General features: G+C 35.3%; 2 protein-coding genes across 2 annotated transcripts; both read right to left on the reverse strand.

The window, feature by feature from the left end:
• Window positions 1-10,355: 10,355 nt before the first annotated feature.
• LOC114165438 lies at window positions 10,356-12,609 on the reverse strand. The gene is made up of 5 exons (XM_028050063.1): window positions 12,361-12,609; window positions 11,674-12,120; window positions 11,372-11,514; window positions 11,205-11,300; window positions 10,356-10,980 (listed from the first exon to the last, which is right to left on the reverse strand). Exons 1-5 carry the CDS (start codon window positions 12,607-12,609, stop codon window positions 10,356-10,358), a joined length of 1,560 nt encoding a protein of 519 aa, XP_027905864.1.
• A 36,074-nt stretch (window positions 12,610-48,683) lies between these two features.
• Window positions 48,684-49,532, reverse strand: LOC114165439. Its single transcript, XM_028050064.1, has 2 exons — window positions 49,447-49,532; window positions 48,684-49,047 (listed from the first exon to the last, which is right to left on the reverse strand). The coding sequence occupies exons 1-2, from the start codon at window positions 49,530-49,532 to the stop codon at window positions 48,684-48,686; spliced, it is 450 nt and encodes a 149-aa protein (XP_027905865.1).
• Window positions 49,533-72,089: the final 22,557 nt, after the last annotated feature.

Below are 72,089 nucleotides of genomic sequence, written 5' to 3' on the forward strand. Positions count from 1 at the left end.
AGATCTATTTTGTATACTCATGCAGTACAGAATGTTGTCGCTCGCTGATGGTAATGACCATTTTATTTTTCGGACAATGGGCGTGTGGATTATTTTGAGATTAAAAATGAATCAAAATGCACATTTTAATTTTATTTATTTTTTAAATAATGAAGAGTGTAGAATTTTGTTTCATGTGTACTAAAAACAAATTTTTAACATGTTTTTATTGTTTCTCGATTGAGGCGTGGGTTTGATTCGTTATAGCAATCTCTTCTAAATTAAATTGGAAAAACTTTTACCTGTTACTTGACTACATTGTAGGGGTTAATAAAAATTGTATATGTTGCACATTTAATTTAAGAATATTATTATTTATTTTTATTTATAAATAATGTTGATGCAAGTATTTATTTTAAATATTTGAGTGGTGATATAATTTTAATAAATTAGAGAATAGTCACAATATCTCCAGTTGAGTGATATTCATAATCACAAAATAAACATTAATTGTAATTAATTGCATGTGATGTGATGAACTTTTACCCACAATTTCTTATATCTATATGATTAATTAGGATAAAATATTGGATTATATTTCTTAAATTTTCCACATGAATCGAGAAAATGAACATGGTCTAATAACTTTACCATATAGTTATATTAAGACATGTTTGCATTGCTAAAACATAATGTTTGTTCAAGTTTCATATTTCTTAAATTTCCCACATGAATCGAGAAAAGGAACATTGTCTAATATAACAAATCAAATGGCTAGCTACTATAGTTTTGTAAGTTACATATTCAATCAGTTGAATTAATTTTCAATCGACAAATTTCACTTGTTGAATATACTTACTAGTAGTCTATATAAACTGGTTTTGTGAAGAGAGCAAAAATAGTTACTATTTTGAGCGTGAAATCACTCTAAACTTTTGGAAAATTCTCTCTTTTGGGATTACACAATTATGCACCTGTTCGTGAAGAATCTTTGAATTTCTTAGAGAATTTTTGATTAGTTTTGAGACTTGGAGAAAGAGGTTTTGTTGGCTAGGGAAAGCCATCATCCAGGTTTGATCTTTCTCAAGTTTTTGGGTTATGCCTAGTAAATTTCCAAGTTTGTAAGTGAGATCTTGTTGTGCTTGTTGAGACTCTTATTGGATTTAACAAACTTGGCATTTGTTTTTGTATATTTTGAAAATGTAATCTTGTGGATTATGTAAATCTTTTGAAATAGATCAAGTCAAGCTCAAATTGCCTTCTATCTGGATGTAACACAGTTTCGAGTGAACCAATATAAAAATTTGTGTGCTTGTGTTTGAATCTCTCTCACTTTGCTTTGTTTTTTATATAAATTTTCAAGAAATCTGGTTTTAATAATCTTTGTATGGTTCTTGAGTGATTTGACACAATCTGAGGTTGTATCTCTGTGTGTATGGCTAATTAGAATAATCTTGATAGGTTGTTAATATTGTTTCTGAGTTAATCATCAAATTCATGTTTCTGTAGAATTTCTCAATATTTCAATCGACTCTTTCTAAATTTTAATCTATTGAAATATATTGATTTGTCTAGTTAGGTCTTTGTTTAATAAAATCAATCTATTAACTCTGCTTTAAATCGATTAAAAGTGCATCATTCAAGAGTAATTGCATACTGACTTTATGGTTGTTTTGATTCAAGTAAAGGTGTTTTTACAAGTTTAAAAGGAACCAAAGTTTTCAAAAACACCAATTCACCCGTCCCTTCTTGGCTAATTACATCTTTTTGTACTTATAGGGATCATTGCAAGAGATAGGATGTTGAATATTTCAATCATACAATTATGGTGCATGTAATATTTTTCATTGTATTCCATATTGAAATCTTGGAATTGCTACTTTGTAGTTTATACCTAATTGTCTTGTTATAGTTACATTGACAATCATTTTGGACCAAGGTCGGGCTTCCACATATTGATTTATTGAACTTTAGACCATTCAAGCTTCTAGAAACACACGTGAACACAAGAAAACTTATTTGCAAACATGGATGGTTGAATTAAAAAGAGATATCTACTTTGCATCCTACATTGATGAGTAGGTGTTACTGAATGTGATAGTTTATGAAGTATTGTTAATTATTCAACTAACTACTTGTAATTGATGGTAGGGCTCATTTGTAACTATTCGTCATCATTCTAACACAATACACGACTGTATGGTGTTGTTCCATGCATTAGAAGATTAGACCTGCTTTGAAATCCTTGTTAGAAATGTACTTAATTTGAAATTCTTCTTACAAATGTAAATGTTACTTTTTTTCATATCTTTTACTTAGTTATATTAATACTAACCTATGTTTCCAAATTTTTAATAATAAAACATTAGAGTTGTGGGTAAGCTTATAGCATAGAAAATTCAAGTATTATATCCAAAGGTTGGAACTCATTCATCTTAAAGTTATTAATTGTTGCATGTCAATGTATGACCTTAATATGTCATTATTTTCTATGTCATGTTTAGTATAACAAGAACAAGATTCACAGGAATGTTGCTTATTATGTCATGTCTTAGATGAAAACTATCATTCGAGCTGCAATTAGAGATGATTAGATAGAGGTTATATATATATATATATATATATATATATATATATATATATATATATATATATATATATATATATATCTTGAACATATTAGAAATCACATCAAACTTTAAGCATTGATGTCCATCCATAATGAAGTTGTATTATCTATTCAGCGGTTCAAGAGTCCATCGCCTCTAACTAGAGCTATCAAAACAGGTCACTTGGCCTAACCCGGCCAGACTCACTTATTAGCGAGCCTAAAAAATTTGAACCCAATCCGACTCGTCATTGGTTGATGGGTTAAATGGGTTGGCTCACTTAATTAAAAAAGTATATAACTTTTTTTTCTTCAATTCTAAAAAAAAATAAAGTATAGCTTCGATTAAAATCTAAATAAAGTTAAGCCATATTATAAGTTCATATGTTCACAAAAACTACCTTCAACTAAAAGAAAAGGTACTAAAAGCCAAAGCAAAGTGACATTAAGTTGATAAAAGTGACTTTGTGTGTCATTTTACTTTTTAAATTTTAATTTTATACATTTTTACACAGTTATATTTGTTCTAAATATCTATATAAAGTTGTGTAATTCATTTTACGTCAAAATGAATCACTTATACTAGTTTAAAGAGAGAATTAGAGAGAGAAGAACCTTTAGAGTTTTCATTTTTTTATATGATTTAATATTTAAAATTTATAGGTGGGTTGGTGAGCCAACTCGGCTCACTGCGAGGTCAACCTGGGCAAGTTGGGTTGTCAGTGGGTCGGGTCCAATTTTGGCTCGTACCAAAATTTTCAATTTTTTGAACCTAACCCGATCCAAACCAGTGGTGGGTCGGGTTGGCTTGCGGGTTATAAACCATTTTTGATAGCTCTACCTCTAACTGATGACCCTAAACTCTATGTAAAATCATACAATTTTCTAAAACACGTGAGATTGAAAATTTTCATGTAAATTATTTTCACACTTTATGTAAAATTAAGTGTATTGTTTATAAATATATATATATATATATATATATATATATTAAAAATTAGTGTAATATATAAAAATATATTAAAGCATGTATCGATTTATTTTCTATTTAATGATAATATAAATAGTCACAATAGTTTAAAATTATAATTGTAATATCATATTTTAGTAGCATAAAAACAATAAAACAACACATTTCATAATAATATTCAAAATAGATAATCTAGAGTATAAAGTATATTAATATAGTTCTACAAAATTAGGACCATTAAAATATGATATTTATACAACCGCACTAAACCAACAAAATCGTATACAAAAACAACCACTAACATTCCTAAAGCATCCCACAAATCTAATTGTTGACTCTTCATCCTCCATAGGTACCTCTAAACCTATATCTTCATCTGCTCACACTGATACAATGACCATTGTAAAAGAAAGAGACAACCATATACAAGCCAAACAAACATAAGAGGGTAAGATAATTTGAAAAAGAAACATCATATATTAATAAAACATGTATCACAATATAGTGTATACCAACAAATTATATAGATATAAACCTTACAATAAAAAACTCTTCCAAACTCAATTATCCGGATACATGCATTTAATGTCAGAATCACTGGAGATATACACAATGTAGTGCCTCCACTGCTCTACAGATCCATTGCCAATAGGTTTTACCCTACCACTTATAAGATTAATCCCCTTCTCATTTTAGGCCTTTTTCCTACCTTCGGACTAGGACCTTTTGCTACTCTCACCATATAACTCATTCTACTCTATGAGTGTGAATGGTTATTGGAGTATCGGGATCTCTACTTGCTTGAATCCATACGTCAATACATACACTAAAGAAGTCACACATTCAATGGTATTCCATCCTTGGAAATGCTAGACAACTCATCCATTCATACCATTTTCAAGTGTAATAATATGAAAACTCCCTTGTGTTGGCACAAGCAAGGTTGAAACAAAGAATTGATAAAGCCATGTGCATGAAGATCATATGTGTTTGATGAAGATTAATGAAAATCCACTTGAAGACCATGTTTTAGTGTGTTAAATCTAAAAATAACATGTTAAATGTAATGGTTTAGTGCTTTACAATGTTGGTAGGCTATGTGACATAGGTTAGATGTCTTATGTGCCTTAGTGTGTCTCTTTTAATCTGTTAAAATGGGTTTTAATAGGTTAAAAGGCTTGTTGTATATAGTTTCTAGTATGAATGCATTCAGTCAGTTGAATTATTTTTCAATCGATTGATTTCACTTAAGTCAAGTGAAATCAGCTGAGTGTACGGAAAATTCAATCGATTGTTTTCACTTAAACGAGACTATATAAACTGTGTTTTCGCGAGCAGAGGTGCGAATATGAGTTTCTGAGTTTTTGTGCACGAAACTTTGTCATTCTTCTTTGGAAAGCTCTCTCTCTCTACAATACACAACTTCAACTTGGGTTTTGAAGATCTTGGTTGATCTTGGTTGATCTTGGAGGCATTTTGGCTTGTGACTGAAGAACACATGTATGGTTGGCTAGGGACAGCCACCATCGAGTTTGGATGTTCTTGTGCCTCTGGTTGGTTTGCCCGATGTGATTTCAGGTCTATAAGTCTATAACTGGATGTAGCTCTGTGTTTGAGTGAACTAGTATAAAAATAGCTGTGCATTTCTCTTTCCCTTATCCCACTCTCTTTAAAACTCTTTAAAAACTCAAGAAAACCAAGCAATTTGATCTTTGGTGTGATTTAATGCATTCTTATGTAATCTAAGGTTATATACTTGTTAAAAACATTGATTAGAACAAGTCTTGTATGTAAAAGATTACTGTTTGAGTTGAATTTGCGAATTCTGCATTCTACATAAATCTCCAGTATTTTAGCCGACTGATTTGTCTTTTTAATCGACTATTTTATAGCTTCAAGAACAAATTGGTCTACTATTTTATATTTTAATTGACTGAAAGTGTACTGGTCTGTTGCATTTACATCCAAACTTTCCAGTCCATTAGATTCAATTGAAAAGAGGTTTAAGCTTTCTAAAAAGTTTTATAAAGCCAATTCAACCCCCTCTCCCCCTTTCTTAGCTAAAATCACCATTTCAAAACTAAGAATTGGTATCAGTGTAAGGTTCTTGAAAGGTATTCAAGTTTGATAAAAAATCTTTTGAAATGGTTGAAAGTAAACTCCCTTTTGTTGAAGATGCCTCTATTCATAGACCACCTATGTTTTGTGGCCTAAACTATCAGTTTTGAAAAATAAGGATACAAATTTTCATTGAATCTATAAACAAAGGAATTTGGGATGCAATAGTTAATGGACCATATACTCCTAAATGTGTTGTTGAAAATAAGTAGGTGGACAAGCCTTTGAGTGAATGGACTGATGAAGAAAGGAGAAGAGCTCAATATGATTGCAATGCCAAGAACATCATCACTTCATCTTTGAGTATGGATGAATTTTTTAGGGTCTCCCAATGTAAGAGTGTAAAGGAAATGTGGGATGTCTTAGAGGTTAAACATGAAAGAACGAATGAAGTGAAGAGAGCAAGGAAGCATGCCATGATTCAAGAGTATGAGCTTTTCCAGATGCAAAAAGGAGAGTCCATAACTGAAGTTCAAAAGAGGTTCACTCACACAGTCAAGCATTTCAAGGGTCTAGGCAAATAATTTGACAAAGAGGAGCTAAACATCAAAGTGCTGAAGTGTCTAGATAGAAATTGGCAACCAAAGGTGACTGCCATATCTGAATCCAAGGATATATCCATCATCACAACAGCTGCACTGTTTGGCAAACTAAGAGAGCATGAGATTGAAATGCAAAGACTAAGTGAGCTTGAATCAAGTGAGAAAAAGGTAAAAATCATATCATTGAAGGCTAGCTCCAAGAAGCGTGATGAAACTGAGGAAGAGGCTGCTGAATCAAGTGATAATGAGAACTTGAATCTACTAGTCAAGAGGTTTGGGAAGTATCTTAAGCGGAAAGGCAACAAAGGTAATCAAAGCAGGTACATTTCTAAACAAAATGATTCAAGTAATTCTTTTAAATTCTCATTTTATAATTGTGGAAAGCAAGGATATATCAAGATTGAATGTCCTAATGTTAACAAGAGAATGAGAAGGTTGATGACAAGAAAAAGGATAAAAAGGTCAAGCAGAGATGTTCCTACATAGTTTGGGAGGACAATAATGATTCAACAAGCACTTCATCTCAAGGAGAAAGTGTGGAAGCAAATCTATGTCTCATGGCCGGATATGAATCATCCTCATCAAGCCAAGTAAGTTCCTTGTCATCTAAGGATAAAAATGACTATTACCAATTGTTGCATGACTTTGAAGAGTTGCATAGTGAGGCAAACAAAATTGCTGTCATGAACAATCGTCTAAAAGGATTAAATAGCTGGCTAGAAAACAAATTTAGTCAATTGTTCTAAAAACTTAAAAACTAATTTCAAACATTTAGAAATGATTTACAGTAATTTAGTCAATTGTTCTAAAAAAACAGTTGGCTACAAAACATTGTGAAAACTACATTACTTTGAAAAATCAAGTGAAATATCTTTTGAAAACATGTGCAAAGTTCATAAGAGGAAAAGCAAACCTAGAAGCTATTCTTGGCTCTCAAAATTTGTGTTTTTGGAAAGGTTGGACTTGGTTATACACTTATCCATGAAAAGAAAGCCAATAAGTTCTCTAGTTTCTTTTCCAAGAGTGAGCCAAATGTTATGCCCTTCATTTCTTGCAATTACTATGTGAAGAAAGGTCATGTTCTTAAGAATTGCTATGCTAGAAAGTATGATGTACCTAAGAGATTTATGAAATGGATCCCAAAAGGATCTAGAAAGCCATAACCATGTTGAACCCAAACTATCAAAGGGTACCATGTAATACTATGTTGTTTTGTAGGTCATAAAACAGGAAAAAAAGGATCTATGATACCTAGATAGTGGCTGCTCAAGTCATATGATAGGAGATAAGACCAACTTTGCAAAGTTAGAATTGAAGGAGGAATGATTTGTAACCTATGGAGACAACAACAAAGGAAGAATCCTTGGAAATGGAGTCATAGGCAATGAATCCTCTTTCAACATCAAGAATATGCTGCTGGTAGAAGGGCTGAAACATAATTTGATAAGTATTAGTAAATTATGTGACAAAGTCTTTAAAGTGATGTTTGAACCAAATAATTGTTTTATATATGATGCATATGGTAGTATTGTTTTGATTGGAAAAAGAGTCAGCAATATATATTTACTATATATGTATCATACATCATTTAGCATCCATTGTTTTCTTAAAAAAGAGGATGACACTTGGTTATGGCATAGGAGACTTTGTCATATACACATGCAGCATTTTAATCGGCTAAATAGAAAATAGTTGGTTGAAAGACTACCAAAACTCAAGTTTGAGAAGGATAGAGTGTGTTAAGCATGTCAAAGAGGAAAACAGACCAAGGTCTCTTTTAAACCCAAAAATGTTGTTTCAACTGAAAGACTTTTAGAGATGCTTCACATGGATCTATTTGGTCCATCTCGAACCATGAGCCTTGGTGGCAATCTTTATGGATTAGTCATAGTTGATGATTTCTCTAGGTACACATGGACTATGTTCTTAGCTACCAAAAATGACACTTTTCATGCTTTTAAAAGACTTGCCAAGATGCTAAAATGAAAAGAGTTCCAAGATAGTGTCTATTCGAAGTGACCATGGTAGGGAATTTCAAAATGAAAGGTCTGAACACTTTTGCGAAAAGCATGGCATTAAGCACAATTTTTTTGCACCAAGAACCCTACAACAAAATGGTGTTGTTGAAAGGAAAAACAGGTAACTTGAGGAACTAGCTAGAACTATGTTAAATGAGAATTCACTACTTAAGTATTTTTGGGCTGATGTAGTCAACGCTGCTTGCTATGCTTTAAATAGAGTGTTGATTAGGCCAATTTTGAAGAAAACACCCTATGAACTTTTCAAGAAAACACCTAAAAGTATTTGGATGTAAGTGTATCATTTTAAACAATGGCAAAGAAAGTCTTGGCAAATTTGATGCAAAAGCAGATGAAGGTGTTTTTTTAGTCTATGCTATACAAAGTCATGCATATAGAGTCTATAATAAGAGATTGATGATTGTTGAAGAGTCTATGCATGTTGTATTTGATGAAACTAACCCAAAATTGCAAGATCATGTGCCTAAGATTGCAGATGAATAAGATTTAGTGCAGGAAAAGCAAACTGCTGCAGAACGGGAATCTGTTGCAGGAAATCAGTCTGTTGAAAAGGAAATTCAGTCGACTGGAAAAGCTGCAGACAACAACTTACCCAAGGAGTGGATTGAACCCAAGGGATTATAAAAGGACAACATAATTGGTGACATAGAACAGGGAGTATCCACTAAACGCAAGCTTGCATTCTTTCAACATGTTGCATTTGTTTCTCAAATTGAACCTAAGAATGTGAATGATGCATTATGTGATAGTAATTGGGTTGTTGTTATGCAAGATGAACTTAATCAATTCACTAGAAATGATGTGTGGTCTCTTGTTTCTAAAACTGATGCAATGAATGGGATTGGTACAAAATGGGTGTTTAGGAATAAAATGGATGAAAATGGTAACATTGTTAGAAATAAGGCTAGGCTAGTTGCTAAAGGTTATAATCAAGAGGAAGGTATTGATTTTGATGAAAATATACACTTGTAGCTAGGCTAGAAGTTGTGAGATTATTGTTAGCATATGCATGCATGTGTAATTTCAAACTTCCTCAAATGGATGTGAAAAGTGCATTCTTGAATGATTTCTTAAATGAAGAAGTGTATGTATCACAACCCACTGGCTTTGAAGATCACCTCTATCCTAATCATGTTTTTCGAATTGAAAAAGGCTTTATATTGTTTGAAACAATCACCACGACAGTGGTATGAGAGGTTAAGCAACTTTCTTTTATCTAAAGGATATGCTACAGGTGCGGTTGATAAAACACTTTTCATTAGAAAACATGCAAGTGATGTAATACTTGTTCAAGTATATGTACATGATATAATCTTTGGATCAAATAATAACTCCATGTGTGAAGAGTTTGTTGCAGCTATGCAGCGAGAATTTGAGATGTCTATGATGGGTGAGCTAACCTACTTCCTAGGGCTGCAAGTGAAGCAACCAAGCATGGGACATTTTTAAGCCAATCAAAATACTGTTTTGATCTACTGAAAAAGTTCAAAATGGAGGATTATAAAGAGGTTGCCACTCCAATTACTACAAACTACCTTATGGATGCAAATGAAGCTGGAAAACAAGTTGATTCAACCAAATATAGAGGGTCAATTGGTTCCTTGCTATATCTAACTACTAGTAGGCCAAATATACAATTTGGTGTTTGCTTATGTGCTAGGTTTCAATCCAATCCAAACAAATCACACTTCAAAGCTGCAAAAAGGATTCTCAAGTATCTAAAAGGAACAACTAATGTTGGATTATGGTATCCTAATGAATCTAACATTGTTCTTATTGGTTTTTCATATTCTGACTATGCAAGGTGCAAATTGGATAGGAAAGCACAAGTGGTACATGCCATCTACTTGAAATGGAAGGTCTCGTGGGGCATCTTCTTCTTCTTGCAATAATTGGGTTCACCGAACTTGCAATTCATGCCATGGTAGTTCTAGGATTTCAGGCTCACCCCTAATTTGTGATTGTAGAGACATTGCATTGGTGCGCACAGCTAGAACTACAAAGAACTTGGGTAAACAATTTTGGGGTTGTGCGAACTTTAAGGTTTGTTTCTCAGTGTTTGACTTTCAGTTTTGAAATTTATGGTATTTGAATGTGTTTCATGTTGTTTTTTTGTTTTGCAAAGACAACATGAAAATGTGATGAGGTGTAAATTTTTCAAATGGTGCTACTCGTGGAGTAGGTGTTGCAGGTGGTTGACTTGGTGGTGGTTCACTTGGTGTTGGTTGAGTTGGTTGTGGTGTTGCAGTTTTAGTGGGATGTTCTTCACAGCCATGGATAGGAAGTGTTGGACAATTATTCCTTTTGTTCCCAAGTGCGTGACAAACTGAACATCTCTTTCTATGACCACCTGGCCTCATTTGGGTTTTATCTTTCTTCAGTTCCCAAGCTTCCACCCTTCTCTTCTTGGTTGGTCTCTTTGGCAACCTTCTTTTACGTGGTGGTAGGACATCAGGGAAGGCAGTTGTTTCCCATAAAAGGTGACCATTGACAGGCAGAACTATGGAGTTGTATATCTCTTCATATGTTGTATGTCTGAACCAATGGGGAATGTAATCTTCTACCTTTAAGCTGAGGAAGTTCATGGCAGCAATTGCATGGCAACATGGGATCCCACTAATAAGCCATTTCCTATAGTTGCATTCTTGGCTTTCTATGTTAACAGTGTACTTGTCTCCAACTAGTGACACATGCCTAACTTCAAACAATTTTTGACCTGACCAACTGCACCAGGAATAGGACCAAATTGAAAATACTTAAGTAATAATAGGACCACATGAGTGTACCTTGGTATCCAATACTTTGTTTTTTCAAATTCGTTTGACAATCTGGTTCGTATCTTAGGGCAAATTTCACCCTCGTACTTCTACACCTTGGATATGTTTTTAGACCACCTCTTCATAATATATAAACGAATCTCTTCCAACATTGTGATGATTGGCTTGGACCTTGCATCTACAATAACAATGTTGAAGGCTTCACTCATGTTGTTTACAAATGTGTCACACTTGGCTTGCACGGTAAACCTAGACCTGCACCAATATCTGGAGAAACAAATTTGTTAGTTGTTAACAAAAAATGTGATTTAATGTAATAGTGAATATGGATGACTAACCTTGGTGGAATTGTTATTAGGTATTTAAAGGCCTCCTCGTTCACTTCTTTAATACTATGCATTTCTCTTTCCCATGCTCTAGGGTGTGTGCTGGTTGCAGCCTTCCACATCAAGGTTTTCGTTTGCTTGCTTCCAAACTTTTTCTGAAATTATTGTATAGATGGCGCATAAAAATCTCTGTTCAGCGCCAGGCAATAGCTCTTGTATGGTAGGAAGCAATCCCTGTGTATGTACAAGTGTGTTAGTACTAATATTAAAGAATTATAAGTACAATTAACATAAATAAAATGAACATAAATTACCTTTTGTTGGTCGGACATAAATGTGCAGAACCTACATATATCAGGACCTCCTAGGTCCTCAACCAACAACTCCAAGAACCAGCTCCATGTGTCTTTGTTATCAACTTCAACTATTGCATAGGCTATAGGAAGCATATGGTCATTTGCGTCACGACCTACTACAATTAATAGCTCACCCCCATATTGGCCTTTCAAGAAACATTCATCAAGCCGTGTGATGGGTCGACAACTTACAAAACTGTCCTTGCATGCCTTCAGACAAGTGTAAAAGCGCATGAAAATCTTCTTATCATTAACATCTTCCACTTTAACTTTCACTGTGGACTCGGGGTTTGATCTAATCAACTCATGAGCATAATCATAAATCCTTCTATACTGATCTTTAAAAGATCCTTCAACCACCTTTGTTGCCAATTGCTTTGCCCTATGAGCCATAGAAACTATCACCTTTGTATTTCATTTCCTTGCAGCTTTATTACGAATATCCACCAGTTTCAAGTTAGGATTTTCTATTAATATGTTGTCTAAGGTTTGACTCAACCATTTCGAATTCATCAAATTGATACTAAATTCGTTGTTGCACCTATGACGGTCTTGTACTTTTCTCAACTGTCATGTTTGACATGAAACCATAAATCCACAATAAAGGAACCAATCACACTTGCCTGGCGCCCCTAAACATCTCACCCTCACTCTTTCCTTGTCATTTTTCTCAAACTTCAAGTTCCTCCCAGCATGAACAACATATGTTCTTACACCATCAACAAATTGCGCCTTATCCACGAAAGTTGTCCCCACTTCCCACTTATAATCAACCATTGATTTGGGTTTCTTAAATGTCCCAAAAAAACCACAACTGCTAATCTTATCGTGCTCTTTTGACTCCCAACCCTTCTGACAGTCCTCTATCTCTAGTTTTAGCTTCGTCACTACCATCATGAACCCTTTCGTTATTATCATCATTGTCTTCATTATCATGGTTTTGTTCACTTGGACCAACTTCAACTAACTCCAAACCTTCAATAGATTTTTCTTTACCATAATCAACATTTATTTCTAAATCAACTACGCCTTCAGTCCCTCCATTACCACAACCTTAGTCGTACCCATCACTATCTCTTAAAGAGTCTACATCAGAATCAATCCAACTTTCAACTTCAACATCAATATCTATCTCCTTTTCATCATCACCTTCAGCCATATCAACCAACCCAGTCTCAGCTTCTGGATTACCAACACCTACACCCACATCCTCACCTCCATCTTTAGCTTCTGAATTTCCAATACCTACACCCACATCCTTAACTCCTACTTCAGCTTCTGAATTTCCCATACCTGAACGTGCATCCTCAACTCCTACTTCTTCTTCCAAATTTTTAAATCCTTCACCCACATCCTAAGCTACTACTTTTGGTTCCAAATGTCCAATACCTTCACCCACATCCTTAACTAAAATTTCAGGATTAGACCTTCTTAAACTATCAACCATTTCACCTTCCTCCGATCCAATTATAGTGTCTTAGTTCATTACATCTTCACGTGGAGCATACCTTACTACAATCTCAGTACCTACTACATCAAATTCACTAACAACATGGCTGCTTTCACCACTCTCTAAAGGTCTCACAACATCTCCTTCAGATTCCACTATATTATCCTCTACTTGGGCTTCTTCAACTCCATGCACAACAAACATGTGCACATTTTTCCATAATGCCTTGCAATATGAAGCATATTAAGTGCACCCCTGCCATCATCCAAGGGGTGCAACAACATCTCAACACAATAACACAACCCATTTATACTATGATATCCCATTTCCCTAAGAGACCATAATATTTCGAAATAACTCCATCGATCAGGATCGCATGACCAATGAGTAGTTTTCCCACCAACATACTTACACCACTCATTTTTGGCAAAGTAATCACGGTGGTGGACCACAACTTTAAACCTTTCATCAGACTTTGGAAAGACCAAAAAGCAAAAAAAGCCTGCACATTATAAACAATCTTTAAATGGGGAACAAAGACTCAATCTACAACCGAAAAATCGACAACCAACCATGAAACCCACCCCAGAAAGCGACAACATAAACAATTTAAAATGGTGGGTCACCAGCGAAAACAACAAATAATGCACCAGCGAAAACAACAACTACAAATTAAAATAATCCACCAAATGCATAAACAAAACTAACAAAACCCTAAACCAAAACAATAATACAGACCCTACCTCCGCGATGAACAGCTTCAAACCTCCACGAAAAAATCTTCAAAGATTAGCTTCAATCTTTGATGGCAGCAATTGCTCTGAAATCCCCAATTCCATGAAAAATCCCTAAACCCAATTCTACCAATTATAAAACCTAAACTCTGTAATTAAAATTAAATGGACAGCACAGTAAAATAACAGACACGTCATTGAACAATGCTCCACATCACACAAATGAACCACATTAGCCACTATTCCGTTGACTATTTAGCAGAGTTAAGGAAAAGGATTTAATTGAAAGAAATTAACGAAAGGTAGGACCAAATTGAAAACAATTTCAAAAAGTAGGACCAAAGTGAAAAAACTTGACCAAATGACTATTTAAGCCTAATTTATATTACTATTATTACTATTATTATTTTAATAATAATTTCTATTTTATTATTAAAAAAGATAATAAAAATTAATTATATAAAATATATATATATATATATATATATATATATATATATATATATAAGTATGATAAAATATGTACATATACATATTTTATTCTATATTAAACTTTTTTTTTTCAAATCTTCACACCAATGTGAAGAAAGTTTTCAAACATATGTTGTCTTGTTTTTTTCCGTCTTATATAGATTTTCGAAATTTGTTTGTAGATCTGTCGCTTAAATTTTGTCATTAAAACCAAACACAACGTAAATTATAAAATAATAAGTAGGGGTGTCAAAGACCAGCTCAACCTGACTTACTTTTAGGTGAGTTAGAAATTTTGTAACCCGGTGTGACCTACCACGAGTTAGTGGGTTGACAGACTTACGAATTTTTTTCTTTTTTGCAATTTATTTTATATATTTATTGTATTATAATGAGAGTGAATTGACTTAATTTATTTTTTATAATAGTGGAATCAATTCACCTAATTCTCAAAATATTATTATAAAGATAATAGTTAAAGATCAAAGTATCAACATATATAACTTGACAAACAAATTAATTAAACATTCAAACTATTCAAATATTTTTTAGCAACATTCTAGCATTTAAAAATATGAAATTGTGAATCTATATAATTATAAGTAGTAAATAATTACAACAAAAAATTAAAAAAAAAAGTAAAAATATATTGGTGGGTTAAGTGGGATCAACCCACCCTTAACCCGGCTCAAACCCGTTTAGCCTATAGGTTAAGTGAATCGAGTTTAGGTTAACCCACTTTTAGAAAAACTGAATTTTTTGAACCCAACCTGATTCAAACTCGTGGTGAGAAAAGTTAACCTCGATCTCATTTTAATATCTCTAATAAGAAGTAATATAAAATAATATCCATAAATTGATGGAAGCAATTAAAATTTATTTATATTTTCCTCTATCAATTTTTTTTTTCAGTTAAATATCTTTTTATCTTTAATTATCTTGAAAAGTTGTATTTTGTCTTTAAATTAAATATATATCTATTTCGTCTTCGGACTTTTGGATTATGATATAAGTTTCAAGTACTATTATTGTTTGAAATCTTAATTTATTCCAATATATATATTGAGTTGACCCAAAAGCATATCTCGTTTTTACTCAGCAATGTCGCAAAACAGTAATTCATTATCTCATCGGAGTTTCGAAGTCCTACTCATATGTATTAGTCACAAATTCTTGTTTGGAAGAGATTTTATAAACGTGGGAGATGGTGAAGAGAAGGAGATGATAGAAGTTAGAAGATTGCAGATAATAGAGGGAGATGATACAAGTTGAAAGATAGAAATGAAGAGAAAGATGATACAATGTTAACATGTAGTCTTTTTCCAAAAAATGTTAATATTAATCTAACAAAATAGACCAGGTTAAATATTTTAAATAAAATAAATATAAAATTAAAAAAATTAAAAAATTACATCAAATCTCCCCGAATGTTTAGAACAAAATCTTAATTAAAATTTATGAAACATATTCTACATGCCTACGATACATAAACAAAATAAATATATAATTCAATTTAAAAATAACACAAAGTTTAAAAGAAAATTGAAAACGAAAATCATTTTTTTTTGGGTACATTGAAATGGTAATGAGTATTATATTATATATGGAAGATGGTTTTAGAATAAGGTAGGGTCGCTTTCAGCGAAAATGTTGAAGAATGTGCCTCAGGCAACGTGAGACGAGTCTGAACATCAGAACATGTACTGCGTGGAAGCCTACAAATGCTAAGATCAAAAGTCACACTTCACAGTTCCGAGGTAACCCTACGAATCAGTGACAACTTCTTCCCTTTCTTCTTTTGTAAACACAAATGTCATAGCTCCAACGTGAATATTGTCAATATTATTAGGGAAAGTCATTTTTATTCTAAATAAAGTCACGTCACTATTGAAAACAATATGCAAAAGTTGATGTGATGAGAGATGCTAGAAGTAAAAGTTTAAGTTCTGATTTGATTTCAAAAGAAAATATATTCTCATTTCTTTTTATTTTTTCTAATCCAAATTTCATTTTCGTGTATCTCTTATCTTTTCTACTTTTGTTGCTTTTTTACTCCTTCGATCTACACAAAAAGCTAAAAGTTAGAGTGTAAGATAATTAACTTTCATCTAAGTATTATAGGACATCAAATTTTTGACTCGATTTAATGTTAGTGATTTTCTTGAAGGACTTTTTTCTATTAAATATCTACACTTATTGTTTATAAATATTTGTTCAAGCAAAAAGAATAAAAATTTCTATTAACTAGACTATTATGGCTTTCTCTTTACATTTACTCCTTCAATCTCCTAAATTATTAGGTTTTTAAAACCTTCAACCCCATTTAACTTCAATACTTGGTTTTAAATGTTTCTTCTTTATTATACAATTTCTCACCTTTTACCACAATGTTTCTTAGAAGATTAATGATTGCATTAGAAATAGATTTACTAATCCAATCGACATTGAGTTTCCTGGCCCACTTGACATTGGACCTACCACCACACAACCCCCTTAGCCTTAGCCTAATAAAGTATAAGGCTAAAAATATCTTATCCAAAATGATAACCCAATCAACATTGGGCCTACTACCAAAAGTCCCCTTAAGCCTTAGCGTAATAGAGTGTAAGACTAAAATTAGGGGCTAAGTGTTCAAATACATCTAGATACCTTTCCTTAACTTGTGCTAAGCTAGAATTTCAAAATAGAACAAAATATCAAGCTCAAAATGCAAAAAGCCAAGAGCTATTATTATCTCTAGTAAAGTCAAAACTTGAAAAATCTTGGTGTCTTATGATTCTAGCTTGCATACTTGAGTGTTTCATGAGTTTGGAAAATTAGTTCCATCAACCATTGACCCTAATATTCTTTGGTATGTGCATGATTGCTAGGTCTTTTTGATTTGCATGCTCAAATTACTTTCCATAGAGTCTTAATTCCATGCTTTTAAAGTGTTAGTCTTGTTGTTAGTTTTGTTACATTGTTTTCCTTCTTTAGAGTTTAACTTTAAATTACTTTCCATAGAGTCTTCATTCCATGTTTTTTGTTGTGTTAGTCTTGTTGTTAGTTTGTCACATTGTTTTCCTTCTTTAGAGTTTAACTTTCTTGTTTGTTAGTGTTTTTCTTGCTTGTCTTTAGGCTTCTTAGGTTTGTTATTGAAGTTTTCCTTTTCTTGAAATTCTTGAGTATGAATGTCATGACCTATTTCTTCCATTTGAGCTTCATAGTTTTTGAAAATTAAAATCTAGAGGAGTTTACACTCTTTTAGAAGAGCTTGAGTGCTAGCCTAGTATTATTTGCTTGAGAGAGTGATCTAAACACTTGGGGTGGCTGCTATTTTGACCATTTTGGTCTCGAGATTTTGAATTTTCCCACCCATTCTTCTTCTTTGGTCTCGGTTTGAGCTTATTTTATAGGGAACGATGGATTTGAATGACACCATTATGGAAAAGGAATCACCATTGAATTATTCGCTAGCAATGCACAATCCTTGGTGGATCAACACAACCAAGAAACAACCTTGGTGAATTTGATTTAGGAAATGGAAATGACTAGGAAGGAAACCTTTAAAAAAATGAGAGAAGACAAGAGGCAAATTGAGCTTAGAATCTAAGAGCACATTCAAAGGCTAGGCGAAGAGGGGGATCCTTATCTGAGGCATCCTATGGTGGAGGAAGAAGGAGGTGCCACCATGATGATGATGGAAGGCACAACTCTTTACCAAAGAGGGACAACCACCTCTCATCAAAAGTCTCAAGTTCAAAGGACACATTGATCCCAACATCTCCTTGGAGTGGGTGTAAAATATGGACCATGTAAGATCCGAGAAATTTAATTAATTAATTAATTAATTAATTAATAAATGCAGGTATTAGGAACCTTTAATACAATAAATGCTAGCTTGTATAACGTGGAATAGTAATAGCTCAAATGGTTTAGAGTACTTGATTGTGTTGAAAAGATTTGGGTTTGAGTCCTATGGATGCCATTTATGTGTGTTTTTTATTTGTGCGTTATTTGATAATATAATTGTGCATGATGAGTGATACTATAATCCTAGAATTATAGGATTTCATGGTTGTGCAATTGCTTTGAGATTTCATGGTTGTGTGTTTAAACCTTGGCCTATGCAAAATAACTTTCTTTTTGCTAAAATCATTTTTTGCATGAATGTGATCGGCCAGAAACCCTAGCTATTTTGGAGGCAGCTAGGACGGCTGGAAAATAATGCTTGAATTGTCATAGAATACTCCTTAAACCCACTTTAATAGAATTTTCGTTTTGCTACCATTAAGTCAAATTAGAGCGAGCTGGACCACCTAGTGGCTATGTTCTTCCCACCAGGCGACGCGAGCTGGATTACCAGTTCATTGTTTTAGGTGGTTCTTTTTATGCCTATGAGGCTTAAACTGACTATATATGTACAATTGAATGGACTGTTGATGTGATTGAGGCCATATAATTGTTTTATATGAAATTGGTGTAGATTGTGATCTAATTGGAGGTTAGGGTTCATGATGGGATTGGGGATGAATAAAATGTTATATTTGTTTATGATTATGATATGTTTGATAGAAATAATTCTAAATTGAATAAGCATGAACCCTATGTGATGTTTGAACCTTAAAATTATGCTAAAACGCATGCTGGAATTGTTGATTTGGGGTTTAGGATTCGTATAGGTGCAGGAAAATCTAGGCAAAACCCATATTTGTATGCACTGTCTGGTGCCACATGAACTACTGCCAAGTGACACATTAGTGTAGATGGGTATTTTTTTGTTTTGTATTGTGCGTCCTTGGGTGTGTAATTGAAATTATTATGTATAAAAATGTTGAATTGGGCATAGGGGTTTGGAAAGGGAACATAGGCATGTAATGGAATTAAATAAATGCAAGGTTATGTAATGATTGAGATTACCAAAATGCCAAGTAATGTTTATCTTGATTGAAATGTGGTACATTGTCTGTTTAAGGATTGCTATGATGTGTAAATTGTGATAATTGTGTGAGAATCAGTGTGGTATGTTTCATTGGTAAAAGTATGAGGAGAATGGTTTTGGCAAGGTTTAAAAGATGGGTTGAGTTCAACTATGTATTCATGATGTGTATGTGTGTTAAATTGCAATCCATACATGTGTTTACGAATGATAATTATAATTGTGCCAAGCTATTGTGTGTTGTGTGATTAGGGTTCATTAGAACCTGTGCAAAAGTGCCAAAAACCAATAGAATTGCGCTACTGCTATAGCGTCTAGTGACGCGTGACGAGCCACCAAGCAGTAGTGATCCTAAACAGTGGTAGTAGCCACTAGACTTGTGTAGCGCCTGGCAGAAGGGGTTATCCCGCCATGCGGAAGCAAATTGGCAGAGGTCCTGGAAGGCGCGTGGCGGCGTGAAGTGCCTGCTAGTCAGTCTAGAGCGCAAGTTTGCCTAATGATGGAGTGAGTGGCGCTAGACGGTTCTAGGTGGAGAGTTGTACTGCGTGGAGAGTTCTATATAGCTTTGGATGGAGGTCTTGATAAGATACTTTGCTAGGATCTCAGTTACGAGTGCAACTTGTATTGGGGTAACACGTGACCACTCGAGGTTGTAGCCTCGTAGTTTTTGAAGTCTAGTGGAGTGTGCGAGATCATGGCTCATACGGATGGGTTTGGAAGATTACCTTCCTCGGTGTTATCTAACGAGTTTAGTAGTCTTAGGATAAATATAAATTACGGTTTGTATTGTGGAACTCCATTTAGTGTTGGCAGTGACAAATGTATTCCCGCGTGTGACTATTAGGTGGTGACCTGTAGTCGGAGGGACGAGTAGACACTCGTGGCAATAAAGATCGATCAATGTAATCATCAAAGGGTGTAGAATCAAGAGGAGTCCAACGTGAGATTTGGAAGTTGAGGATTAAGGATTAGGGTTCTAACAAGGGTCATGGGTTTGAAATTGTAGTATTAATTTATATTGCCTTTCCTTTTATTTGAGCTCACCCTATATGTGTGTGTTTGGTGATGATCATGTAACTTGTTACATGGAAGCAGATGTTGATGTAGGTGAGCTCGTGGATACTTAGTGCCGGAGAGGGGGCCAACTTGGGGACTTTTTCGTGGATTTTACTTTCTACAGTTACTTTTTTATGAAGTTGTAAATTGGATGTTTTATTTAGTTTTGGATTTGGTTATGTGTGGACAAATTAAATTGAGGTTTTACACATTTTGGTGCATATAATAAATTTTAAATTGCCTACGTTTTGGGAAAGTATTTTATTAATAAATGTTGTTTATTAATATTTTTATAAATTTTAATTTTAAATAAGTAATTTCCAGCTAGGACGTTACAAACCAAATTTTTCTTATGTATTTAATTGGAAATCAAGAGCAAGTTGATTTAGTGGTAATAGGATTTGAGGATCATGCTAAAATTTGTGGCATAAAGTTAGTAAGAACAATGATCAAGGGCCACCTGCGGCTTCTTGGAGAGGCATTAAAACTATTATGCTTGCTAGATTTTGTCTTTCTTACTATAGGAAGGAACTGTTTTTCGAGCTCCAAAGGCTTCACCAAGGTCGAATATGTGTGAATAAGTACTTTAAAGAATTATAGTCTTAAAGGCTTGGGGTTGGAATAGAAGAAACTAACAGAGAAAATAAATAGGTTTGTGAACGATATTAGGAGAGGCATACAAGACCAACTAGAGTTGTATGAGTGCTCCACTCTAGAAAATGTTTGACAACTTGCTTGAAAGATTGAAAATCAATTAAAAAGAAAAAGTGGGGCAAAGAAAAGTTACTCACCCAACCACAACTATAGTCACTCAAGGAAGGCAAAAAGATAAAGGGAAACATGATAAATCTCCTTCTAAGTCTCACCAAGAACCAACAAATAAGTCACTACGTGATCACACTCACCATTCCACTTAAATGTTTTAAGTGTTTAAGGTATAAGAAAATTTCTTTGAATTTCCGAACCAAGAGAACCATGAGCTTTAACAAGAGTAAAATGATGTAGAGATTGAACATTCATCTCCCCCTTTTCCTTCAAAAGAAGAATCTTCTTCCTCTAATGAAACTAAAACTTGTGAGGGAGGCCATATGGTAGTGAGGCGCATGATATGACGAGTTCAAAAGGAACTTTAGTCCACTCAAAGAGAAAACATTTTTCAAAAAAAGTGTTGCATTATCAAAATGGTTTGCTATTTAATTATTGATGGTGGAAGTAGTGCAAATGTGGCTAGCAGTGTTAGCACAAATTGTTTCATGATTTGGTGCTTGAATATTTGATGAAGATGTATGAAGCCATTGCATTGGAATGTGTTGTAACCATGATAAAGTGATGAAGGAGTGAAGACTTGATGATTCATGTGTTGATCAAGCTTGAAGTGTGTGCTGAATTTGAGGTTCACTAAAGAACACAAAGTTTAGGGTCTAGTTGGTGTCTTTTAACCTGTTGAATTAGTTTTTAACAGGTTAAATGGTTTACTACAATAGTTTATTTCTTACATATTCAATCTGTTGATTTATTTTTTAATTGGCTGATTTCACTTAAGTGAAATCAATAGATTGAATGAAAAAGCAATGTATTGAATTTGTTAACAGATTGACTATATTTTCTGTTTTTCTAGAGAAAGAAGACTTATCATTTTGAGCACCAAATCATAATGAATTATTTGGAAAAATCTCTCTCTAGATCATACATAAGTGCAGCCTTTGAGGATTGATCTTTGATATTTCTTGGAGCAATTTCTCTTGTTTTAGGAACTCGGAGAAAGAGGTTTTGATGGTCATGGAGAGCCTTCATTCAGGTTTGAACTTTCTCAAGTTTCTAAGCATTACCTAGTGGTTTTCCAGGTCTACAAGTGTGATCTGATTGTGCTTGTTGAGATTGTTGTGGGATTCAAGAGTCTTGGTTTTTAATTTTGCTTATTTTGAAAGTGTAATCTTGTGGATTGTAAAAACCTTTTGAAATAGTGCAAGTCGGGCTTGGGTTGCCTTGGAAAACTACATGTAGTTAAGATTTGAGTGAAACAGTATAAAAACTTTGTGTCCTTATGCTTATCTATATCCCTTCTCCTTTGATTTGTGCTTTAAAGTTTTAAGAATTGTGATTTATACAATCTTTTAACTACTCTTGTGTGTTCTAGAATGATCTGAAGCTTGGTTCATATTTGTATTGCTTATTTGAATCAATCTTGATAAGTCTTTCATGTTGTTTTTGGTTTAAACTATTGTTAATTGTTTAATGAAATTAGCCTATTGTCCCTATTTTTAATCGATGAAAAATGTGCAGTCCATTAGCAATTGCATCTTCATTTTGTGGTTGATCTGATTCAATTTAAAGGTGTTTTAAGCTTTCAAAATTAATCAAAGTTTCTAATAAGCCAATTCAACCCCACCTCTTGGCATATTACCCATTTGAATACTCATAAGCACAAGGTTGGTGGAAAAGGTTAGCCTTGAAACCATTCCTCATGTTAAGCCCTACAAGCTTACTTGGATAAGTGGGGAGGGAGAAATAAATGTCAATAAATAAGTTCTAATTAACTTCTCTATAGGAGGTTACAAAGATGAGGTCCTATGTGATGTTGTTCCCATGGAAGCCACACATATCTTACTAAGCCAATTTGATAAACACACTTTACTAAGCCACACATATCTTACATAGGTGTTTGATGAAGATTAATGAAGATCCACTTGAAGATTAAGTTTTACTGTGTTAAATATGAAAATAACATGTTAAATGTAATGTGTTAGTTTTATATCTTGTTGGTAGGCTATATGACATAGGTTAGATGTTTTGTGTGCCTTAGTGTGTTCCTTTTAATATGTTAAAATTGGTTTTAAAAGGTTAAAAGGCTTGTTGTACATAGTTTCTGGTATGAATGCATTCAGTCAGTTGAATTTTTTTTCAATCGATTGCTTTCACATAAGTCAAGTGAAATCAGCTGACTGTACGAAAAATTCAATCGACTATTTTCACTTAAACTAGACTATATAAGCTGTGTTTTCACGAGCAGAGATGCGAATCTGAGTTTTTGTGCATGAAACTTTGTCATTCTTCTTTGGAAAGCTCTCTTTCTCTGCAATACACAACTGCAACTCGTGTTTTGAAGATCTTGGTTGATCTTGGAGGCATTTTGGCTATTGAGTAGCTTGAAGACCACATGTATGGTTGGCTAGGGACAACCACCATTAGGTTTGGATGTTCTTGTGCCTCTAGTTGGTTTGCCTTATGTGATTTTAGGTCTGTAAATGTGATTTTTGCAGGGTGTGTGTCTAGATTTTTGTGTGAGTCAAAAATCTTGTGCGTTTTGTTGTTCATAAGTGTAATCTTGGTGTGTGATTTGTAAAACTTTTGAATATAGTGGAAACTAGGCTCAGGTTGTCTTGGTAAACTAGATGTAGCTCTGTGATTGAGTGAACTAGTATAAAAATAGTTGTGCATTTCTCTTTCCCTCATCTCACTCACTTTGAAACTCTTTAAAAACTCAAGAAAACCAAGCAATTTGATTTTTGGTGTGATTTAATGCATTCTTGTGTAATCTAAGGTTATATACTTGTTAAAAACATTGATTGAAACAAGTCTTGTATGTAAAAGATTGTTGTTTGATTTGAATTTGCAAATTCTGCATTCTGCGTAAATCTCCAGTATTTTAGCCGACTGATTTGTCTTTTTAATCGGTTGTTTTATAGCTTCAAGAACAAATTAATCTGTTGTTTTATATTTTAATCAACTGAAAGTGTACTGGTCTGCAACATTTACATCCAAACTTTCCAGTCTATTAGATAAAATTGAAAAGAGGTTTAAGGTTTTCAAAAAGTTTTATACAGCCAATTCAACCCCCTCCCCCCTTGGCTAAAATCACCATTTCAAAACTAACTGTTGGAAGGAGTGCTCAAGGGTGGAGATAAAAGGGGAGATCAATTGTGGTGCAAGGAAGGATTCTAGGAGCAATTTTGGAGCGGGAATTCCAGGTTCTAAGAGCTATGATTACATTTTATGTTTGAATTATATAATTGTGAATTATATGCATGATTATTCACATTTTTTTTTTTTGGATTTCATTGAGTTTCTGGAAAATTCCAAAAACCGCCTAGCAGACCTTTTAAGTCGCCAGGCGACGCATGTTGAAATTACCTAGTTTTTGGGTTTAGTTTCAACCGTCTGGCGGTGATGAACTGTCATCAGGAGATGTGCATTGGGGTACACTATTTTGAGTTTTAAGGCTTTTCTAGGAATTTTAGGGATCGTTGGGGTCTCTAGACCATGGCTAACTATGTGAGATATAAATTGTGTAATGTGAACTCGTTATTAAGGCAATTCCATGAGTAGGTATCTTTTCATGAAAATCGTTGTTTTTCGTATTTTCGTGTAGCAGGGACCGTCAGGCGCTGGTTTTATATCGCCAGGCGCTGGTTTTATATCTCTAGGTGCCAAGTTCCTAGCTTCTGAGCGCCACCAATTTTTCTAGTATGCATAGTTTTCGTAAAACAAAATTTTCTGTTTCGTTAATCGTCTGATTTAGCTGAAATTTTGATAGTGGGTTCATAACATGTTGCTTTTTAGTTTGTACAATGTGATCTTAATTTGGAAGTCTGTAGTTGGAGATATATGATACGCATGATTGCTAGTTTAGAAGTCTTTAAAATGCATGAATAATCTCTTGATAATTTCAAGTAACTACTAATGTGAATGCATGTGTATCATTATAAAGGAAATTGTTGCATAAGAGGTGTTAAGTGCTATGTTAATTTGCATTGGTGCATTTCATGTGCTTAAGTTGTTAGAGTGCTACTACTTTATATTTGATATGAGCATGTATTATTCATAACTTGAAATTGAATGCTAGCATGGATTTAAATGGTGGAGTATATATATGAATATATAGGGATTGATGCATGTGTTATATGGTGCATTCTATTAATAATTGAGTATGACTAGATAAGTGTGGTTGATGTTTCGGATTGCTGGTGGATTGTTTGGGTTCATTGAGAACCAGTTCCAAAATGCCAAACACCAGTAGCAGTGACACTACTAGTATGGCACCTAGCGGCACAGGGTGAGCCGCCAAGCGATAGGGAAAAATAGGGAAGCACTAGGCGTGTGGTGCTTGATGGCAGGATTGGTTCCGCTAGGCAGAAATGGTCTAGCAGAGGTACTGTAAGGCACGTGGCGCCTGTAAGCGTGAGGTGATCGGCAGGCGATCCGGAACCAGTTTTCACTAAGTGGTTCCAAGTGCTGAATTGGACTATGAGGAGGATCCTACACGGCTTTGGATGGAGGTCTTGATTTGATGCTTTGTTTGGGGCCCAATTACGAGTGTAACTTGTATTGGGGTAACACGTGGCCACTCGAGGTTATAACCTGGTGGTTTTGGAAGTCCAATGGAGTGTGCGAGATCGTGGCTCGTACGGATGGGTTCCGTAAGATTGCCTTCCTTAGAGATATCCAACGGGGTTTACTAGTATTTGGACAAATACGAATTGTGGTTCGTATTAGGGATCTCCACTTGGTGTTGCGGATTGTGGTCGTGACAAGATTATTCCCACGTGTGGACTATAGGTGGTGGCCTATAGTTGGAGGGGCGAGTAGACACTCATGGCAGCAAGGATCGATCAATGTAATCATCAAAGGGTGTAGAATCAAGAGGTGTCCAAGGGAAGATGTGAATGTTGAGTTTGACGGGTGGGGTGTCATTAGAGTTATGGGTTTGAAATTATTAAGCTATCATGTATGGTATTTCTTTTTATTTGAGCTCATTCTATCTATGTGTGTTTGGCGATGATCATATAACTCGTTACATTGGAGCAAATGTTGATGCAGGTGAACACTTGGATACTTAGAGCCGGAGTGGAGCTAACATGGGAGTTTTTACATGGAAATATTTTTTTATGTATTATTTTTGTAATCAGTACTATGAATCATTTTATATTTGTAAATGTTGAACGTATTTCTGAATTTTATATATTGGTACTTATATACTAAAGTTTTAATTTTGTTCCCGCGTTGTTTTTGAAAGTGCTTCATTAATAAATGTAGTTTATTAATATTTCTATTATTTTAATCTTAAATAAGTAATATCCAGCTAGGATGTTACAACACATGCTTAAGGAGAATAAAAATGTTTAGAAAGGCAATTTCTTCACCTTCTTTTGATTTAGTTTTATGTTGACTATCCTAAAGTTGATTTATGTTAACTTGACTTTTGTTGTCTTGTTGACCTTAGTTGACATGACTTGACATGTTGACTATTTTAGTTTTTTTTTGTAGGAATAAGTTAGACCCAACTTGGAGGAGGATAACACTACTTAGAATAAGGGAGAGGGTACACTTGGCACCACAATTCTAGGAGTCTTTTTTAGAGAGTAAGTTTGACCTTCTATTGTACAAGGTCAAAGGTGCAACACATGAAGGCATGGAGACCAAGCTAGGGTGTTCTCCTTTCCATGAAATATCCTTTAGATCTAGTTTCTAGAAGCCTGGTTTTGTTTCATTGCACCTTTTTCCTTAACATTGTGTTTTTGCAAAGAGACCCATTCCACCATTTATAAAAGGGGCTCTTCTAGACCTATAAAAAGGGTTGAACTTTGTTGAAGTAAATTTACTCTCTTTGTTTGACCTTGTGAGGTGCTCTCTTAGGAGTGTCATCACTAGTGGTCCCCCTACCATTTTCTTGTCTTCCATCTTTTATCATCTTTCTTCTCTTTATGTTCATTTCAGTTCACTCATGTTATGTATTTGTGTTCTTATTTTGGTTTCCTTGTTAAGTGAAACTCTCTTCTTCTCTTGAGCTCTTAGAAGTGAACCTTCACCTCTAAATAACATTGGTTATCTTAGTGCCCAATGGGGTTCTTCTTAGAGCTTTCTTAATCACCACAACCCCATATGTTCTTAATGCTAAATTGGGTATTTATCATCTTTCATTGGTGATGTTAACTCAACCACAAAATCAGTTAACACTTGGGCTTTGATACCAACCAATTCATCATTAAAGCCCACAAGATCTATTTTCTAGAACATTTGTCTGATGGGCAAATATGTTTTTACCAGAATTTTAAAGTTTTGAAATAATACCTTAACTGTATGGTTGTAAACACCAACCCCATATAGCTTTTCTCCAGGTTTTTCTATGGAACCATTGGTTCTTATAATGTTTTACTACCAAATTGGATTTGTTTGTGTTCATCGTTTAGTTCCTAAACTAGAACCAAGCTGACTACTCTATCAATTACACATAAATACTCTAAGATAGGTCTGTCCTTCAAAGGTTCACATAAGATAGGTGGATGGGCCAATATCTCCTTAAGCATCTAAAACATGCTCTCACATTCTTCCGTCCACACAAATCTATCAATCTTCTTTAGGCACTAGGAATAAGAAAAACCCTTATCCCTTGCCATCAACAAAAATCTTGATATTGAGGCCAAAAGCTTTGTTAATTGTGTAAGTATTGAAATGGATAATTTAGCCAAGAAAGGGTTGGGGGTTGAATTGACTTTATACTGGTTCACTCAATAATTGAGCTACATCCAATTTATCAGGATAAGGTGAGCCTGATCATGCAATATATCAAAGGTTTTACACAATTCCTCCAAGATTACACTTTTGAATAAAGAAAAAACACTAAGATTCTTGAATCCCACAAGAATCTTAACCCCAACACTGTAAGAATTCCACTTACAGACTTGGAATCACACTAGGAACGACACAAAACCACAAGAATAACAAAACCTGGTGGAGGCTCTCCCTAGCCAACGAAACACGTATTCTTCTAGCTTCCACCAAGCAAACAATGTTTCCAAGATCTTTGATCAACAACTTCACACTATGTAATATAGAGAGAGAGTTTCCAATTTCGCATCACTATTTTTTGCGCTTAGAAATCTAAAGTTATATCTCATCTCTCTTAAAACAAGCTTATATAGCTTGGTCATAAGTGAATTCAACAGGTTGATTTGTCTGTACAATTTGTTGATTTCACTTGACTTAAGTGAAATCAGTCGATTGAATAACAATTCAACTGATTGAATACATTCATTCCAAATTACATGCATCAAGCCTTTTAACCTGTTAAAAACCTTTTTTAACAAATTTAAAAGGGCACACCCAAGACAAAACGACACCTAACCTATGTCATATAGTCTACGAATACAATACCAACAACAAGCTTCATGATCTTCAAGTCAATTCCAGATTCAGCAGATCTCTAGCTTAATCATCAATGCATCTTCATTAATTCTTCATCAACCACATATATCTCATGCACTTGCTTCATCAAATCCATGCACCAAGGTCAATTGTGCTAACAAATCCTTATTTAAGTCCTCAAAGTCAATACACATATACCATTTCCAGCTACTTTTCTTCACTATTAGGATGTTTACCAGCCACTAAGGGTACTAAATCTCCCTAATGTGTTCAACTTTAGATATCCTTGCTACTTCTTACAAGATAAAGTTTCACTTTTCTTCTCCAAATTTTCTCCGTGGTTGTATGATTAGCTTGGCTTTCAGATTGATCACCAACTGACGACACATTATGTCAGGATTTAATCCTTTCATGTCCTTATGTAGTCAAGCAAATGAATTGACACTTCTTTTTGATATTCTCCTCCAAACTCCTTCCAATTCTAACCATTTTAGTCGCTTCTCTTCAAACACTATTCATTGTTAGTATCTTCTTTTGTTTTTCATCTTCCCTCTTAACATTTGGAAAAAGTTTTGAAACCAATTCACCCTTCCTTATAGTTTAACAAAACAATCCTTATTTTTTTAACAATTGCATGAAAAAAATTGATTTTTGAAAGATACTCAAAATAAAGATCCTTATTTCAAAATGAACTTAGAAAATTAAACCTTTACTTTAGTCCTACTATAAATAGAATTCCTCTCTTTTATGGTGAAAATTATTTTTTTTGGAAAGTTAGAATGGAAATCTTTCTTAATAAAGGAGTTTGGAAGGTTGTGATAAGTGGTCCCTTTATTCTTATGCATATGTCCACTAGCAATGTGCAGGAACAAAAAATATTTCTTCCATGGGCAACTACTGATGAAACTACAAAAGCACGATATGATGTAAAGGAAAGGGACATCATCACTTCAACTCTCACTCTTGATGAGTTCTACAAGATTTCAATATGCAAAACTGCAAGGGAAATGTAGGAAGTCGTGGAGGTGACTCATAAAGGAACTGATGAAATCGAGAGAGCTAGGAAGAATACTCTAATACAAGAGTATGAGATATTTAGAATTCTACCATAGAAAAGCATTTATGATATGCAAAAAAGATTCACCCATTTTGTGAATCAATTAGTGGCCCTAGGTAAGAAATTCAAAACTAAAGAACTAAATATTAAAATTCTTAAGAGTTTGAACAAATTTTGGAAACCAAAGGTCATTCTCTCACCCTCTCAACTTTGATGGTATAATATATTGTAGTAGAGAGCATATTTGATGATCCAAAACATAAAGTACATGTGAAATTTATAGAGTTTTATATCCATCACATGGTAGTTGTCATAATAAATTGTTGCCAATTAGATGGGATTACATTATTAAAATTTACGCAACAATTATAAAATTGATTGACAAATGTACCACATCTATAAAACCAATTGATCCGTGAACATCTCATATTATCTCACATATCATATATTTTGGAAAATTTCTAACATGATACACAGGTAAACATTTTGTAATATGTAAACATATTTGATTTTTAATACCGAAACACCAATATTTTTATGAATTATTATATTAACATATATATATATATATATATATATATATATATATATATATATATATATATATATCAAGTCACTTAAAGATCCTTTATTAAACTTTTTTTTTTACCTTCTTCCATTTTAATTCAAACATTTTAATTTTATACATTTTCTTTCTTTCTTTATTTGCATTTCTTCACTTATTTCTTTTAATCCATACAAGGTGTAAATGTAACGTCCCATTTAATTATTTAACGAAATTAAAAGAAACGTCACATGATAAAAGTATAGTAGCGTAGTCTTGGGGTTCCAAACACAACCCCTACAAAGCGACCGGGCACACCACGATGCCAAAGGAAAACTGAATACAAATCTAACAATGAATGTAGAGTAGGAATGCATAAAGAGATACATGGGCCATAGCCCTAAAGTAACCACGAAGAAAACTCCAGCCCTAATGGCTAAGAAGCGGAATCCCCATTTCCTTGTTGACCACGAGAACTTCGCCCATCTGCTCCCATCAATCAAATTGATGATCATCGCAAGAAGAACAGTCACATACAATACAACCATACAAACAAACGGGTAAGCTAGAGCTAACGCATATACATCATACAATCAAATACATTATCATCATCTCATATCCATGTAACAGTCAAGCATGTTATGACTCTTCATTCAATACACTACGACTCGACTCGACTCATCCGGATATATATATATAACTTGGTCGGATTCAGCGTATGCCTGCACTTGTAGTGGATACCTCTGCTCATCCCCGAGCTGCTCGATCCTGAGCTATGTAGTACAAGTGTTATGTTGAATCAAATTTCCCTCACCACAAGGTTAGCCTTTACTGGATTTCAGGCCTCCTGCTACTCTCACCACAGGAGTCAGTCCGCTCTAGGTGAGACTAACTGGCTCCTTAGAGAGTCAGGATGCAACCTTACCTTGAATCCTTACCTAGTTATACAGATGGGGCACCACCATGGACACCCACTAACAGGGGCCATGGAATTACGTCCCGACCACTGAAGCGTAGCCCCGGAGGTCTCACCTAGAGACCCCAAGGAATTACACGCTGACACGGACCAACATTCATAAAAGTAGGAGAACATTAAAAATCATGTTTACAATTCTATATCAATCCCTGAGATTTATTCCTTATACGCATCACATTTTGAATCTATACATCTGGTCATCACCACCCCATGAGTCTAGGGTCTCATCTCATATCAATACCATGTTCCTTTAGTTCCAAACCACTCATTCCTTTCACATGCCAATATCATACCCAACCCGTCATACACAATTCACGAATCATGCCAAGCATACATAACATCCCATTATATACATATTTCTCATTATACCATTCATTTCTAAACCAATACTAACCATCCAGGAACAACCAAACATCCAAAAAGCACCCTGCCTCGCCCAGCCCCTCGCTCAGGGCTGAAGGATCTCGCTCAGGCGAGACGCACTCGCTCAGGCGAGTCCCTCTTCGCCTAGGCGAGGGCTCAAGAAAGGGGCAGGAGCACACGTGGGATCTCGCTTAGGCGAGACCCCTCTCGCCTGAGCGAGTGGTTCGCTCGCTCAAACTGTTGAGTAGGTCGCCTGGGCGACTTTTCGCGAAAAAAAGGTCTGGGCGAGCCTCCTCCAGACTCGCCTGGGCAAGTCCGACTCACCTGGGCGAGATTATCAGTTCTCGCCCTGGTTTCACCTGCAACAGATTCATCATCCAGCCCAACAAAACACACAAAACAGCCCTCACATCCAGAACAATGATTTAATCCATGCAAACAGTTCGCAAACTCAAGGAACGACAGGAAACAAACAACCTAGCTCAAACCCTGACTTCCCGTACCTGGAAAAAGACTAACAGTTTGGTTTTTGGGCACGAACAGAGTCCACAGTAGCTCCTAGAGTAGTTTAGCGAGCTGGAAACAAAATAATATTGTGAAACGAAGCTACCTAGTACGATCCCAAATGGAAATCCGAAATAACAGTGCTAACAAAAGAGGTCTGGGGTGGAAACAACTTACGCGGGGCGGAACTAGCTTGAACAAGCGCGGCGGAGACCAAAGATTGAACCCTAGCGGAGGTGATTGCGGCTGCTCAAAGGGTTTGGGAGATCTGTTTCAGCAAAGTGAGAGTGAGTGTGGAATTACGGCAGACCTAAGGACTTTATACTTTGGGCTGGCCTTAGACCCATTTACAAGGGCAGCCCACCAACTTTAGGGCAGAAATAAAATGGGGCCTTACATTCTCCCCAACAACAAAATTTTCGACCTCGAAAATAAAGACTCACCAGGTAAACAAGTGTGGGTGTGATTTTCTCATGTCCTCCTCTAACTCCCAAGTCGAGTCACCCATTTTCCGATCCCAGATGACTTTGACAAGACTGACGGTCTTTTCACGACGTTCCTCAACCTTGCTATCCTCAAGAGCGATGGGTGGTACTTCCACTGTGATATCTTCCCTGATCTGTATATCCTCAGCCTCCAACACGTGGACCGGATCAAATACATACTTCCTCAGCTGTGACACATGAAACACTGAATGAAGGTTCGCCAACTGCGGGGGCAAAGCTATCTCATAGGCCACTGGCCCGATTCTCCTCGTGATCTGATATGGGCCAAGAAACTTGGGCGAAAGCTTCCTTGAGCGGAGAGCCCTTCCCACGCCCGTGGTTCGGGTTACCCTCAAGAACACATGATCTCCCGTTGTAAATTCCAAAGGCCTCCTCCTACGATCTGCATAGGCCTTCTGCCTACTCTGCAAAGCCAACATCCTATTTCTCACCATCCTCACCTTCTCGGTGGTCTGCTTTAACAACTCTGGTCCAACCAACACTGCTTCTCCATCCTGATACCAGCAAAGAGGAGTCCTACACCTCCTGCCGTAAAGAGCCTCGTATGGCGCCATGCCAATGCTCGCATGAAAACTGTTGTTGTAGGTGAACTCAATCAAAGGCAATACCTCATCCCAAGCTCCCAGGTGGTCCAATATGCAAGTTCTCAACAAATCTTCTAATGACTGGATCGTCCTCTCAGACTGACCATCGGTTTGAGGGTGATAAGCTGAACTCATTGTGAGCTTGCTACCCATAGCACCTTGCAGCGTCTGCCAAAACCGGGATGTGAACCGTGGGTCTCTGTCGGAAACTATGCTCGAGGGCACCCCATGAAGTCTTACTATCTCCCTAATGTACAACTGGGCCAACTTGGCCATGGACATCCTCAAGTTCATCGCCAAAAAGTGTGCGCTCTTGGTCAACCGATCTACTATCACCTAGATGGTGTCATGTCCTCTAAAAGTCCGTGGAAGGTGAGTCACGAAGTCCATGGAGATGCTATCCCATTTCCACACTGGTATCTCTAAAGGCTGTAGAATTCCCCCAGGTCTCTGGTGCTCCACCTTCGCCTTCTGACAAGTCAGACAGGCGGACACAAACTACGCCACATCCTTCTTCATCCCCTGCCACCAGAAAGTTTCCTTGAGGTCCTGGTACATCTTAGTCATGCCAGGATGCAAGCTAAGACGACTCTTGTGTCCTTCCTCCAAGATCAACTTTCTCACCTCTACATCATCAGGTACGCATAACCTACCCTGAAACTGCAGTATAGCATCATCACCCAAAGCAAATTCTCTAGCCTCATCTGATCCAAGCTGTTCTCTAACTCTGTTCAGACCCGCATCCAACAACTGCCTCTCTCTGATCGAGTCCAAGAAGTCACTAGATATAGTAAGGGTACTACACCTAATGGACTCGGACTCCAACTCCACCTGTATCCTCATGTCTCGGAATTTCTCTAGTAGTTCCACCTCCTTAATCATAAGGTGTGCCGTATGTACCGTCTTCCTACTCAAGGCATCTGCCACCACATTTGCCTTCCCCGGGTGATATAGGAGCTCGAAGTCATAATCCTTCAGGAATTCCATCCACCTCCTCTGCCTCATGTTCAGCTCCTTCTGATCAAACAAGTACTTTAAACTCTTGTGGCCGCTGAACACCCGAAACTGAGCACCATACAGATAGTGCCTCAGATTTTTAAGGCAAAAACTATAGCCGCCAACTCTAGGTCATGAGTGGGGTAATTACGCTCATGTATCTTAACCTGCCTCGAAGCATATGCCACAACCTTCTTCTCCTGCATCAAGACACAACTAGAGATGGCAAATAAACCCGTGCCCGTGGGTATCACCCGAACTCGTCCCCGTTTTGACGGGGAATCCCCGCTTTGACTGGGTATGGGTATGGGTATGGGTAATACCCGAAATTTTCAACTGGGGATGGGGATGGGGATGGGGATATATATATACCCGCCCAAATACCCGTCCCCGCTTAAATTACTAAACTATTTATAATTTATTAAATAATCTAAAAAATATATATAAATAAATAATATATTTACACATAAAATATAATATAATATAATATAATATAATATAGTATATATACATATAAATAAAATATACTTTTATATATATATATATATATATATATATATATATATATATTTACACATATACATGTAATATAATATAATATAATATAATATAATATAATATATATACATAATAATATAATATAATATATATAATATATACGTATAAAACAAATTAATCATTTAACTAGTGAGATCTTTTATAAACAAATTTATAACATTACAAATTTATAAAAATTTAAAAGAAATATATATATATATATATATATATATATATATATATAAAAGCATAAAATATCTACGCATATACATATAATATATATACATAATAATATAATATATATTATTATATTTATATTATTATATAATATAATATAATATATACTTAAAATAAATATATATCTATAAATATATATATATATATATATATATATATATCCACACATATAATATATATACATAGTAATAATAATATAATATATAATATAATATAATATATATAAATAATTATATATATATATATAAACATAAGATATCCACACATATAATATATATATATACATAGTAATATAATATATAATATAATATAATATAATATATATATATATATATATATATATAACATATTTCTCATTCTCTTTGTTTTTTGTTATACACTTTGTTTACTCTCTCAATTGTCTGGTTTGTTTATCAAGATTTAATTTTGAAGGTAATTTTTCTTCTTCTTATTACATAATTTTTACTCTCTGTACATGGTTATGTTCAAATAGGTGTTCCTCAATTTCATTCTATGAAATAATTTTTAGGTTACACATTTGATTATCTTTATTTATTTATTTATTTTCATGAAAATGTTTGACTCTTATTTTGTAGCTCTTCTTTTTGTTACTTTGGTTATACACTTTTTTACTCTTTTTTAATTGTTTGGCTTGTTCTTTAAGGTTTAAGCAGATCTTCAAGGTACTTTTCCTTTTATCATAATCTTAATTATACATTTTTTTTTTCCGTTATGTTATGTTCAAATGGATATTCTCAAATTTGGGTCACACATTTAATTATCTTTACTCATTTATGATAATGAATCTGATGAAGAAGGTACATTATATTCTAGTAATTAAAATTTTCAATTTCAATTATTATATCATATCTAATTTTTCATTTTTTTTCTATGTATAGGTGGATCGAATGCAAATGAAACCACTGATCATTTGTAAAATTAATAAATATTTTGGTTATTATAAAATTTTAGTAATGTGTAATTTTTTAGCTTTTATATAATTATTTGAATTTTATTTAGTTGTTATTTGATACTTTAATTTGAGATTAATACTATTATAATATTTTTCTTAATATTTGACATCATGAAAATCAAAAAGAGTATGTTATTTTAATATTGAATATTTTGATAGTATCATGATTCCGTTGGTGTGATTTTTAAATTTTTTTTTATAAAAAATATTTAATTGATATATGGAACAATAAAAAAATGGGTATGGGTATGGGTATAAGAAAATACCCGTTACCCGGTGGGGATGGGGATGGGTCAAAAGTTGTATACCCGTTGGGTTTGGGGATGGGGATGGGGATGAATTTTTATTATGGGGATGGGGATGGGATCATGATACCCGTACCCGCCCCGCCCCGTTGCCATCCCTAGACACAACCGAGTCCAAGATGAGACGCGTCGCAGTAGACCTCAAACGGTTTCCCCACATCCGGAATTACTAATATAGGAGCACTCGTCAATCTCCTCTTTAGCTCTTGAAAGCTCTCCTCACACGTGTCCGTCCAAGTGAAAGGTTGGTCCTTCTGAGTAAGCAAAGTCAGAGGCGCCACTATCTTGGAGAATCCCTCTATGAATCTCCTATAGTAGCCCACTAACCCCACAAAGCTTCTGATCTCTGTGGCCGACTTCGGACTTTCCCACTTAACCACCGCCTCGACCTTTGCCGGGTCCACTGCAATCCCCTGGGCGGATATCACATGCCCCAAGAACTAAACCTCATCCATCCAGAACTCACACTTGGACAACTTGGCATACAGCTGTTTCTCCCTCAAAACACCAAGCACCAACCTCAGGTGTTCTGCATGCTCTTCCTCAGTCCTGGAATAGATAAGGATGTCGTCTATGAATACTACGACAAACTTATCTAGGAAAGGCCAGAAGATCTTGTTCATGTAGTCCATGAACACTACTGGAGCGTTGGTCACACCAAACGGCATAACCACGTACTCATAGTGGCCATACCTCGACCTGAAGGTTGTCTTCTGTACATCATCAGCCCTTACCAAGATCTGATGATAACCCGATCGCAGATCTATCTTCGAGAACACTGATGACCCATGCAACTGATCCATCAAGTCATCGATCCTCGGGAGCGGCTACTTATTCTTGATCGTCATCTTGTTCAGTTTCCTGTAGTCCATACACAGACGTGAACTCCCGTCCTTCTTCTTCACCAACAACACTGGTGCTCCCCAAGGTGAAGTACTGGGTCGGATGAACTGTTTCTCCATCAGATCTTCTATCTGTTTCTTGAGCTCTACCAACTCTGCCGGAGCCATGCGATACGGGGCCATCGAGACCGGGCTTGTTCCTGGGACTAGATCAATAGAGAACTCCACCTCTCTACTGGGAGGCAACCCTGGTACCTCCTCCAGAAACACATCCACAAAATCCTAGACTGGTATCACAGACGTTGCCTCTCCTCTCTCCACCTCCATATGCGTGAAAATCATGTAGCACTGCGCACCGTCCTGTAGTTCCCTCATAACACCCTGGGAAGACACCAACTCAGGCTCCTCTGAGTCGGGAAACAACAACTTCTTCTCCCGACAGTCTATCAGAATGCGATTGGCAGAGAACCCATCCATTCCTAAGATCACCTCCAACTCTTGTAGAGGTAGGCAGATTAAGTTCACCCTGTACCTGCGTCCCTCTACCTCCACTGGAAGTCTAGCACACAAGGACGACGTCCTGGCCAAACCTGACGCCGGAGTAGACACCGCAAGCTCACACTGCAGCTCGCGCACCGGCAGACCCAACCGTTCCACACATGCATTTGACACAAAAGAGTGTGTCGCTCCAGAATCATATAGCACACAACATCTCATCCCATAAATTACACAATAACCCATAACAAGGTTACCTGAACCTGCAGCCTCAGCTCCGGTCATGGCATAGACCCTGCCCGTCGCCTGAGGCCTGTTGCCTCTGTCTCCCCCCTGATGCTGCCGGGGTGTCTGAACTGGAGGGCGTGTCGCTGCCCTGGCAAGGTTGGGGCAATCCCTCCCAAAGTGGCCTTCCTTGCCACAGTTGTTACACCTACGGTAACCATCCCTATGTGGACAAGCGTACCTCGGGTGGGGTCCTCCACACGTGAAACACCGAACTCGGCCTTGCTGAGGAGGAAAGCTCCTAGACTCCTGAGGCTGATGGTGTGGTCTATCATATGGTCTCCTCTCCTCATGTCTGGGCCTGGACCCAGATGGTCCACCGATCCTCTAAGGTGGCTGTGGCTGCTGTGGGCGCTGACCTTCCACCTCACGCTTCATCTTCTCCATCACCCTGGCCTTCCCTACCAGAGCGGCAAAATCCTTGATGGACAAGGGTGCCACCATCAAGCGAATATCTCCCCTGAGGCCATTCTCAAACTTACGGCATCTTCACTCCTCGTCAAGTGGCAGTGTATAGAAGCGGCTGAGATGCTTGAACCTCTCAGCGTACTCAGTCACAGTCTTCCCTCCCTGGGTCAACTGGAGGAACTCCACCTCCTTGGCGTACCGGATGCTATCGGGGAAGTACTCTGAGAGGAATCTCTCTCTGAAAGTCTCCCATGGCACTAGCTCATCCTTCTCCTCCAGGATGGATCTAGTGCTGCTCCACCAATGCTCTGCCTCCCCCATGAGCATGTACACGGAGAATGCCAACCTGTTCTCCGCAGGGCACATCTTCGCATCATAAATGCGCTCCAGGTCCTTCAGCCATTGGTCTGCGACGTCAGGACTAGTCTTCCCGTCAAACTTCGTCGGGTGGTGCTTCAGAAAGTCCTCCAGACTCCACTCCCTAACTGTAGGTCGTGGTTCAGGACCCAACACACGGGCAACCGCCCTGTTCTCCTCCAGCTGGCGGAGGGCCTCCATATGCTGTCGATGAGCATCCTCAACAGCTACCCTCGCAGCCCTCATCTGCTACATCACTGCCTGCTGCTGCTCAAGCGACGCCGTCTGTCGCTGCATGGATGCCTCATGCTGCTGCATCATCGCAGCACTCTGCTACGCCATAGCTGCTACCATTGCCTCTATGGCTCTGGCGATATCTAGTGCGTCCCCCTGGGATGATTGAGAAGCTCGACGAGGAGGTGCCATAGTCCACTGGCACACAGAAAATCACTTGGTTAGGCTCGATAAGACAAGAATTTTAACTGAACACTCAGAGATACACAGAGAAAACTAAGCGGACAACCCAAGTCCACAGACCTAAGGAATGACCGCTCTGATACCATAAATGTAACGTCCCATTTAATTATTTAACGAAATTAAAAGAAACGTCACGTGATAAAAGTATAGTAGCGTAGTCTTGGGGTTCCAAACACAACCCCTACAAAGCGACCGGGCACACCACGATGCCAAAGGAAAACTGAATACAAATCTAACAATGAATGTAGAGTAGGAATGCATAAAGAGATACATGGGCCATAGCCCTAAAGTAACCACAAAGAAAACTCCAACCCTAATGGCTAAGAAGCGGAATCCCCATTTCCTTGTTGACCACGAGAACTTCGCCCATCTGCTCCCATCAATCAAATTGATGATCATCGCAAGAAGAACAGTCACATACAATACAACCATACAAACAAACGGGTAAGCTAGAGCTAACGCATATACATCATACAATCAAATACATTATCATCATCTCATATCCATGTAACAGTCAAGCATGTTATGACTCTTCATTCAATACACTACGACTCGACTCGACTCATCCGGATATATATATATATAACTTGGTCGGATTCAGCGTATGCCTGCACTTGTGGTGGATACCTCTGCTCATCCCCGAGCTGCTCGATCCTGAGCTATGTAGTACAAGTGTTATATTGAATCAAATTTCCCTCACCACAAGGTTAGCCTTTACTGGATTTCAGGCCTCCTGCTACTCTCACCACAGGAGTCAGTCCGCTCTAGGTGAGACTAACTGGCTCCTCAGAGAGTCAGGATACAACCTTACCTTGAATCCTTACCTAGTTATACAAATGGGGCACCACCATGGACACCCACTAACAGAGGCCATGGAATTACGTCCCGACCACTGAAGCGTAGCCCCGGAGGTCTCACCTAGAGACCCCAAGGAATTACACGCTGACACGGACCAACATTCATAAAAGTAGGAGAACATAAAAAATCATGTTTACAATTCTATACCAATCCCTGAGATTTATTCCTTATACGCATCACTTTTTGAATCTATACATCTGGTCATCACCACCCCATGAGTCTAGGGTCTCATCTCATATCAATACCATGTTCCTTTAGTTCCAAACCACTCATTCATTTCACATGCCAATATCATACCCAACCCGTCATACACAATTCACGAATCATGCCAAGCATACATAACATCCCATTATATACATATTTCTCATTATACCATTCATTTCTAAACCAATACTAACCATCCAGGAACAACCAAACATCCAAACTGCACCCTGCCTCGCCCAGCCCCTCGCTCAGGGCTGAAGGATCTCGCTCAGGCGAGACACACTCGCTCAGGCGAGTCCCTCTTCGCCTAGGCGAGGGCTCAAGAAAGGGCCAGGAGCACACGCGGGATCTCGCTTAGGCGAGACACCTCTCGCCTGAGCGAGTGGTTCGCTCGCTCAAACTGTTGAGCAGGTCGCCTGGGCGACTTTTCGCGAAAAAAAGGTCTGGGCGAGCCTCCTCCAAACTCGCCTGGGCAAGTCCGACTCACCTGGGCGAGATTATCAGTTCTCGCCCTGGTTTCACCTGCAACAGATTCATCATCCAGCCTAACAAAACACACAAAACAGCCCTCACATCCAGAACAATGATTTAATCCATGCAAACAGTTCGCAAACTCAAGGAACGACAGGAAACAAACAACCTAGCTCAAACCCTGACTTCCCGTACCTGGAAAAAGACTAACAGTTGGGTTTTTGGGCACGAACAGAGTCCACAATAGCTCCTACAGTAGTTTAGCAAGCTGGAAACAAAAGAATATTGTGAAACGAAGCTACCTAGTACGGTCCCAAATGGAAATCCGAAATAACAGTGCTAACAAAAGAGGTCTGGGGTGGAAACAACTTACACGGGGCGGAGCTAGCTTGAACAAGCGCGGCGGAGACCAAAGATTGAACCCTAGCGGAGGTGATTGCGGCTGCTCAAAGGGTTTGGGAGATCTATTTCAGCAAAGTGAGAGTGAGTGTGGAATTAGGGCAGACCTAAGGACTTTATACTTTGGGCCGGCCTTAGACCCACTTACAAGGGCAGCCCACCAACTTTAGGACAGAAATAAAATGGGGCCTTACAGTAAATGTATGTTAAGAGATTATTACATCTTAAACACATAAACTAGTTCATATAAGATGTTTTATAATATTATGAAAGTGTTTTCCAAGTAAAGTTCTCTTTCTTTCTTTCTTTTTCTCATTTTTTATTGATTTCTTAATCTTTCTCCTTTTTTTTTAACCAAACATAGTTTAAAGGTGAGATTAGGGAGGGTAACTGATTGGGAGCAGTTATGAGTAATGCTTACTTAGTACTGGTCTTGTTTCAAATTTCTAAATATCCGTTACAAATTTTAGTTTATTCTGTTTATATGTATGATTATTTACATATACCTTCGAATATTTTTTACATTTTTTAATTTTATATAAAATTATTTAAACTAAGTCTTTAAAATATAAACTTAGATAAAACAATTAATAAATTAATTTGAAAATACAATTTAAATAAAATTATAACTAAATTATTAATATAAATAAATTTGATTTTTTAAAAACTAAACTTAAATGAGTTGTACTAAAATATAGGTTTCAAAAAAACTAACCTTTTTAAAACTAAATTCAATTTCATATGTTCAAATAAAAAATTACAAATATACGAAGTAAAATTTTAAGAAATTCTTGAATTATTGATATTTCTATTACTAATACGTTCATTTTGATCATATGATTTAAAAAAAAAATCAAATTAAATTAATTAATGTTTATTATTAGATAACATTTATTTAGATCGGATACAATGATATTCGCACCTAATTACTAGAAGAAAAAATGATATTACCGACAATCAAAAACTGTCGATAATATGTAAAATTTGTCGATAAATCAAAATTACCAACACTCAAAATTTATCCCTAATACTCTTGTCGGTAAATTTTTATGGACAGAAATCTTATTCCGTCAATAATTACCAATAGAAAAATCTGTCCATAATTATCGACGGAGAAAAGTCTTTGATTATCAACAAAAAAATTCGTCGATAATAACTCACCAAAAAATTTGTTGGTAAATTATGCGAACAAGTTCATCTTCTTCCTCCTCATCCCTCCTCCTCCTTCATCTGTTTATGGTTTTTGTTTTCATTTTTTTTTCTTCCAAAACCTCTTCCACCCTATTTTGGTAGATTCGTCACCACCACCTTCATCGCCATCACCGCCATCGTCACTGTCAGTTTCTCCTCTTGCTTTTCCTTCCCCAACTTTTTCTCTCACTCTTTCTTCTTTCTTCCTCTTTTTCTCTTTCTCCTTAACAACCATCGTCAGGCCACCACTGTGTCTTCGTTGCTCCACCGTTGCAAACCATCGCGCTGCCACTGTGCCACCCTCTCGTCACTATTGCTGTCTTGCCACCATCATGCGTCCCCCTTCTTTTTCCTCTTCTTCTCCTTTCTTCTTCCTTTTCTTCTTCTTCTTTTTCTTCTCTTTTTTTTCTATTACCTTCCAATCTGACGTATACCCTTTTAAGGAAAATTTTAGGCGTGAAATTTCCAAACTTTTTACCAATGAATTAATCTGTCTGTACATGTGTCAATAGTAAAATATTTTAATTAGCGACAAAAATTTTCGTCGATAATTGAAACTTGCGTTATTGATAGATTTTCTGGACAGATTTTTTCGTCGATAACTAATATATGTTTTACCGACATATTTTTTTGTCGATAATTAAAATACCAAAATTCATCAGTAAAATTCCTTGGTAATTCATATTTACCGTTGAAAATATATTCGTTTGTAATATTTTGTCAATAATTTCAAAAAATGTTGTAGTAAATCCATTAACAAGTGAATTATTAAATACTTCTATCCACTTTATGCACTTATTGATTTTAGATATCATGCAGTTAATATTCTACCTCCAATATCCAAGTACGAATTTTTTTATCATTTTCATGTAAGATGAAAATATTAAAAGCCTTTTCTAAGCAATATTTACAAATGATGGGCATCCAAGTCAGTCTAACTTCACTATTGATTAAAAATAAGAAAGTTGAACATTATATAAGGATGCAGACCCATAAAGTCAATGTCTTAAGATTTTGGGTTAAGGTGGCGTCAATCCCTTATGTGGGTTAAACTCCTATCTCATTGAAGTTGTATCTTCCTAGTGGTAGATTTAAGACCTTAAGTTAGTAGGGACCAATCAAGTAGTGTATTTATACATTCTCAACTACATACATGTGTATCATAGAGTAGTGACCAATGGGTTCAAATATATAAGATTAGGGAGCAAACTAATTTTTTTTCAAATACTTAGTAATAATTTTAACAATACCAAAGGGTGCACATACACACCTTTATGTACATGTAGGTGTGCCTCTCCTGGTGATCCTCCTTCAAAAGACTCATAAGTGGTATCAAAGTCGAAGGTTTGTCTTGGTGATCGGCTTAGATGAGTCTCTCTATCGAAAGTCTTCCGGACTGAGGGTGAGGCAAGCACATACCCGTGGTTTGAAAGGCATTATAAGTAAGGGGTACTCGTGATTTGAAATGCTTCTATTGGTGTTAAAAAGTGAACTTTAAGACTAACTCAACCTTATAAAAGTGACTTGTAAGACGAGGTTTGCACCCATTTATATATTATAAACTTGTCTTATCTTTAGTCGAGGTGGAACTAGACATTAATGGGTGGTTAGATTAAGTTGAGTATCATATAAAGATAAGGACCCATAAACTCATTGTTTTAAGATTTTGAATTGGAAGTGAAGTGAATTTTTTATATAAGTTGAGCTCATGTTTCGATGCTGTTGTTTCCCAAATAATTCACTCTTACAAAAGACCCATTAATAAACAAATATGAAAGGTATATGATTAAAATAATTTTTTCTTCCTTTTCTCTCTTTTTCAACACTTATGTCAATGGGGCCATAGTGGAAGACAACTGCATTCTTTCACTCAGTAAGGAGACATTGATGGAGAATTCGAAATAGCAATTAGCTAAGTGTATGCATGTGTATGATTATTTTGGAAATTAAAGATGCGCAAATTCCACTTTAATATTTGTTTTCCGTTAAACTCGTGTTAATGCTTTGCCTATAGTGCAAGTTTAACTCATAAAAAATATCATTAGATACCTTCTTTATCATTAAACCGAGGATTTGTGGTAAAAAGTGGTCCAAAAGCAATCATGGAGATGAAGAATTATTGCACCATATATATTTTCTTATTTGAAATTATTGCACCATATCGAAATATATTATATGATATTAATAATTACAAATAAAAGTTATCACCCAATTAATTGCTATATAATGACGAAATAAATATTACTTGTCTCAAATTCACATTATATTTGTGTAATTGGTTTAAGAAAAATAGCTCGTATTTTATTTGTCTAATATATTGAATATGATGTATCATTGCTAGATTTAAAAACAAAAACTAAGAAAAATGGTTTTTTAAAGTGATAAAATCAGATATAACACTGAGTCAAAAGCAAAGATTCGTTATAATTTTTTTTCTTCTTATTATGGATGGATAACCAACCGACACCTTTCAATTTATTGGTAACATTTTTGGTAAACACAATTTATTCACATGCTCTATTGAATAGTTTTTTTAATATAATTCATTACAAATATATTTAGATAGTATTAGATATTAATTATAAAATATTGTTAGATACTGTTAGATATTATTGTTATTGTATAAATTATGAAATATTATTAAGGGTTAGGTATTTTTTAGTCCTTAAACTTTAATCCAAAATTGAAATTTGTTTCTATATGAAACTTTAATATATTTTGGGTTCTAAACTTTAAAAATTAATGAATATAATTTTTTTAATCCAATTATGTTAACTTTTTTCTACGTGTCGAACACATTTTATGTTACTATTGAAGTTGTATATACTTTTTAACACATTCTTGATTCAATATCTGCTGGGAAATGCATTCGACACCTCAACAAAGTTAATGTAATTGAGTTAAAAGGACAATATTCATTCATTTTTAAAATTTAGGGACCAAAATGTATCGAAGTTTCAGACAAGGAAGAAATCCAATTTTAGGGACTAAAAACATACTTAACCCTATTGTCAAATATCATGTCATTTGTGGTGATTATGAAATGGGTTTAATACTTATTTATGTTAGTTTTGAAATGGTGAGTTTAGCCAAGACGGGAGATTGAATTGGCTTTATAAAACTTTTTCGAAAGCTTAAACCTCTTTTCAATTGAATCTAATAGACATGAAATTTAGATGTAAATGCAACATACCAGTACACTTTCAACCGATTAAAATTTAAAATAGCAGACTAAATTGTTCTTGATGTTATGAAACAGTCGATTAAAAAAACAAATCAGTCGGGTAAAATACTGGAGAATTATGCAAAATGAAGAATTCAAAAATTTAACTCAAACAACATTCTTTTACATACAAGACTTGTTCCAATCAATATTTATAACAAGTATAAAGCCTCAGATTACACAAGAATGCATTAAATCACACCAAAGATCAAATTGCTTGGTTTTCTTGAGTTTTTAAAGAGTTTCAAAGAGAGTGAGATGAGGGAAAGAAGAATGCACAACTGTTTTTATACTGGTTGACTCAATCATAGAGCTACATCCAGTTTACCAGGACAACCTGAGCCTGGTTTCTACTATATTCAAAAGTTTTACAAATCACACACCCAGATTACACTTTTAAACAACAAAACTCACAAGATTTTTGACTTACAAAAATCTAGACACACACCCTACAAGAATCACACTTGCAGACCTGAAATCACATTAGGCAAACCAACCGGAGGCATAAGAACATCCAAACCTGATGGTGGTTGTCCCTAGCCAACCATACATGTGTTCTTCAAGCTACTCACAAGCCAAATGCCTCTAAGATAAACCAAGATCTTCAAAACACGAGTTGTAGCTATGTATTACAGAGAGAGAGCTTTCCAGAGATGAATGACAAAGTTTCGTGCTCAAAAACTCATATTCGCAGCTCTGCTCGCGAAAACACAGCTTATATAGTCTGGTTTAAGTGAAAATAGTCGATTGAATTTTTCGTACAGTCAACTGATATCACCTAACTTAAGTGAAATTAGTCGATTAAAAAATAATTCAACTAACTGAATGCCTTCATACCAGAAACTATATACAACAAGCCTTTAAACCTGTTAAAACCCATTTTAACTGATTAAAAGAGACACACTAAGGCACACAAGACATCTAACCTATGTCATATAGCCTACCAACAAGATATAACACTAACACATTACATTTAACATGTTATATACATATTTAACACACTAAAAGTTAATCTTCAAGAGGATCTTCATCAATCTTCATCAAACACTTAAGATCTTCATGCACATGGTTTTATCAATTATTTGCTTCAAGATTGCTTGTGCCAACAATTTTCTATATGATTTTTGTATTACAAATATATTACTTTATGTGTATTTTACAAAAGGGATTTAGCCAATGTCTCTCTCTTTTACTTCAATATGGTATCTAGAGTTAGGGTTAATCATTCACTCCACAATTAATCCATTGTTCACCAGTGCTAAATTGCTTTTCAGGAAACTTTATTTTATTTTTGACATTGTACTTATTTTTGTGATTAGGGTTCATTGCAAAGAACTACAAGTCACACCTTGCACATGCTCACCTTTTAGCTCTAATTTTTAAGTTTCTAGACCATTTTCCCTCTTCTTTTTTGGAGACACCTTTCTTTCCTTCAAGCCTATAAATAGAAGGGCTTACCTCATGTAAATCTAACTTGAATTTGAGTAAAGAATTTCTACCAAAATGAGAGCACACTTCACCTATTTGAGCTCTTTCTAGATTAGTCTTCTCTTCTAGACTACTCTAGGATTCCTTCTTCATGAATTGGCTTTATCTCTCCCTAGCAAACTCACATACACCCAACCAAACACCATGCTATCTTCATCTCTTCCAAGCTTCCATATACACACACTCATGGAAACTGATATTCTGGGAAATCTTGCAATAAAATCAAAAAACTGATATTCTGGGAAATTCTAGAATAAAACACAAATCACTAAAATCACGCAAACAGAATGCATTACAATACAAGATTGGTTCCATTTGATATATCAAACTTAATTGCACCACCATATTACATCAAATCACACAGAAAACTTACAAAGATTGATTGAATGAGTTTTCTTGAAGATTAAATGAAGTGCAAGGTAAGGGAGAGAAAATCACACAATGGTTTTTATACTGGTTCACTCAAATCTGAGCTACATCCAGTATATTAGGACAAGTTAAGCTTGACCAATGAGGCACCACCATGAGATCTCACCTAGATCCATGGAATTACGTCTTGATCAATGAGGCACTACCACGAAACCTTCATGGAATTACGTCTTGACCACACCAACATCATGTTTCTCCAACCAACATAAAGTCATTATCCATACCAATTCCATGTCAACATTTATAACCAACCATCTCATTCATGTTACATGCCAAGATCATGCCAAATTCATCAATTACAACCCATAAACCATTTTCCTCATGCATATTCACCCAATTCATGCTTTAATAGAGTAATCAAATCACACCAATGTTCATCAACCAAAAATAAAGAGGAGAATAGTCATAGAGCAAATCCCTGCACCAATCTTGCTCAAGCCATGGACCCTAGCTCAGGCGAAAGAGGTATTTCGCTCAACCTGCAGGTCCTCGCTTAGGCGAAACTACCAAAAAATACCATTGCAGTGTTCGTGAGCTCTCGCTTGGGCGAGACCTCCTTGCCTAAGCGAAACTGCTCTTCGCTCAAGGGTAAGATCTCTCGCCTGAGCCACAACCAAGCAAAACATAAATAGGTTCTCATGAGTTCTAGCTTAGGCGAGCCCCTCTCGCGTGAGCGAGATAACACTCGCTCAAAACCAGAGTTCTCTGCCTGAACGAGAGCTCGAGCAGGAACATGGGCCAATTCCTGTTATTCTCGCCTAGGTGAGACAAGCTCGCTTGGGCGAAAATAGTAGATTTCGCCACTGTTACAACACGCATCAATAGACCACTCATACCAAATAGCACTTTCCAAGCATTTCAGACAACCAAGACAGCATACAACTCATATAGACAAGAAATAAAGTCGAAACAGGCAAGAAATAGTAAAAACGTATGAACCCTAGCTTCCCTTACTTGAGTAGAGGTTAGAGGAAGACACCGGTGTTCACTGAAGAAACACAAAAACTTCAAGAGTAGGTTTAAAAGCTAGAAACACTAACCCTGACGGAAAAGCGAGGTTAAACCCATGAATCTCTATTGGTCCACACAAAAAAAATAGAGTTAAAGGGAAAACTATAAGGGCTGAAGGTCAACTTACATGGAGTAGAATGAGCTTGAGCGAACTTGACAAAGGACTAGAGACCAAACCCTAGCAGAGAGTTGTTGTAGCTCTAAGAGAGGGAGGAGTGCTGGTTCATTTTTGGAAAATAGAAGAATGAGGGTGTTAGGACTATTTTGGGGGTTTTAGGTACCCCATAGGCCAGCTTTAGGCTCAATAAATTGGGGCAACCTTTAAACATTGGGGCAGAATAATAAGTGGGCCTTACATTCTCCCTAACAACAAAAGTTTTCGACCTCAAATATGAAGACTTACCAGGAAAACAAATGCTGATGTGACTTTCTCATATCCTCCTTTAACTCCTAAGTAAAGTCACTTGTCCTTAGGTCCTAGATGACTTTGACTAGATAGACTGGTTTTCCCTGATGTGTCTCAACTCGGCTATCCTCTAAAGAGATAGGTGGTACTTCCATAGTGAGATCCGCCTTTATTTGTACATCCTCGACTTCCAACACCTGAGATGGGTCAAAGACATACTTCCTCAACTGTGAGACATAGAACATCGGATGAAGATTGGCTAACTGAGGAGGCAAAGCAATCTCGTAAGCCACAGACCCAATCCTCCTTGAGATCTGGTAAGGGCCAAGGAACTTAGGAGAAAGGTTCCTTGAGCAGAGAGCCCTTCTTACACCAATGGTTCGGGTCACCCTTAAGAACACATGATCTCTAGCCACGAATTCCAAGGGTATCCTCCTACAATCAACATACGCCTTCTACCTACTCTAAGAGGCATGCATCCTATCCCTCACCATTCTCACTTTCTTAGTATTCTGTTCTAACAATTCTGGTCCAACGAGCACTGCTTCCCTATCTTGATACCAACACAGAGGGGTCCTACACTTCCTGCCATATAGAGTCTCATATGGCGCCATGCCAATGCTCGCATGAAAACTGTTGTTGTAGGTGAAATTTATCAATGGTAATACTTTGTCCCACGCACCCAAGTGATCCAGCACGTATGTTCTCAATAAATCCTCAAGCGACTGAATCGTTCTCTCTGATTGGCCATCGGTTTGGGGATGATAGGCTGAACTCATGGTTAGTTTGCTAGCCAAAGCACTCTACAAAGTTTGCCAAAACCGTGAAGTGAACCTCGGATCCCTATCTGAAACTATACTCGACGACACCCCATGTAACCTCACAATCTCCTTAATGTATAGCTGGGCCACCTTGGCCATGGACATCCTCATATGCATTGCCAAGAAATAAGCGTTCTTGGTCAATCAGTCCACTATAACCCAGATCGTATCATGACCTCTGAAGGTTTGTGGCAAATGGGTCACAAAGTCCATAGTTATGCTATCCCATTTCCATACTGGTATGTCCAAAGGTTGTAGGATTACACCGGGCCTTTGATGCTCTACCTTTGCCTTCTGACATGTCAAACAAGCTGATAAAAACTGAGCCACATCCTTCTTCATCCATTGCCACTAGAAGGTCTCCTTGAGATCCTGATACATCTTAGTCATGTCAGGATGCAAACTAAGACGACTCTTATGTCTTTCCTCAAGGATTAGCCTCTTTACCTCAGCATCATCAAGTACACACACTCTACCATGGAACCTTAGTATACCATCATTACCCAAGGAAAAATCCTTCACTTCACCTGATCCAAGTTGTTCTCTCACTTCTGCCAAACTAGCATCCGCTAATTGTCTTTCTTGGACTAAGTTCAAGAAGTCACTAGATATAGTCAGAGTGCTACATCTAATGAACCTAGTTCCCAATTCCACCTCTAGCTTCATATACCTGAATTTCTCTAGTAGCTCCACTTCCTTGATCATAAGGTGTGTAGTATGCTCTGTCTTCCTACTTGAGGCATCTGCCATCACATTTGCCTTCCCTGGATGATATAGCAGTTTGAAATCATAGTCCTTCAGAAATTCCATCAACCTCCTTAGTCTCATGTTCAACTCCTTTTGGTCAAATAGATACTTGAGACTTTTGTGGTCGTTGAACACACGAAACTGGGCACCATAAAGATAGTGCCTCCAGATCTTCGAGGCAAACACTATAGCTGCCAACTCCAAGTCATGAGTGGGGTAGTTTCTCTCGTGCACCTTAAGTTGCCTCGAAGCATATGCCACTGCCTTCCTCTCTTGCATCAACACACAACCCAAACCTAGATGACAGGCATCACAGTAAACCTCAAAGGGTTTACCAACATCCTTCTTCTTCACCAGCAACATTGGCGTTCCCCAAGACGAAGTACTAGGTCGTATGAACTGTTTCCCCAATAGCTCCTTTATTTGACTCTTGAGCTCTACTAGTTCAGCCGGAGTCATACGGTATGGGGCCATCGATATTGGACCGATTCCTGGCACAGGGTCAATAGAGAATTCCACCTCTCTATTGGGAGGCAACCTTGGTACTTCCTCCGGGAACACATCTTCAAACTTGTGCACTACCGGTATAACCGACATCTTTTTCTCTTTCTCTACCTCTAGATGCGTGAAGATTATGAAGCACTGTGTGCCACCTTGAATCTCCTTCATAACTCCTTGTGAAGATAACAACTCAGGCTCCTCTGAGTTAGGGAACAACAACTTCTTCTCTCGGCAATCTATAAGAATGCAATTGGAAGAGAGCCAATTCATCCCCAAGATCACCTCCAACTCTTGTAGAGGTAGGCATATCAGATTTACTTTGTATATGCATCCCTCTACTTCCATTGGACACCTAGCACATAAGGACGACGTCTTGACCAAACCTGACACCAGAGTAGATACCACAAGTTCACACTACAGCTCACACACTAGCAAATCCAACTTTTTCACACAAACATCTAACGTAAATGAGTGTGTTGCTCCAGAATCATATAGTACGCAACAATTCATTTCAGCTATCACACAATGACCCATAACAAGGTTGCTTGAGCCTGCCGCTTCTACTCCCGTCATGGCGTAAACTCTGCTTGCTGCCTGAGGCTTGTTGCCTCCTCTCCTCTACTGATTCTACACAAGAATTTGAACTAGAGGTCGTGCCTCTGCCCTAGCAAGAGTGGGGCAGTCCTTGCCAAAGTAGTCTTCCTTGCCACAATTGTTTCACCTTCTAAAGCCTTCCATCTAAGGGCAAACACTCCTCAGATGGGGGCCTCCACACTAGAAACACTGGATTCTGCTCTGCTGTGAAGGGAAGCTCCTAGACCCCTAGGATTGAGGGTGGGGCCTATCATACAGTTTCTTTCACTCTTCATGCCTCGGCTTGGACCTAGATGGTCCACCAATCCTTTAATGCTGCGGGCGTTGAGCTTCCACCTCAACCTTCATTTTCTCTATAACTTTGGCCTTCTCCACCAAAGCTGCGAAATCCTTGATGAAAATGGGGCAACCATCAAACAGATGTCTCCCTTGAGGCTATTCTTAAATTTTTGGCATCTTCATTCTTCATCATGTGGCATAGTGTAAAAGCGGCTGAGGTTCCACCAATGCTCGGCTTCCCTAGTGAGCATGTATACTACAAAAGCCAGCCTGCTCTCCGTAGGGCACATCTTCGCATCAAAGATTATCTCCATGTCCTTCAACCATTGGTCTATGGCATCACGCTAGTCTTATCGTTAAACTTCACCAGGTGGTCTTTTAGAAAGTTCTCCAAACTCCATTCCCGGACTGGAGGTCGTGGCTCAGGGTCGAATGCAAGAGCAACTGTCATGTTCTCCTCTAATTGGCAGGGAGCCTCCATGTGCTGCCTGTGGGCATCTTTAGCAGCTACTCTTGCAGCCTCCATCTGCTGCATCACCAGTTGTTGTTGTTCTAACGATGCTGTTTGTCGCTGCATCAATGTCTCATGTTGTTGCATCATAGCAGTACTTTGCTTAGTCATAGCCACCACCATAGCTTCACTCGCAACCAAAACACTACGACTCAAGGCATGATTATTCAGATACATATAATTAGTCGGATTCACCGAATGCTTGCACTTGTGGTGGCCTCTACTCTTGTGTAGAGCCAATTGCGAATGGGTTTCACCCTACCACTCACAAGGTTAGCCTTCAAACATATAAGGCCATTATCCTGCCAAAGAGTAGGGCCTCCTACTACTCACACCACTTGAGTCAGTACGCTCTACATGAGACTCACTGACTCTTTAAAGTGTCAGGATGCAATCCTTACTTGAATCCTTGCTAAAATACATAATAAGGCACCAGCACGAACTTCGTGAAATTACGCCCTAAGTTTGAGGCGACACCATGAGCTCCCACTAACAGTGATCATGGAATTACGTCCTGACCGTGAGGCACCACCACGTAACCATCATGGAATTGCGTCCTGACCAATGAGGCACCACCATGAGATCTCACCTAAAGATTCATGGAATTACGTCTTGGCCAATGAGGCACCACCATGAAACCTTCGTGGAATTACGTGCTGACCACACCAACATCATGTTTCTCCAACCAACATAAACTCATTATCCATGCCAATTTCATGTCAACATTTATAACCAACCATCTCATTCATGTTACATGCCAAGATCATGCCAAATTCATCAATTACAACCCATAAACCATTTTACTCATGCATATTCACCCAATTCATGCTTTAACAGAGTAATCAAATCATACCAATGATCATCAACCAAAAATAGATAGGAGAACAATCATAGAGCAAATCCTTGCACCAGTCTCGCTCAAGCCATGGACCCTCGCTCAGGCAAAAGAAGTATTTCGCTCAAGCTGCAGGTCCTCGCTTAAACGAGACTGCCAACAGAGAGCATTCCAGTGTTCGTGAGCTCTCGCTTGGGCAAGACCTCATCGCCTAAGCGAGACTGCTCTTCGCTCAAGGGTAAGGTCTCTCACCTGAGCCACAACCAAGCGAAACACAAACAGGCTCTTACGCGTTCTCGCTTAGGCGAGCCCCTCTCGCCTGAGCGAGATAACACCTCGCTCAAAATGAGAGCTCTCTGTTTGAGCTCGAGCTCAAGCAGAAACTTAGGTCAGCTCCTATTATTCTCGCCTAGGCGAGACAAGCTCGCTTGGGCGAAAATAGCAGATCTCGCCACTGTTACAACACGCATCAGCAGACCACTCATACCAAATAGCACTTTTCAAGCATTTTATACAACTAAGACAACATACAACTCATATAGAAACGAAATAAAGTCGAAACAAGTAGGACATAGTAAAAACATATGAACCCTAACTTCCCTTACCTGGACAGAGGTTAGAGGAAGACACCGGTGCTCACTAAAGAAACACAACAGCTCCCAGGGCAGGTCCAAGAGTTGGAAACACTGACCCAGATAGAAAAACGAGGTTAAACCCATGAATCTCTATTGGTCCACGAAAAAAAATGGAGTTAAAGGAAAAAGTATAAGGGTTGGAGGTCAACTTACGTGGGTAGAATTAGGGATGGGAACGGGACGGGGCGGGGACGGGTTTCACTATCCCATACACATCCCCGTAAAAAAAATTCATCCCCATCCCCATACCCAAACCCAACGGGTATCAAACTTTTCTCCCATCCTCATTCCCACCGGGTAACGGGTATAATCTCGTACCCATACCCGTACCCGTTTTCTTACTACTTTAATATTAATTTTAATCAATTTTTATAAAATAAAAAAAAAATTACGGTAAAAGAAACATAATATTATCAAATATTGAATAGGAGGATGATTGTTTCTTCGATATCAAATACTTTAAAATAAATTATAATTGTTTACCTTTTAGATTAGAATACCAAATAAAATTTATGAGAACCAAAACATTTATTAAATTTGCAAACATTAATGAAACCTAGTTGATAAATTTTAAAAATATTTTTAAAAAAATATAAAAGGAAAAAAATTGAAATTAAAATATATTTTAAATGTTTGTTTACTTCATTCTTTTAAATTATAGGGAATTAATTTTTTATACACTAATAAAAGTTATAATACATCACTTGATCAAAATGACGCACAGAACAAATAATAAACATAATAATAAAATTTTAACATAGATCTTGTATCTTTTGAACCTCAATATATGTTGGATGGTGGTAAAAAAATATTCATGGCAATTACATTAAATTTTTATATTGTAGAAAATAAAAATTATTTATACAATTATAGTGAAAAAATTAAAGTATGATTATAATGAGTTAGAAAATAAAAAATAATTAGATAAAATTTATTGAAATAGTGTTCTACATGATGAAAATAAAAAAAAATATTAAAAAATTAACAAATGTGTGTCTTATAAACAATTTGGAGACTATTGAAAGAAATCGCACAAAGGAAAGTAAATATATAATTAATGGTATAATAAGATGAAAAATTTATTAGATATCTAAGAAAACTTTTCAAATGTCAACATATATACTCAATGGTTAATAAAAAAAAATGACGCAAATAACAAATAATAAACATAATAATAAAATTTATCATAGATCTTGCATAGTTTGAACTCCAATATATGTTGGATGGTGATAAAAAATATTCATGGCAATTACATTAAATTTTTATAGGGTTAAGTATGTTTTTAGTCCCTCAACTTTGGTCTAAAATTGGAATTCGTCCCTGGTCGAAACATTGATAAATTTTGGTCCCTAAACTTTAAAAATGAATGAATATAGTCCTTTTAACCCAATTTTGTTAACTCTTTTCTAAGTTTTGAAAGCATTTCTCAATAATTATTGGAGTTGTTTACGTCGTTTGACACATTCTCGACTCAATATTTACTGAGATATGCGTTCGAAACGTAAAAAAAAGTTAACAAAAATTGAGTTAAAAGGACTATATTCATTCATTTTTAAAGCTTAAGGACCAAAATTTATCAAAGTTTTAACCAGGGACGAATTCCAATTTTAAGTCAAAGTTCAGGAACTAAAAACATACTTAACCCATTTTTATATTACAGTAAACAAAAATTATTTATACAATTATAGTGAAAAAATTAAAGTATGATTGTAATGAGTTAGAAAATAAAAAATAGTTAGATAAAATTTATCGAAATAGTATTATACATGATGAAAATAAACAAAAATAAAAATATTAAAAAAGTAACAAATGTGTGTCTTATAAACAATTTCGAGACTATTGGAAGGAATCACATAAAGAAAAAAAATGTATAATTAAAGGTATGATAAGATGAGAAATATTTTAGAGATCTAAGAAAACTTTTCAAATATCAACATACATACTCAATGGGTTGAGAAATAACAAAAATTGTTTTAGCGAAACAAAAAAGTTATTCAAATGAAACAAAAATTAATAATAATAAGTAAAGATTTTTTATATATATATTACCTAGTAATGAAAGGTTTATGCTATTAAACACTTAAATTGAGAGTATTAAACATTCTCATGTGAAAGGAAAATATACAATAAATAAAATATTAAAAAATAATAGAAATATTCAAATGTTAGACATAAATTTTTTTTAATTGACATACATCATTTTAACATAATTACATAAATGTTATGATAAGATAAAAGATATATTGGAGATGCGAATGAGTTTTATGACAAATCAAATATTTAGAAGAAATAAAAAATAGAAAAAATATATCTATATATATATATATATATATATATATATATATATATATATATATACGGTTACTTAATTAATTATGAATATTTTAATAATTTAAACGAGGATGGAGATATAGTGGGGACGGGTATTATGGCGGGGATATATACATCCCCATCCCCATACCCAATTGAAAAAATTGAGAATTCCCCATACCCATACTCATACCCAGTCAATGCGGGGATTCCGCGTCAAAACGGGGACAGGTTCGGGCAATACCCACGGGGACGGGTTTATTTGCCATCTCTAGGTAGAATGAGCTTGAGCGAACTTGATAGAGGACTAGAGACCAAACCCTAGTAGAGAGTTGTTGTAGCTCTAATAGAGGGAGGAGTGTTTGTTCATTTCTGGAAAATAAAAGAATGAGAGTGTCAGGGCGGCTTTTCGAGGTTTTGGGTACCCCATGGGTAAGCCTTAGGCCCAATAGATTGGGACAACCCTTAAATATTAGGACAGAATAATAAGTGGATCTTACACTGTATCACTTATTATATTGGATAGATTATATCCGCTATAAAATGTCATTGTAAAGGATTATTTTATATAATTACATCTTGGTTATATTTAAGAATATCTCATGTTTGATCGATTAATTTATCTTAATATCTATGATGAATATAACCTATAAATGAAATTTCTCTCTATTTTTAGATATTACAAGATATGTTAATTATTTTATTAAAACAAAATGTTAAAAAACAAGAAAAATCAATTACAAACCATTTAATTATGATACATTTTAATTTCTCAAAACTATAAAAATACCTTATCCAAATACAAGTTAAATAAGAAAACTCCAACAGCTTTGCCAAATTATTCTCTGTTTGCACTAAATGATTCGATCACCGTCCCAACTTGATATGAAATAAGCATGTTTCGAATTTCAACTATTGAACACCTAGTGTATGATGAAAAGTTTCAATGAGTCATGGCTTCGCTACTTCAAATAATTTCTTTGTGCCTACAGTTTTGGATTAGTTTCCCAGCAAGCAACACACCAGAGAATTCAAAACCATGAATTTTCAATTCAATTTAGCAATTCACTTTGTACCAACAAACTCAAAGCTTGCTTACCAAATGACTAAGCCACCGTCAAATCAAATTTCTTCTAATTTGGTTGGTTTTGCTTCACTGAATTCAAAAGCATGAAATGATTTAATTTACTAGCCCCGTGCTTATGATACTGTCTCAGTTGAATTTCATTAAGCAATAACCCAAAGCCACAGAACCAAAATGCGTGAATTCACACAGAATAAACTGCACCAATGGATTTCAATTTTATTTGAATGAAAGTAATTATATCTATTCAAACGTTACGTACCTTCAATTCACTTCAATTACTTCATCTATTTGCTTCACCAAACTGCTTCCATCAAAAGTCACCGAATTTATCGATCAATTACTAAACCAGCAATTGCATCGTGAACCGATTCTAGCTGAATCGAAATTTCCACCGAAATGAAATGTTGTTGGAAGAACAATCCTATCTGCACAATCAAAAGGTACCGTTCGAGAATTCATGCTTCAGCGTCAGCTTCTAAAATTTCTCGTGGATTTGAATTATGCTTCACGAGAATTTCGTTGCCAATAACATTGCCTACGTTTTTTTTTTTCTCAAAACAGAAAATGAATCAATTTAAATCGTGAGCCACTCGTTCTTAATGTGCAACAATTGATTAAAATTCTTCGAAAGTATACAAAGAATCATTCACGTGAATAAGCTAATTGCACTATTGAAAGAAAAATGCTTCGCAAATTCTTTTTAAAAATGTTACGAAAATTTCCAATTAATCATGCAGATGTGTTCCAGGAATAGGAAAAATAAATTATTTTTAACAATCTTCACTAAGTAACTAAAAAATAGAAAAGCACGTAATAAAATCCGAAAACGAATAAGACGTTACGATAAAAAATAATTAATAAATTGAAGAAAATTTACTGTTTTAAATTATAAAGTACGATAAACTCAAAGATAAGAATTAAATGTTCTATTCTACTCAATAATTTCTCTTGTAAGAAAAAACTCACTTAGTAAAATGAGTTTTAAAGTACGTCATAAGCCTTTTATACTCGGGATTAAGACTAATGATGCTCATTCAATAAACCTTCTATTTAGTTAATAGAGAAATAATATTCATAAATGTTTCTAATTAAAAAACTATAGAAATGATTACAGAAGTCCAATAAGTCTCCAATACAAAACTAAATTCCTAGAATGTGAAGTACGACAGTACTTGATTAAAGGCCTAAAGTCATTTATTTATGCATTCAATCTCGTCTCTAAGACTAGATGAAAATCTAGAATATGGGCCAACACTGCTATCATCAAACGATCAATTCAATTATAGTCAATGTGCACGTTTATTGTCAGACCCTAGAGACGTTCCTTTAATTATTTCTAGGATATAGTTTTTGTGCTATCTCATTGAAACCTCTAATTTGTGAGATTAGTTAAGTTCTCATAAAATAAAAGTTTTTAACTTCGCTATCTTGCTATTAACGCCTAAATTTTGATTATAACAAATAAGACTTTTTTATCTAATATAAACTACGTAGTGTGAAACAAACATTAGATACAACTGGAAGATGATATTAGATTATGAATAAAGCACAAATGCAAGTCAAACTTCAAAGTAAGAAGAATGAAAGATCAGTTGTGCTCAAATTTTACACGATGCTATTAGACACGGAAAGCACTAGATGATTACTTCAAGACTACACAACTATGCAATCAACAAATGCATATTTCTGGTAAAAGATCTTATTGTTAGAAAAATAGGTAGAGTTCAATATGTGATGAATAAAACTTATAAATTTGTTGTAATACTTTTCAACGAAGAATGTTATGGAATTAACCCCCACAAGTTAAAAGTCCAAATATTGTTTTCTAAGAGACTAATAATGTGGTTTAAGAAAATTTATGTTTAGTTTCGAAAGTTAACAATTTTCAAACAAGGAAACATATTTATGAACGAGAAATAATTTTAAAACTACAAAGCATTAAAATTCACACAATAAAAAAAATTAATTTAATTTAAGAAAATATATGATATGGGATTGGGTTTCATGATTCAATTCAAAGGAAAAACATAAAATAATATACTTCTAATTCCTTCCCTAGCACTCACACCTTTTGTAACAAGCCCCTATTTTTTACGGACTAGTCTAAATTTGAATAATAAAAATCTCATGTCTGGCAAATTTTATTATAAGTTCACGTTAATGATCAAGGTTATGATGTTATGAAAATCTAAATGTTCCACATCTATATCTAGCATGTGAAATCTATTAGTTGTTATATCCTAATCAGGTTTCCCAAACTATCTTTCAATCAGTACATAATCTCATATATGCAATCAATAACCATGCGCCGAAACAACAATAGAACACAAAAGTGTGCTTCTACCTTTGGAATAAACAATCAATAAACAAGAATATATTATACCCAACCCCGTGAATGAGGAAGTTAGATACTCCTAAACATTCGGAATACAAGAATGCGCTTCTACCTTCTTTTCTTCTAGGTCAAGTGTTCTTCTCCCTAAAAGTATTGTTTTGACCTTTGTCAGACCCTTAATTTATACATTTCTCGCAACTCATAGCTCACTGGACAACTTTACCCGCTAATTGAGTTACCCATAATTCGTTGGGCGAATTATTCGTTGTTGGGCGAGTGGTTCAAATTGAACTGAGCCTGCAATTTTATACTTGATCATATACTGGAATATCGTAGATATATATTTCTTTCATCTTTTGATACTCCATATCTTTGAAATTGAAATAACCAACTTGGTGGACAACTAATTTTGTTGATAATCTTCTTAAATATCTTATATTTTCACTTATTTGCAAATTATAAACCAAATATTTATCTTTTCCACATTTATTAATAAAACTTGAAATATCCCAAAAAGATAATAATGAAATAACAATAGAAGATAAAAATAAAAAAATAAAAACATGATAATGTTAATTATTAAAATACTCCAAACTTAAACATTTTCATGTCCTCATTAAAGCTTAGAGTTATGGATTTAGAAAACTCAAACCAACTTATCAAAAGAATTCAAGAGCAAATGACTTCTCAATCTTATTTATTCCACAACAAAGAATTATACTTGTTGCTCCAAAGTTCAAGACAGAATAGCATGATTTTCATTTATCCACTTCAATCCTCGTTCATTATAAGAATTAACAACCAAACAATTGAATCAAAATAACTCACAAAAATTCAATGTTTCACTCAACACACTTGTGTATAGTAATGATCGCTCACACTTAGCATGTTATAAAACCACTTCCTCAACTTTTTCCCATCATCTAACTTATAAAATTCACACAATTGATAAGATTCAAAGGTCTTCCATAGGCTATAATGAGGCTTGGCTAGGAAAAAAATGGTTTTTCAGGACCTCAAAAACACCACTAAGCCTAACAGAATAGCCACATGTGAATAATTCATGATATTATAGGTATGCTTTACAATACAGTTTTCTAGAATTTTCATGTACTTCACACAACCCATTTCAAACACATAAAACGTGTTGTCTTTCCTCTTTTTCTTTTCATGGGGTGGGGTTCTTAGAAAGCCTATTCCTACCTAGGATAGGGTTTTCACAAAGCCTACTTCAAACTTATTCAATTTAATACCCTGATAGGGTGTCTATACCCTACCCCAAACTGATATGATCTCATACTTTTATTTTAGGTTAAAATACCTTTTTGGTTGCAATTTTCGTCAAGTTTTGTCAAATCAGTCCTAATTTTGTTTTTGTGCTCAAATAGGTCCCAATTTTCGTCAATTATGTTCAATTTGGTCATTTTTTGCTAGCATCGTTTAAATCATTAACGACCATGAACATTGATAACCACGTGTCACTTTGTGGTTTTTTTTATTTATTTTTTTAATTTAAAACAAAATTTCTTCAAATGTCCACATGTCAACCTAACAACATGTCACATGTTAGAGTCAATGTTTTATATTCCATTTGATCTCTATATTCGTTATTATTGTTCAATTTAGTCCCAATTTTTGTTGACATGAACCAATTTTGTCCCTTTCCAAATTGAGACCAAATTCAATTTCTATACTAAAATTCAAATTTTTTTGTTAAATATATTAAAATTCACATCATTATAACTTTTATATAAAAATTAAATATGGTCCCAATTTCGAAACGAACAAAATTGCTCAATTTTAAACAAAATTGGGACTAAATTAAACATAAATAACAAATATATGGACTAACTTGAATATAAAACATTAACTTTGACATGTTGCACGCTGCTGGATTGACACGTGGACATTTAAAAAAAATTAAAAAATATTAAAAGTATTAAAAAATATTAAAATATTATAAAAATTAAAAAAAAATCACGAAGTGAGACGTGGTATTCACTATTCAATACCGTCAATGATTTAAACGATATTAGTAAAAAACGACCAAATTGAACCAAATTGATGAAAATTGTGACCTATTTTAGCACAAAAACCAAATTAGGACTGATTTGGCAAAACTTGATGAAAATTAGGACCAAAAAGATATTTTAAACTTTATTTTATTCAACATGTACCTGTTTTCTTTGGCTAAGGTGTGGAACAAAATATATTTTCTTTAAAGTCTAAAGGTAAAAGAATAAAACAATTAGGCTTAAAGAGAGTAAAAATAGACAATTAATATATCAGGGTTCACTATTTGGCTAAGCAACTTAAACTTATCAAACAAGTGTCTTTATCCTTTCTAACCAATTACGTGATTTCATTAACAAGAATCAGGCTAAAATCAATTTCATGGCAATAATGGTTCTCTTTACAGCTTTCTACACACAAGTTTACAATACTAAAATATTCAAAAGTCTAGTCTTACTCTCATGTTTGAAAAAGGACCTAACTTCATGCAATCAAACCAAACTATCTCTCACTCAAAGTATGCCACAAGATATTCTAACTATATGCACAATCAAAATACAAGACAAACAATGCTCAAGAATATTTCAACACAGTTGATCATCAAAAGAATTAAAATGCACACTAATTACTATGAGAACATGATTAGCATAGTTGAGAATTTAGAGAATGGCAGAAAAAGTATAAACATCCTGAATCTATGACCACGACCTCTAACAAGCATCCTAGTCCTGAACTTCAAACTCTGGGTACATCACCACCATCTTGCATTTCAGGCTTAGAAATGTCTGAGAATTCAGAATATGGTTCTTTTGTCTAAGGTATCGTAACACCCTAGTCAGATATTACTTAATAAAAGAGAACTATAATTTAAATTGAATTCAAACACTAATATTATTCCCAAAAACGCGGGAATATTTAAAATCCTCAACGATAGTAATTTAAAATTAATTCGTAACAATTTATTACCAGCTAAAAATCCAAAGCCAACTAGTAATAAAAATTACAAGTTCCAAAAGTAGTTCCAAATAAAATCCCAATAGTTATTCCCCCACTTTGTCTCTACGCATCGCCATCCTCACCTGGAATCACATATCCTCCCATGTGACAAGTCACACGATCATCATCAAACATAAATAGAAAGGGTGAGCTTAAAATAAATAAACATGCATACGCGTGAACACATCTTGTTATGAACCTCCCAACTCATAACATACTCAAGTGTGAGTACGGAACATACGAATCTCTCCACTCGTATCCCCAACGAGAGTACATCCAATACGAACATCCCCATCTATATATGTTATATATTTATAATAATATTGAAAAAATAATAGCTTTGTAGTTGTTGCAACGTGAGCAAGTCTCCCTCCTTTTTAGGATGGTGCATGTTGTTGCAGCGAGATCTCATCCACATGTTGATCCCACATCCACATTTTATGGGATATTATTTTCAACACTAGGCTTCAGTTACAGAGCATGGATTTTTAAATCCCTTCATCAGATAACCTTTCTGATCTCTCCTTTTCTTACTTCTTCCTTCTCTCTTTTCTTATATCCTAGGTTACTTATCTTGCTAGTTTCTGTAATCCTCCGGATATATCCGAGATGTTCCTGTTGTACCCTAGGGGGTTTGCGCATATACTGCGAATAAATCCTTAAGGGCAGTGTTTTCTACACGTCTCAGGAATTTACCTATTTATTTTCTCATCCTATTTTTACTACAATCTTAAGGATTTATTCATGGAAATACACACAGAAAATCCTGAAAGCTTCTTCTTTGTTTCTCCAATATTCCTTTTTTCCTAATCTTTCCTTTGTTCGAAAACCACTAAAACGAAAAATGGGTACTGCAAGGTGGTCTCTCTTTGCTTCCAAAACAACCTAAAACCATTGCAAAGATTCTGATTGGGACCCTGTAATCGCGATTCTTTCTCCACGTAAGGGTTCTCCCTAGGAGTTCTTGCCATTTTGATTGAAACAGTGGAAAGCGCAAATGAGCATCGCTTCGTGTAGTTCAGTCTTCAAGGACGTAATGTTTCCCATCGCAACATTCCCGATGTTGGCATGCAATGTCGCTAGTGCGGTCGTAACGTGAACATTAACGATGGTCGACGGAGACGTATAACGGTGGTTGGTAGAGGAGTCACGCGATGGTTCCAATGAAAGTTGTGCTATGAGCGCAAATCCTGGGAGATGGTGCGTTCTGTAAATGGCTGATAATAGAAGGTTTTGTTCTTAATCATGGAATCCAGTTTGTTCTAAAGGTGCAAAGGTAATTTTATGTGCTTAAGTTTTGAATTAAAATCAACTAAATGTGTTAATTAACTAAATGTCTCAAACTTGAGCCGAACATTAATATGCAATTAATTTTATTAAATAATTGTCATAACGTATAGGGTGATGTTATTTGTGAAATGGAGACATACTGTAACGGTAGTATAGGCAAAATTGGCATATTAAATGTTGATATGTTTTGGCCTCATGTTGGCTGCCATTGTTATATACATCCCTTCCGTCGATGTGAATGTGTCAGAGTGAGTTTTGGTAATTACTAGTTATATGGAAGGATTTATAAGTAATTACTAATTATAATTATTAACCTTCTATGTGTTGTATAGTCTGATTTAAAAATAATATTATATATTAAGGATGAAAAATCAGTGAGTTATATATATAATTGAAGAATAATATTATTATATAATAATTGATTTGTCTAATTTATTCTTAAGTGAAGAGAAGCATTTTATGAGGTGCATACTGAAAATGATCGACTCTATAAATATATCTTATGCTTTGGAATTATTGTTTATATCACAAACTGAGTTGATGGTTATTATCATCATTTCTTTTTCACCTACAACTGAGTTATTACTGCGTTGTATATAGTGGAATGGTTTTATTGGTGGACAATGTGATTGTAATACAAGTCAAATAGAATATACACATGCAATGGGATAATAGTTTCTAGAACTAAATTGTTTCTAGAATCTAATTTTGAAATATAAATTGTTTCTAGGTGAAACAATGTAATTTTTTTAAGATAGAATCATAAGGAAGGGTTATAGTATTACTATCCCAATCGAGTTCTTGAGAAACTTCTTAGGAAGTTTAGATATTGTAAATGAATGAATATCCCTTATGATACTAATTAAAGAAAAATAAAGGAGAATTATTTTCTCAATCTCAGTATGCTCAGATAATTGGGAGCTTACTACATGTGACGGTCTTTTCTAGACCAGGTGTTGTTTATGCAGTATAAACTGAGAAGATACACCTAATATTCTAATTAGGAATATTGAGATGAGATGCTTACAAGATTCAATGGAATATGTCATTGAATATAATGGATTTATTGTACTAGAAGGGTACAATGATGCTAACTGAATTTCTGATTCACACGAGACAAAATCCATTAGTGGTAATAAATTCACACTTAGGGGTAGTGTGATTCCTTGGAGATCAGCCAAGAAAATGATATTGCTAGATCAACAAGAAATATAAGTATGTTGTTCTTGAGAAGGGCTGATAGTGAAGCTGAGTAGTTGATGAACTTCTTAGCTAACATTCCACTAGGAATGAAAATACATTGTGATTGTCAATCTGCAGTAGCTACTGAAGAGTGAAAAAATTTCCATTGAGTATGTGAAGTCATAATGGAATCTAGTAGATCCTTTGACAAAATCCTAGGATGAAATATGATTATAGAAACATCAGGGGAGTAAGACTTAAGCCACTTAAAACAAACAAGTGATGGTAACCCAACCTTTGTGATTGGAGATCCCATGAATAAGGTTTATATGGGTAAGAACAAGTCACTTGTTAGTTCTGATAGCATTAAATTAATTGATTGATTTTAAATCAATTATGTCCATTCCTATGGTATGTGTGTGTGTGTGAAAGTGCTAGAGACTGCATTATTGAGAGGTTAAACTTTGTAATTAAAATTCTTTGTGGTGTAAGAATTTTAGTGGAAACAAAGTTTTAATGATTTTCATATCCCTTATGGGTGGTGTATGATTTGCAGCATACATTTGATGAAATCACCTATATGAGTGTCGAGTGGGGCCACTTGTATGAGATATTGGCATGATCTCTAGAGCACTCATGAATATCGGGCACGCACATGGCCTAGTAGCGCAACACAGCGATAACAGCAAGAATTGTGGGGGTGTATTGTGATTGATAAACTGCTAACACAAATCAAGTGTCCTTGGTTCATATAGCTTGCTATACCAACTACACAATGTGTTAAGTTTCTCAATCTAAGACTGGTTCATATAGCTTGCTATACCAGCTCTGATGCATTACATCTAATATGAGACCAAGGATTTTCTTTCTTTCTTTCTATCTATCTCTTATCTTTTGCAATATGTGGGGGATTGTTATATATTTATAATAATATTGCAAAAATAATAGCTTTGCAGTTGTTGCAACGTGAGCAAGTCTCCCTCCTTTTTAGGATGGTGCATGTTGTTGCAGCGAGATCTCCTCCACATGTTGATCCCACATCCACATTTTATGGGATATTATTTTCAACACTAGGCTTCAGTTACAGAGCATGGATTTTTAAATCCCTTCATCACATAACCTTTTTGATCTCTCATTTTCTTACTTCTTCCTTCTCTCTTCTCTTATATCCTGGGTTACTATCTTGCTAGTTTTTGCTATCCTCGGGATATATCCGAGATGTTCCTGTTGTACCATGGGGGGTTTGCGCATATACTGCGAATAAATCCTTAAGGGCAGTGTTTTCTACACGTCTCAGGAATTTACCTATTTATTTTCTCATCCTATTTTTACTACATATCAATCACGCATTTCTAACTCTATTATGAATCTCCCTGCTCGTAATCCATGCAAGCATATCCCAGACCAAAATCGTCACAACACAGCACACAAAATCCAACACAAACGCACATTGCCACCACACTATCGTCTGACATAGCATAAGCATGGTCAGGCGACTTTAAAATGTAGACCACTTGGTAGTCTCAACTTACTGTCGAGCGACACTCGCTCTAGGACCTCCTTGGTTACCCTATTGTCTAGCGGACCATTTTGCATCATTAAACGCTACATTGGGAGCGTGACAACTTTCTGGTTTTTTTTTTGGACTTTACCACAGGTTTTCACATCTTAGACATTATAAGCACACATCTAAAATATACAAAACAGGTCTCTTAAGTTTAACACAACCCAACTCACACTATCATACTGCATATTCATCAATCCCATATATTTTCACCAATTTAAACCATGCCATATTGATTTAAACCAAAATACAATTTGCACATAAAGAAGGTTCCTAAAACAGAGACTAGACACTACCACTGTCCATGCAATATCAGCACTTATTACATTCATCTATTCCAATAGCACATGCGCAACCAAGTTTAGCACCAACGTGCAATCAGTTTCCATGCATTTGCCAATTCCCAACACCTTTTACCCAATTTATATCAATTCATATACATAAGTCCAGATAAAACCCTTTGAAAACCCAACTCTCGCCCACCATAACAAAAATGTGAACTGCACCAACCGTATTCATCAACAATCATATAACATCATCATACATTCAAATATGCATAGGAAACTTTACGGAAACTCTAAATATCACAGCAACCACAAAAATCGTGGAAACTTGCCAATTTTGTTAGCGTCGCTTAGCGGGCCTTCGTAGTCGCCAAGCGGTTTCTAGGAAAAACCCAAAAATTAGGTTCAAAACAACATGTGTCACTTGGCGAACCTTTATTGTCACTGGGAGATTTTGGGCAGAAACCTAGAAACATGAAAACAATGTAATTGGAAGGAGAAAAAGGTACCCAAGCTTCAACACATCACAAAATACATTACACACGAATTTAAACAATGAGATATAGTTCTTTTTATTGGGATTTCCCACTCCAAAAGTGCTCCCAAGGTTCCTCTTTGCATGACTTTGATTCTACCTTGTTTCTACCACTTTGCCAGCCTCTTATCCTCTCCTTAGATCAGAACTTATGCTCACCCCACTCTCCCCACTCAACCACATAATTCTCTATTCTTTCCCTTCACTAATTATATTTGAATGGTCATTCAATTACATTTACATGTTTCCTACACCATAATTGCCATAGCCTACCATTCTAGCTACTTTGAGACGGCTAGGGTTCCTAAGTGTTTACTCACTTGGCAAAAATAATTCAACATAAAAGGAATTATTTGGCACTAGTCAAGAATCGTACCCATAACCACTCAATTACCAAGCATATACACAACCAACAAACCAATCCATGTTTCATAATAATTCATGCACATATACCAATACAAAGCCACATCACACACTCATTCCTACATATCAAAATAAAATATTAATTAAATATCCCATTAATGGCATATGAAGGACTCAAACCCAAGTCCTTTTAACACCAACCAACACACTCATCCATTAAGCTATCATTACTCCTTTTCATGATTGGCCAATTTAATTCTTTTAAATGTATCTCCAATCCCCAATTATTGATAATTAAATATTTATTTATATTTAATTTTCCTGGGTCTTACAGGTACACTAGCCTAAAACATCGGGTCATTGGATCCCTAAGAGGCTCCAAGTATAAACCATGCAATTCTTCAATAATATTTAACTTCCCTTGTCTAAGAGAATTTTCTTGTGCAGTCCTCTATGCCATAGCCACATTGAACGTCTCCTTAGTGAGATATGTTGAAGAAGATGATAATGGAGGTTGTGCCCTTTGAGAAGATCTTCGTGGACGCCATGAAGTACCTTCATTAGGATTATATGCAACCTTTGCTTGTTGCACTTCTCTTAGGATGCAATGTGTCCTAATGAAAGTTTTGTCAATTAGTGGTTGAAGAGAATGCAACACAATAATATTTGAATCAAGGCCCCTTGCTCTACACAATGCACTAATTAAGCAGGAAACCCCAAATTGCCCCTTAAATGGGTAGCAATTGTTGCAATCTCTAGTGAAATGTATGCCTCTATGTCAATCTTCATTCCTGTCATTATCTAATAAATGAGATAAGTTATTTCCAAATTTGCATCAAACGTGTGGGATTTTGGCCTCACGCTACTGAACAAGAATACACTCCACATTTATGCCACAACATTCAAATTCCTCCTAATGATCTGCATAGACTGGCCATTGATTCCCACGTCAAATCTCACTCCAGGAACACATAAGACAGCAGTAATATCATTATGATTTTTGTGCCCTCCCAATAATGTCCCAAATGTTGTTACCCTTGGTGGATTTCATATCTGCAATTTTGTGTTTGATCTTATACCGAAATATCCTAGATATATATCTTTTAGTCTTTTGATACTGAATATCATTTTAATTGAAATAACCAAATTGTTGTAAGTTTTAAAAGACTTTCTTAGCCAAGAAGGGGGTTGAATTAGCTATTACTGAAAGTTAGGTTCAGTTCAAATTTATAAAAATCCTTTACTTTGAATCAGATTGACCAGCAAATTAATAAGCAATCTTTATTGGAACATACATTTTCAATTGATTGAAACAAAGTTAATAGATTGATTTCATTGAACAGAGAGTCACATAGATAAATCAATATGATTCAACATATTAATCAGTTATTCAATAAACTGAGAAACTGGAAAAATTATGCAGAAAACAGAATTGATTGTAAACTCAGAATTTGGTGGTGCAATTAATCAAGATTAACTCCAATTAGTGGTATAGGCAAGGTTACTACTCCATATCAGTTGGGATTTACAACACCTTATATCTTAATTTTTTTTAAAAAACATCTAAAGAGAGCTCTTAGAAAGGTTTTTCAATCGACAAAGTTGTTCTTAGAATATACTTTCGTAGTAAAAAAAGGTTACATTATCCTTACACTTGTTAGTTTTTAAAATAAAAACACGTACTTTGCTAAATTGAGACTTCAACTTAATAAAAATATATATTAATCAACTAAATCAATTAAAATCTTGATTTAATTAATTAATTTTGCTTAAAACATGTCTTTTAGTGATTTTAATTGATTTATTAAAACATGTCTTTTAGGGTAAGATGAGTTTTGAACGAAGACCTTTTAGTCAACTAAAGTCTTATTTTAATAAACTAAATGTTCTTACTTGAAATTCCAACAAGACTAATAACATGTAATTGATTAAAATAATTTGTCATCAATTAAAATTACTTAGCTTTTATTAAAACCTTAAAAATACTTTCAAAATATTTTTAATGCATAAAACATCAAGATTAAATATCATAAACGCATTAAAAAAAATCAACTCCTTAAAATTGAGTCAAACTTCATTAACACACTATAGTCTTACAAGACAAGATTACAAGATATAGTATGGGTCTTGTTGAGGCAATTGTCTATGAAGAAATGGTAGGAAAATAAACATGTTAGATGTATTTCAAAAACTGAGCACAAGTTGTTTTAATTTTCCCTTGTATGAAAAATTGAATACAACGATGACAAGATATACTTTAAAATATCTTGAGCACTAACAATGAAGTTGCTATTTACACAAGCTTTCTTTTCAATTAAACCTCTTAACATGCTACCATGAATATAGTCTCCCTTGTTGACAATAGTTTGAACCTCCTCATTCTTCCCACATAGGATATGCTCTTAAGGGTGGGATTATATGAACTTTTAATTCTTCTAATGGGTTAGTGATTGTGATCTAGAATAGGCATATCTTCATTTGAAGTTGCTTTTGGGTCTGATGCCTTTACTATATAAGATCATATGCATTCATCTTATGTGTTGGCTTTGTTTTCACAACCTTCAACAAATATTTTTATCCTAAGATCTTTAAGATCATATAGTTTTATATTAGTATGAACAAAATCATCAAACTTCACATTTATGGTTTCCTCCATGATTTAGATACAAGAGTTAACATTTTAAAAGCCTTGGATTTGTTAGGGTATACCAAAAATATTGAATTATCAACCTTGGGCTCAAATTTGGCTAAGGATGGGCAAAAAAATTGGTTTACCCAATCTGGTCCAATTTTAAACTGAAGTAGTCCACTACAAAACCATTTTATAAATTTTGTTTTCTACTTTTTATCTATTTTTTATATATTTTTCATGTGAGCTTTTTATTTTACTTTTATAGATTTTTAAATATGGGAAATCCAAATTTTAAAATTGGATCAAACTTGTATCCAGGCTTATCTGAAACATAATATTCCCAATTTCTCTATCCAACATTTCAACCCTTTGAACCTTAAATCTCTTCTCTCTTCTTTTGTTGGGGTTGATTGATCCAAGGTATTTGAATCTCTTCTCTCTTCTTTGTTCCAATAATGTTTCTTGTTTCTCCTTCGTTCATTTTATCTAGTTTTAAGTTTGATTCATTCATTTGTTTGATTTTGTTTTAGAGAACAAATGACATTGTTGTGTTTAGGGGTTCCTGGAGATTAAGATCGACACCAACACCAACGACAGCGTTGCTAGCCCCAAGACTGTTTTCTTTTTTCTTCTCTCCTTTATTTTTGGAATATGTATTTACTTCTGGTGAATGCGTAGTTTTCCAATGAAGTTGAACTGTGTTGATAAATTGTTTATATGTTTTGTGTGTTTTACTTTCTTAGTACAAATTCTTCTACCAACTGTTTTCTCTTCCCTTCTTTCTGCACTTTCACGGCTCAAGCTGCAAGGCACTCACACATAGAGTGAGAAAGCACTTAGCAGTGTAATCCAGCAAAACTGAACTTTGAAATAAAGATGAGAATATAGTTCCATCTGGTGTGCTTTTCAATGGTAAGTTTCACATTTTCTTTTTAAAAACTTAGCTAAAAAACTATGTCACTTTAATAAATCAATGTTAAAAGTCATGGCCCAATTTGCTAAAAAAAATCACTAGGAAACAAAAATACAGGTTGTGTCTGCATTAACTTTGTTAGAAGTTAACTAATTTGTATTTAATTTATTTTAATGTTCAAAATTGAAATAATATATTATGTTTAATCTTTAGTACTATTAAATTTATAATATTATTATATTTGTATTATTTTATATATTATTTTACTTGTTAAAAATATTTATGTATTGGATGAAATAATTATTTTATTTTTAAAATATAAATTTATGAAAAGTTAAGTTTCATTAAAAATAGATTTAGAAATGGATCTAGATTTTTAGTTGATCCAAATATTTGGATCTAGATATCTAACTTGATCCTAATATTTGGATCTAGATTTTAAAATATCCAAATTGTTTTTTCACAAAAATGTGGATTTGGATCAAAATCTGATCCATATATTTAGATTCAAATTAGATATGGATCACAAATCTAAATATTCAATCCATGCCCATCCTTAAATTTGGCAATTTGATCCTTTGTATTGGGATATAAAAATTACAATTAAAAATCATTAAAATAATAGTGTTAGGCTTTCCATCCTTGAATGATTCTTACGAAGTCTTTTCCAACAAGGGTTTAATGAGTACTTTATTCTATGCCTAACAAGTAAAGCAACAACCTCTGCTTAAAAATGCTTTGGTAAAGAGTTCTCACAAATCATGGTTTTAATCATCTCTAAGAGAGCTTTGTTTTCTCTTTCCACAACCTCATTTTGTTGAGTTATTCTCAACAAAGGGAATTTGTGGTGTATGTCATTAGACTCACAAAACATTTTAACTCAATATCGTGGTCACTTCTAATGCTAGAGATATAGAAACTATTCTTAATTTGTAATCTTTTCTAGAATACTTCAAACACCCAGAAAGAATCATTATTATGGGTTGAGAATATGCATATAGCTTTTCAACAGACATTTACAATGACTAGACCATATTTCTTTCCTCCTAG

This window comes from Vigna unguiculata, chromosome 10 (assembly GCF_004118075.2).
Source record: "Vigna unguiculata cultivar IT97K-499-35 chromosome 10, ASM411807v1, whole genome shotgun sequence".
NCBI classification, from domain to species: domain Eukaryota; kingdom Viridiplantae; phylum Streptophyta; class Magnoliopsida; order Fabales; family Fabaceae; genus Vigna; species Vigna unguiculata.

Excerpts from the sequence above, each read along its gene's own strand:
- LOC114165439 (XM_028050064.1), bottom strand. The coding sequence starts at position 49,532 with ATGGCCAAGGTGGCCCAGCTATACATTAAGGAGATTGTGAGGTTACAT. Across the intron at positions 49,048-49,446 it reads GTTTCAGATAGGGATCCGAG|GAGGATACCCTTGGAATTCG; the intron begins GTTCACTTCACG and ends TGTTGATTGTAG.
- LOC114165438 (XM_028050063.1), bottom strand. The coding sequence starts at position 12,609 with ATGGTAGTGACGAAGCTAAAACTAGAGATAGAGGACTGTCAGAAGGGT. Across the intron at positions 11,301-11,371 it reads CTAATAACAATTCCACCAAG|ATATTGGTGCAGGTCTAGGT; the intron begins GTTAGTCATCCA and ends TTGTTTCTCCAG. Across the intron at positions 10,981-11,204 it reads ATTGTTATTGTAGATGCAAG|TTGGTCAGGTCAAAAATTGT; the intron begins GTCCAAGCCAAT and ends TTCCTGGTGCAG.